At 40.0% G+C, this 72,089-nt stretch overlaps 1 long non-coding RNA gene across 1 annotated transcript; it reads right to left on the bottom strand.

The window, feature by feature from the left end:
* Window positions 1–39,983: 39,983 nt before the first annotated feature.
* On the bottom strand, window positions 39,984–70,720 carry LOC131902335 (uncharacterized). Its single transcript, XR_009377068.1, has 4 exons — window positions 70,473–70,720; window positions 63,980–64,068; window positions 60,542–60,632; window positions 39,984–40,095 (listed from the first exon to the last, which is right to left on the bottom strand). It is a non-coding gene; the product is annotated as an uncharacterized LOC131902335 (long non-coding RNA).
* Window positions 70,721–72,089: the final 1,369 nt, after the last annotated feature.

The following is a 72,089-nucleotide window of genomic DNA, read 5'->3' as shown; positions in this document are numbered from 1 at the left end:
TGAGCATGCATGTAATGTGCAGTGAACTGAACACATTCTATTTGATTTAAAGACTGTGTTGAGATAAGTCTTTTTATAGGGAAAATTCAGTGTGGTAGTTGTCTTAGTTAAGATTTCTGTTGCTGTGAAGAGATAGCATGCCCACAGCAATCCTTATAAAGTTGAACATTCAATTGAGCTAGCTTACAGTTAAGAGTTTTAGTCCATAATCCATTGTCATCATGGTGAGAAGTGTGGTGGCACACAGGCAGACATAGTCCTAGTGAGGTGGCTGAGAGTTCTACATTTGGATTGGCCTGCAACAGGAGGACAGAGAGACACTGGGTCTGTCTTGAGCATTTGAAACCCCAAAGCTCACCTCAGTGTCACACTTCCTCCAACAAGGTCACACCTACCTCCCAACAAGGACATACCTCCTAATAGTGCCACTCCTTAATGACCAAACATTCAAATATATGCACTTGTGGGGACCATGTGTCTTCCTAATTCAAAGGTCCAGCCTTGAAGTGGATTCACCTATTTCAATCCAAGCAAAAAACATCTCTCACAGGTGTTTCCTCCATTTCTGGATTGTAGTTCATTCCAGCCGTAGTCCAATTAACAAGCAAGAATAGCTATGATAATTGTGCATCTTTTGCAGTTCCTCATAGTTAGTAACTTAGTCTAACTACATAAACCAAGTCACCTGAGGGCTTTGAGTTGAACTTTGTCCCACTCTAAATTTAAATGCTGAAATACTAACAATAATGTAACCATTTAAGGACAAAGTCATTACAGTCCTAATTATGAAGACGATTACTGATAATGGAGTGTGCTGGGCCCCTAATGTGATATGACCAGTGTTCATTCAAAGGGCAGGAATTTAAATGCAACCTCCACTCAGAGAGACTGCTATGTGAAATAAAGGCAGAGTGATTCCTTTTACAAGTCAAGTAATACCAAAGATTGTCAGCAGATGACCAGCACTCAGAGAAAATCCCTTCCCTTCATGACAGCTTAACTTTGGACTTGTAGACAAGATAAGTTTCTGGTATTTAAACTTACCAGTTTGTAGTACTTGTGACTCAGCACAAAAAAAAGTTAAAATTTAAGAATCATTTATATTCCAATAGGTTGAAATGATTTTTTTTTTTTGGCCCATGCAAAATGACATTTGGGGGAATCATGATATATATTGCCAAAAATAATAGCATTAAGACAACAAATCTGCCAATTATTGTTGGTTATCATAGATGTAAATAGGAGAGAGAGGGGGGCAGAAAAGAAAAGAAATGGGAAAAGAGAAAAGAAAATCCAATGCTTAAGCTTTTCTGGAGGGAATATTTCTAAGGTCCTAATACTGGTTTATTCCCAAAAAAAGTGAAATCCAAGGGTCCCAGATTAGGGGGTTAGGGGAAATACTGTGGTGGACTGTCCTTTTGAGTAAGAGATTTGTTAGTAGTTATAAATGGCACAGACAGCAGCATGGTGTGGGTTCTTAAGAGAGTTCAGAATTAGGAGGTTAAATGGATTTGAATCCTTTTGTAGGCTTCAAAGAGCCACATACTTGAAGAGTAGTCCACATTACATGCTGGCCATCATATCGTCTTTGGTTATCCTGCAAAAAATGAACGGTGCAAAATTCAGTCCTTCAGTTAATATGTGTCTAACACACAGGAGTCCCTCATTGTTTAGGCTGCCTGGTACATTTCCTTGAAGGAAGTGAAGATTCCACACTCACAGGCATAGCATGAAGGCTGTCATTTCTTTTTGCAGTTGTGAGGATGGAGAGAGAACAAGGCTGCCTCAGATGACCATGGCCTGAGAAGACTCTAAACCTAAACCTAATAACAAAAGTATAAAATGAATTTGTTTTACTTGCATAGCCACCCAGCAAGGGCTGCTGGCAGGGCGTGGTCAGTTGTGCTAATAATTACAGCCCACATTGAGCAGACCGCAGCTGGAGCTGGAGGAGACTCAAAATACCCAGGGAATGTGCACAGAAGCCTACGCATATCAAGAGTGTGTGTGGTGAGGAAGAAATCATAAGGAATCCCAACAATTTAAAAGAATAAATGCCAGAAGCAATGTCCAGATGGATAAGTCACAGGTTTTATACAGGAACATTAAAATATTATTGTAAATGTTTCTAACCTTTATTAATCTTCTTCTATTAAAAGATGACACAAGAAAAATCATAATAAAGACAAAATATAGTCCATAATAGTGTAAGGCTTCCAATGAACCTTCTCTTATGGATACATGTATATTACTACAGTTAAGCAGTTATGACAGCCATCCAACATTTTTTTGGTTTAAGCGAAGGCATTGCAACTAATTGAAAATCATTTATAATGAATTGAGAGCTAGCTATATTTTAAAAGTGATGCCAACTTGGGAGGAACAGAGGGAGGCTGTTCACATGGGCAGGACAAACACCCACACCCTTCCACTCTTCCTTGCACGATGACTTTTTCTATGGCCTCTGAAGCTAGGCTGGGATTTGGATGCCTTTAGCTCCCCAAGAGGAAGAGCTCCTCTGGCAGCTGTGTGGTCCTGCGGCATTAGAAGATGCTAATTTTCATGGGCCCATGCTTAGAAAGGCTTGCATGCCTTCTCTAAGAGACCAGTGCTGTGCATATGCCCATCAGTTTTTCCCATCTGCTGTGTGGGATGATCAGGGAAGGGCAACTGGGGAAGGGAACAGTGTCTTCTCCGTCACAGTTCTGTGTAGAAGGGGCCTTTCCCAGTGACCTTTGAAGCAGCTCCCGTTGCTCCCATCGTTCTGATGCAGACCTGTTCCAGGTAGTTTTAGAAACAGTGAACATGACCCACTCCATATTTTGTCACCAGTTTTTGGAAGATCCAGAGTTGGTGATGTGGGCAGCTGGGCACCAGTCCTTCTCCTACACACAATGCTGACACACAGAAAGCATCCACAGAGGGTAACCAGCAGGAAGCAAGCCATCCTTCCCTATACCCCAGTTAATGTACCAGAGTACAGAGAGAGCTTAATTCTCTATTGTTGCCAGGGGGCCTGGGTTCAACTGAATAAGACTCCAGAACAATATATGCTCGAAGGCATTGTTTAAAATAATACATTATTTAGCCAGCAATTACTGGAAGCTAATAGTTGGGTGTGATAAGAATAGATGCAGATCAGCAGATGTTCAATGAGATGAGGGTGAGAGCATCAAAAGAGCACACCAAAATTACTCAGTCTTGGTGAGCAGGAGCATTGTGCCTATCCAAGGCTGGACCCTGTGAAGAACAGAGGCTTCACTGCAGGGAAGCAGAAGTCACTCTCACACATAACAAAAGGACAATAGGGAACAAAACAAAAATGCTCTTTCTTTGGAAGTGGCAACAAATCCAACAAAGCAACTAATAGAAGGTGAACCCACATGATTTACTAGATCAAGAATTAAGAATTACAATGGTGGACATCACAGAGAAGCAATGGATTAGAAAAAAACATGACACTATGCCAGCCAATGAGATAACTTATGTGGAATTTGCCAATTGCTAAAAAGACACAAATTACTAAAACTGCATCAAGAATGAATATAAAATTTAAGTAGACATGCAAAAAAGAAAATAAAGCCATAAATAAAAAGCAAATAAAGTCTTTGGTAGAGGCAGGTATCTGTATTCTTATGTTCACACATGTTGCCCACATGTTGTTTGCACAGTATGTTGGATGGTGGTCTAAGTAAGTCAGGCCAGCACAGAGATTAGAGAAAGATCTGTGGATGTAAGACTCTAAATGGTTCTAAGAGAATACAACAGGTATATGTCAGGAGGTTCAAGTTGAGTTCTGAAACTACTTGTTCAATGAGTCTGGCTCCCATTGTTGGATTTTTGAAGCACAATCAACCAATATTTTTTCTGTGTCTTTGACCAAACCAGGATGATTTACATAAAAGCAACATTCTTCCTCTAAGGAGAGGCAAATTTTCCTTTTTTCTGCTGTTGGGAGATCTAGCCCTCTCCTATTTTGTAGTGTAATTACTGACAATGAATGCAACTGATGCTGGATTTTTGTTATGCATTGAGAGATTTGTTTAAGGCTTTCTTATATGTCTTGAAATAAGGAATGTTATAGTGTGTTACTGACATGGAAGAGCCCTTTTCCTGTGCCCATAACTGCTTTTCCCTCAAAACAAAAAAACAAAAAAACAAAAAAAACCCACAATAGAGGTTAGTTAGCTCTCCAAAAACTGACAGACGGGCTCCATTGCCAAACACAACATCCACACAGCTCATTGAACATAGAGGGATCAAGCTGGTGCAAGCATGGATCTTTTACCCCTATGCTCTAGCCTCTTTGGTGTGGGAATGTATTCTGCAGGGTACTGAAAGAGAAACCTGGACACCAACCTAGACACAAAACCTTCGACCTACAATCTGTCCTGCACAAGATGTGCTGGGGCAATGATGACACAGAATTTGTGGGAATGCCAAATCAATGTCTGGTTTAACTTTAATGCCACGAGAGCCCCTGCCCTACACTGCCTGAGTGGCCAGAAACCAGAGACTGGATAGCCCAGAGACCTAAGATCCATGCCCTGTCCAGTCTTCATCAGAGAGACTTCCTCTGGCAACAGATGGGAGTGGGTGCAGAAACCCACAGCCAGACATTATATAGAGAGAATCTAAATTGGAAGTCTCCATCAGGTCCCTCCCCCATGGAAGAGATGGAGTATGAGAAGAGGAGGAAAGATTGTAGGAGTTAGAGGGGAAGGAAGACATCAAGAGAACACGGCCTGCTGAATCAACTAAGCAGGGCTCACATGAGCTCACAGAGACTGAAGGGGCAAGCATGGGACCTGTGTGGGTCTTTACCAAGTCTTCTGTGTATATGTTATCGCTGTGAGCTGGTTATTTTTGTGGGAATCCCAACAGTGGGATCAGTATGTCTGACTCATTTACCTACTATTAGGTTGCCTTGTCCAGCCTCCATATAAGGGCTTTTTCTTTGCTTATTGTATCTTATTTTGTTGTGTTTAGTTGTTGTCTTTTGGAGGCCTGCTCATTTCTGAAGGGAAATTGAGGAGGAGTCAATATGGGGAGAAGGGAAGAGGGACAATTTGGGAGGAGCAGAGGAAGGGGAAACTGTGGTCGGGATGTAGTGTATGAGAGAAGATTCTGCTTTCAAGAAAGAAACAGAGATAGAAGACAGAGAAGAAGGGGGGTTCTCCTTTTCCATGTATAGCCAGTAATGGAGGGATTAGAAATTTCTAGGTTTTTAGGGAACACAATTTTTTAAATTTATTTTACATACCAACCACAGATCCCCCTCTCATTCCTCCTCTGGCTCCCTGCCCCCACCTTCTTCCCCTCCAGCCCACCCCTCATCCCCTCCTCCAACAGGGTAAGTTTTCCCATGGGGGAACAGCTAAGCCTGGTACATATAGTTGAGGAAGGACCAAGCCCCTCCCTGCTGCATCAAGGGTAAGCAAAGTGTTCAACCATAGGTAATGGGATCTAGAAAGCCACTTCATACACCAGGCATAGATCCTGATCACACTGCCAGGAGCCCCTCAAACAAACCCAGCTGCACATACCTCCCTGCATGTCTAGTACCATGCAGGTTCCACAGCTGTCGGGCTAGTGTTCATGAGTTCCTATGAGCTTGGTTCAGTTGTTTCAGTAGATTTCCTCATCATGATCTTGACCCCCCCCATCTTGCTCATGTACTCCCTCTTTCCTCCTTCAATAGGACTTTCAGAGCTCGTCTTGGTGCTTGGTTGTGGATCTCTGCATCTGTTTCCGTAAGTTACTGGATGAAGGGTCTATGACGATAGTTAGGGTATTCACCAATCTGCTTACCAGGGTAGGCCAGTTCAGGCTCCCTCACCGCTATTGCTAGTAGTCTAATGTGGGGTCCTCCTTGTGTAATCCTGGGAATTTCCCTAGCCCGGTTTCTTATGGAGCACATCTTATTTTGGATACATATCGTGGGGTTTAAGTTCCAGCACAGTTGGTGGGAAGACTGAAGTAGGCCAAGGTTGCACAGATGTCTTGTTCAGGTAGACAAGTGGTGAGGCAGAGGTGTCAGAGACGGAGTAATTAGTGTTGAAGGGCGACAGAAGGTTAGAATTTCAAGCATTTTGGAAAAAGAAATGTCCCTAATGATTGTGCTAATCGTCAGCTTGACACAATCTGAAGTTACCTGTGGAGGTGCAGCAAGGGATTGCCCAGATTTGGTTGCTTGGCCTGTGGGAAAGCATACCTGTGATTTTCTTAATTGGGTTAAGTGAGGTGAGAAGACCCACCCCAAATATGGGTGGACTGAACAAAAAGGAGTGAGCTGAGCAGCAGCATGAATGCATTCATCGCTCTCTGGTCTTGCCTACATATGTAATTGTCGCGTCCGCCTCGACCAGCAAGGACGACGCGACACCACGCTCTTCTCCAAGCAGTTTATTCAGGAACCTTGAACAATCTTCTGACCCCGGGGGAAGTCATTTTCTTCTTCTCTCTCTCTCTTTCTCTCTCTCCCATTCTCTCTCTCATTCTCACTCACAGTCACTCTCACAATCCCTTTTCTGGGAAAGTCAGCCCACGTCCTTTATAGCCACTGGGCAATCAACCCCGTGGTGCCACGTGGACAATGCCGCTAGGGTCAGACATATGCAAGCAAGCCAGATTAGGTCCAGGTGTGCAGAAGCAAGCCAGATCCTAGCCTTAGCCAAATAAGGAGCATCTGCCATCGGGAAGGCAGAAGCCAGACGCTGCGCCATCTTTGAGGCACGGCCGTGCAGGGCTCTCTACATGTAATGGTACCCAGTACTACAGCTTCCTGCTGCCTTGTTTTCTCTATCGCGATAGACTGTAACCTGGAATTGTCAGTCAAATAAACGCTTTGCTCCTTAAATTGCTGTTGCCAGGGTATTTGTGTAGCTGGAGAATTTCTCTCCAGCTCCCGCCACCAAGTCCCGCCAGTCCCAGAGCCCACTTATAAAATAAACACACAAACTCTTACATTATTTAAACTGCTTGGCCATTAGCTCAGGCCTATCATTGTCTAGCTCTTACTCTTATATTTAGCCCATTTCTATTAATCTTTAGTTTGCCACGTGGCTCATGGCTTACCGGTACTTTACATCTTCCTTGTCCTGGAGGTGGCTCCAGGCAGTCTCTCTCTTCCCTTCCTGTTCCCTCAATTCTCTTCTCTGTTAGTCCCGCCTATACTTCCTGTCTGGCTATTGGCCAATCAGAGTTTATTTACATATAGCGATATCCACAGCATATTTGATCACATCAACAGGAAACAAAACTAAGACTCTGTGTCCAGACAATAGGATGAGAAGGTGTTAAAGAAGAAGATGCTCTTTTATCATGGCCGTCTATGTGTCTTCTCCATCTACTGGCAACCACAGGAAAAGATCAGGGAATGAATGAGCATCCTTCACAGTATGAAAACCTAGTGAGATCTAAGCCAGTAGATAGAGTGGTGGCTATAGAGAGTGGGAGACAAACCTGTAGGAGGACCTTCATATTTGGAATAAGAAAAGCTGGTTATCTTATCCAGTAAGAGAGGTGGCCAGAGGCAAGTTTTATAGTAATGGTGGGACTGCACAGAGAAGGATCAAGTTGTCCTACTGGGATGTCCCTAGGGATAGGCTGCCTTGCTAATGGAGATGGGCTTAGACCACAAAAGAAGTGTATGAGATGAGGAGATGGATAATATTCATCCTGTTGGCTATAATTATGTAGTTTCAAAATATTTTGCATATATGTCATATAATTTAGATATATAGTAGCTGTCCAGTCAGAAAAAGTAGGTCCATTTTCCTCTTAGGTCCATAGTGATACTTGTAAATTTATCCTAGCCAACAAATGAACAGGGATGATTGTGTATGCAGATGGGGAAAAGGATAGACCTAGTCATTGGCTAGAACAGTGTTGGAGTCACTTAACAAGTGAAAGGCGAGGTTAAGAGTGTGCTTGAGATACTTGGAAATAAGAACCTCTTTACTGGAGGCAAACAGGTAAAGTGAAGAGAAGGGGTAAAGCAGGAAAAAAGATGAATCTATAAACCAAAGTCAACTAGCATGAAAAGGGCGGAAGTGAGGAACTTGATTTGGGACAGGGTGAGATCTCTGAGACCCACCTGTAGCCTATAGTCTGCTATAAAATTTAGTAGTACAGAAATTTGATCACTTGAGCATCCCCACCCCCAATTCAGAGCAGGACGGGCTGAGAGAAGGCCTCTTCCTGGAGATTCAGAGATACCGAGAGCAGGGACAGCCTCCATGGAAGGAAATTTTCTTGGCCAGTTTTTTAAAATAAAAGTTTAAAATGCTTTAGGAGGTCACAGTAGTAGGTGAATTTAACCAATGGGTGACTTTATGAGAATCACTCCTCCAGATTAAGATCAAAGTGTGGTAACATATTTTAAGTGTGTGGGGATGGGTGGGAGTAGGAATTTCTTTAGGGTCTGCCAGCAACCTTCAACCTGGAAAAATGAACCCAAGAGCTAAGAACTAATGGTTTAATGGCAGAGGAGGTGGTAAGAAGCACCATGTGAAGTCCCGAAAACAGAGGTTGGAGGGGTTTAAGGGGCAGGGTTTTGAAGTAAATCCAGTCTTCTGGGTGGATTTGGGAGACGTGGTAAATCAGGGGAAGGCTGTGCTAGAACCTTATGAGCTATGTGTCTTCTGAAACCCCAGGTATAGGAAAGGGTCAAGATATAGTCACCAACCGCTGTGAAGGATAAGCAAAACTTCTCAACACAAATGGCTTTTCATACCTCAATTCTAAAGGATGTAGGTCACCTGAAGCCTGGGGTAGTGAACAGTTTTGCATGAAATCAATGAGAGAAAATTACTCTGGGTAGTTTGTGTTTGTGTCATTAGTTTCTTCTCCATTTTACCTGGTGATTGGGGCCTTTGGGGGATGTTTAACATTCTGGTAATGTGAAGAGAGTCACAGAAGCTTAGTGGAATTTTAGATGCCAGGCACGACCTTTTCAAATTGTTGTTTAATTTCCATGTGTTTTTATACTTACTACAGGTTTTTTTGCTGTTAATTTAAAATTTTATCTCATTATGATCAGATAAGATACCCAGACTTCTTTCAGTCTTACTGAATTTGCTAACATTGTGTGTGTGTGTGTGTGTGTGTGTGTCCTGAGATGAGATCTGTTTTAGAGCTGCCTCTGTGGGCTGCTGTGTAGAATGTATATTCTTTGTTGGTAGGTGCAAATGTTCTACTGATATCTGTTAAGTCCATTTAATATGATGTCATTTAATTCTGATTTTTCTCTGCTTTTTTTGTTCAAAAGAATTGTTTATTTGAGAAAATGAGGCTGGAAATCACCTATTATTAATGGATTGATGTTAATTTGTGTCTTCTAGTAGTATACTTTTTATGAAATTGTATGCCCAAGAGTTTGGTACATATGTATTAAGGATGGTAAACACTTTTGGTTAATCATTTCCTTGTTTCCAAGAAGTGTTCCACTTTATTCTCTTGATTAGTCCTAGTTTGAAGTCTGTTTTTTCATCTCTTAGGCAAACAATGCCTGCTTGCTTCCTGGCCTCGTTTGACTGAATTGCTTTTGTCTATCTTTTCACTCGAAGGTGATGCCGATCTATAAAGCTAAGATGAATTTCTTGTAGACAACTGATAGATTTTTTTCAGATGGTTTTGTGCATTATCCACTTAGCAGTCTGTGTGTTTTGACTTAAGAATTGAAGACATTGATATTAAAAGTTATATGTTAATTTCAGTCACTGTCATTGTATTCTTGTTGATTTTGTTCTCAGTGGTGCTTTGTATTTTAGAAATTATATCATCCTTTGTTTTGTTTATACCATCTCTTTACTATGTATTCCTCTTTTCAGTCAGAAGTATTGCTTCTTGTATTTTGTTAGGTTTGGTCTGCTGCCTATAATTTGCTTTAGGTTGTTGGAATCATGGAAAGTCTCTTTCATTCAATTGTGGCAGATAGTTTTGATGGGTACATTAGTCTAGGCGGGTACTCACTGTACTTTAGGTCATGGAATGCATTGCTGACTCTCTTGGCTTTCAAAGTTTCCATTGAGAAATCAGCTGTTACTGTGATGTGTTGCTGGAGAATTTCTCTCCAGCTCCCGCCACCAAGTCCCGCCAGTCCCAGAGCCCACTTATAAAATAAACACACGAACTCTTACATTATTTAAACTGCTTGGCCATTAGCTCAGGCCTGTCATTGTCTAGCTCTTACTCTTATATTTAGCCCATTTCTATTAATCTTTACTTTGCCACATGGCTCATGGCTTATTGGTACCTTACATCTTCCTTGTCCTGATGGCGGATCGCAGTGTCTCTCTCTCAGCCTTCCATTCCCCAGAATTCTTTTCCTTGTCCCGCCTATACTTCCTGCCTAGCCAATGGCCAATCAGTGATTTATTTACTGACCAATCAGCAACACACTTGACATACAGACCATCCCACAGCACTTCCCCTTTTTTTTTCTTAAAAAGGAAGGTTTTAACTTTAACATAGTAAAATTATATATAACAAAACAAGTATCAAGCAAGAATTATAGTTATAATATTAAAGAAGAGATCCTATCTATCTTATATTTGTAAGTTTAAGGTTTTATATCTAACTTATCTTTTATTATAACTAAGGAAAATTGTAAGTATCTAGTCTTTAATCACATCAAAGACCTCAGAAGGATATATTATTACCTGAGAAATGGAGAAGGATATAAGCAACTTTTAGGAGTCTTGTAGGGTAGACAGAGACAGCTGGCAGCCTGGACAGTCATTCAAAGTTCTCTTGTAAAGTTGGGGCATCTGTCTTCAGCCCACAGGCCTAGAGTCTCTTATTTACTTTTCTCTGTGTCCTGTAGAATGTCTGGCAGTTTTCTCTGTAAAGCAGGAACTTGAAGGACCATTTTGTCAAGCAAAGTTCAGTGGTTACCTTTGTATGGGTCCTGTATGTCCAGTTGATCAGACAGTCCAGGCAAGAACAGTTTCTTGCCCAAATGGCTATTTTTGTCAAGGTGAAGATAAACTCCGTATGGAGTGTCTTCGATGCCCATCCTCCTCTCTGAAGTAAATCGGTGCTGTCAGGAGCAGACATGTCTCACTGTCCAGAAAGTCTAAATTTTTAAAACATTTTAAATGCCATATTCTGTAGGTCTTTGAAGTGTTTGAAGACTACCTATCTATCTGAAATATAACTATGTATATCTAAAAGACTTAATTAACATGGCTACAAATATGATTATCATAGATGACTAATTATTAATCTATTTTTTAATTATCCATTATAATTTTAAATGAGTTACATAAACATAATATTTCAAACAAGAATAGAAATATATATACAGTATAACAAAATTAAGTTTAAACTTGTATCAATAAACTAAAATCTATAGCGATGTAAAATATTTTAAACAAGTTGTTATTCTTTAAAAGTAGGTTCATTAATCTACCCTTTCATCCTATCATATCTAAACTATCCCCTTTTTTTCTTTAGAAAGAGATTGTATTTATAATCAACCTGTTTTAAATAAAAATATTGGTTTTTGTCTGTCCCACATCAGAGGGCTCTTCTGATTTGGGACATAAGAATCTCTTAACCATTTTTTTTTTGAGCAATATGTCTGGGTTTAGAGGGGGAGTGAGCCAATTCCATCTCTAAAGCCAGCTTGGTATATTTGGGAATTTGGGCGTAGCTTCTCTTACTACTTCCTGCTGGAGGGGGGCGCTGTATCTTATGAGGACATGAAGAAAATTTTAGGATCATGGAGTAGTCCATGAAGCTGTATCGTCTGAGCCAGTTGCCTTGGAACCATTCTGGATGTTGAGTCATCTGGGCCATGGTGTCATTGGAGACCTTTCAGGGGGTCTTGGCTGGTCAAACCTGATGTATCTTAATCTGGAATAAATCCATAGTCTCTGGCTTTCTGTGGAAACAAGAGCAGAGACTCTTTTTCAAAGCAACATATCCTTATATCCAAATTTTGAAGTCAAGGTATCTTTAAAATATATATTTTGGCATAACTCAACAGCTTTTACAATCAAATGTTTTTCTGCAGTTACGAATATCAAAGAGAACGTAATCCAGATTTCTGTGTGGTAGTCATCTTTACGTGGCTTATTTTTTTTATATTAGCTTGAGCCTATTCTTTTTAAACTGCAGCCTTCTAAGCCTGAAACGGCGCAGTGGCTGCTGGCTCCGCCCACTTCAGCTTTCCAACATGGCGGCGGTCCGCTTTCCGCCAGCTCTGGGAGCCATAACTCTCAGAAATAGTGGGTCTACATTTTTATCAAAGTAGCGTGTAGCCCAGAAACCTCTTTTTTTGTTTTGTATTAGCAAAGGCTAAATTCATCACACAGTTTAATGTGCTACTTGCAGAGGCCTCATTCCCACCATACTGCAGGTCGAGAGCGCACGCTAGGAACCCGCCAGTAGCTCAAACCGGCAGCTGCCGCTTATTTGAGAGAGACAATTAGGAAGCTGTTTTAGGTCCGTTTTAGAATCTTTTTTCTAAGTTTTTAGGTGGAAACTCTTGCCCCACATTGGGCGCCATTTGTTGCTGGAGAATTTCTCTCCAGCTCCCGCCACCAAGTCCCGCCAGTCCCAGAGCCCACTTATAAAATAAACACACGAACTCTTACATTATTTAAACTGCTTGGCCATTAGCTCAGGCCTGTCATTGTCTAGCTCTTACTCTTATATTTAGCCCATTTCTATTAATCTTTACTTTGCCACATGGCTCATGGCTTACTGGTACCTTACATCTTCCTTGTCCTGATGGCGGATCGCAGTGTCTCTCTCTCAGCCTTCCATTCCCCAGAATTCTTTTCCTTGTCCCGCCTATACTTCCTGCCTAGCCAATGGCCAATCAGTGATTTATTTACTGACCAATCAGCAACACACTTGACATACAGACCATCCCACAGCAGTGATGGGTTTTCCTTTATATTTCACTTTTGTTTTTTCTCTTGCAGCTTTCCGTACTCTTTCTTCATTCTGCATGACTAGTGTCTTAATTATGATATGTTGTAAGGAGTTTCTTTTCTCAACTTCACTATTGTTGTCTGTGTACTTCTTGTATCTTAATGTGTATCTTTCCTTAGTTTGGGGAGGTTTCCCCTATGATATTGTTGAAGATCTGGTCATTGAAGCTTTTCCCTCATCCATTCCTTTAATTAGATTTATTCTTTTCATGGACTCCAACATTTTCTATATATTCTTTTCCTGTGTTAATTTTTTCAGGTAGGTGTGTGGAAGAACAGAAAGCAATTTGAGTAGATCCTATCAACAGCTGGGACTAAGCTGAGCTGCAGCCCCTGGGGCAATAGGGAGTTCTGTTCACACTCTGTGTTTGAGGACAAGTAGCCGCTCTGCGGGTTATTGCTATTTCTGTGTTAGGTGTACTCTTCATGGGGTCCAGATAAAGAGGTTCCATCCTCTCCTCAGTCTGGTGTACCAATAAGTACTTGTGTGCCTGGTTTTCCTGATAGGATTTTAATAAGCCAACATGCTCCTACAGACCCAGTTACCCTTGATAAATTTGTAGTTTGGCACATTTTTGTTGTTGTTGTTGCAAGGAACAATTCATTTATTAGCATGTACTATGTGGGTGGCTCTGGACAGATGGCGCTGTTTGCATATCTACTTAGGTGAACAGTTGTCCTCCATACTCAAAATGGAGTCAAGAGCTGCTTATGAAGCAGAGACTCTTAAAGAAAGGTCATCTAAAAAACCACTGTGGTACACGATATAGAGAAACTCAGAGTAAAGTATAACCTCAATTCAATACTTAGATATGTCCAAGCATTTTGTTTTGGTTTGGTTGTGTTTGTTTTGTTTTTTCTAAGACAAGGTTTCCCTCTGTATCCCTGGCTGTCCTGGAAATAGCTCTGTAGACCATGCTGGCCTCAAATTCAGAGATCCACCTGCCTCTGCCTACTGAGTGCTGGGATCAAGGGCATGCACCACCATACCCAGCTAAGGCATTTTTATCTTTGAAAAAAATTTAATTGAGCATACTTATTTTATTTCTGTGCAGGCTATGCAAGCACTGACTTCATTCTTATCAAGATTATTTTGGCTATTCTATATCTTATGTGGGAGTCCACTGGGAGTCCACCTCCAGCCTGCTCCCATCATTTGAATGGTTCTTAGGTTGAGGAAAGAGGAATTAAGAAATGATAGATAGAAAGAGAGACCTAGATGACCAGAAGAAAGACAGAAACACAGGATAGCTTCAGGAAGGCCTGGGTTAATACCCACCTGCCTCATTATTTATTGAAAAGCGCTTTTTATAATATGGTGCATGAACAGGCTTTTTGGAGCCCACTACCTATGGGACACCTCAAACAACCTTGAGGCAGGGAGAGGGGCTGACTTGCCTCTACTGAATGTACCAGGCTCTGCTGACTCCCCATGAGAGGCCTTACCTTCTTGTAGGAGGGAATGGAGAGTGAGTTGGGAGAGGGGAAGCTGAAGGGGCAGGAGGAGTGAAGAGGGGGATCTGTGATTGGTATGTACAATGAATAAATTTTTTTCTTTAAAAAAATATAATATACCAACGGGAGAGGCAAAAGACCTCCCTTTTGCAAGATCAAAGCACATGATATAGCCAAGTGCAGACCATCCCAAACACCTGGTAAACAAACCTGTGGCCAAATCATCTTCTTATGCAGTCCTGCTGGGCAAAGCAAGCCCAGAACCTCTGACCCTGAGTGATCTCTTACCAGGAAGCCTCTGTGGGCTCCCACAGTCTTATTCCAAGATATAAAAATAAGCTTATCTAAAGCCGGGCGGTGGTGGCGCACGCCTTTAATCCCAGCACTCAGGAGGCAGAGCCAGGCAGATCTCTGTGAGTTCGAGGCCAGCCTGGGCTACCAAGTGAGTTCCAGAAAAGGCACAAAGCTACACAGAGAAACCTTGTCTCGAAAAACCTTGTCTCGAAAAACCAAAAAAAAAAAGCTTATTTATAACTAAAACAAAATCTAAAACATTGATAACATATTGATAGATATCAGGTGAATCCTACTGATCAATTTATTGAGAACTGACTACTTCTCATTTTTTTTCAGTGCTATGCACAGAACCATGGCCCCTGTATATGGTAGAAAAATGCCAAACCATTGGGCTACATCTCAAGTCCAAGAAGAGAATCTCTTACTATGCCGAGTTTTTCAGTCCATAATCATGGCTCATTTCTATGTTTGCTTAAAGTTTTGGGGTTATTTTTATCATAATGTTTTTATGTGTGCTTTGTCAAATTCATACTTAAGAATATCACTTAATTTGGATGCATTGTAAATGATACTGTGATTCTAACTTTGGTTTCCTTGTATTCATTGTTAGTATGTATTGTAATATGAGTTTTTTTTCTCAGTGCATAACATGTTTGTCCTATTACATTCTTGAGATAGAGACAAATTTTATGGGTGTATTATGTTAGAAACATAGATGAATATAATTTTATCTTCCCACAACGTCATAATTTATTGACTATCATAAGGGATAGGAATTTCCCAGATAACCCTGTATTTCTTGTAACTAGGCCAAGTTAAACATAGCTTCTTTTATTTCAATCTTAATTATCAACATACATTCATGTGTATTATATTACATAACACACAGGGAATGTATCTGTGTATATGTATGTTAAACAATGGCTACAAAAGATTAATGAAGGCTACAGAAGAGTTTTGTGAGGTCTCAGAGGAGCATTAAATACAAGTAGAGTTTATATGGATAAGATAACAAACCAAAACCTGCTGCAGGGAAAGCGCTATCCTCAGGCTACAGTGGCTCACAGGTTTGAAAGTGTATCTTAAGGTTGAGTCCACTGCAGAGGCAAAAGAGCAGAGTGTTTGGTCCATGTGAAGGAAACGGAGGAAATGATGGAGAACAAACAAATGGCAGTTAGGCAGATCTTGTCAATAACAGGAGTGGAGGCAAGCTGAGGCCCAAGGAAAATCTGGAGTTCTCTTCCTTCTGGTTCTTAACGCACATATGACAGTCAACAGGTCAGTGAGGACTGTTGATGCACTGGGTTGGGTGTACACTTCTCTATATACTTTCCTCAGCTTGCTATATCCAGTTTACTCTTGGGACTTGTTTCCCTAAAATGGTTTTAATGTACCTATCTCTCCTGATAGTCTCAGTTTCCTCTGATAAATCTATAGAATAATAACCCTTCCTATTTCTATGAATGAATCAATTATCAGTCTGTGCTGATGGGTGGTGCTGGAGAGATGGTACTGTTTATATGTCCATACAAGGTCTACAGTCATTCTCCATTCTCAAAATGGAGTCAGAAGTACTTGTAAAATGGAGTCTCTCGGGGCAAAGCAGGCAAGCAGAGTGAAAGTTTAGTTTTATGCAATATAGAATAACTTAAAACAGAGCACAATCTGATTTCAACAACTACCTTGATCCAATAGCCATGGCAAGTAATTAGAATGATACCTAATAGACAGAAGAGGGATGGTCACAGGACTCTTACCTAGGAGTCCAGCTATTATTCCTTCTTCTGCTCCTCCATATAAAAGAGATTACAGAGAACATATGTTAGTGGAAATTTAGTAGAAAGTTGGGAGATTAGTAGAAAGCAGGTGGGTCTCCATGAAGAAACCTTTTTTTTTTATTAAGAAAATTTTGCCATTCATTTTACACACCAATCAAAGATCCCCCTTTTCCTTCCTCCCACTCCCCAGCCTCTCCCTCCCAACCCACCCCCTACTCCTCCCCACAAGAAGGCAAGGCCTCCCATGGGGAGGCACATCCAGGAAAGGCAAGTACAAGCCCCTCCCCCTGCCTCAAGGCTGCACAAGTTGTTCCATCATAGGTAGTGGGCTCCAAAAAGCCCACTCATGCACCAAGGATGGATTCTGATCCTACCACTAGGGAGCCCCCCAAACCGATCAAGCTACACAACTGTCTCACCATGAAGAGGGCATAGCCCAGTCCCATGCAGGCTCTACAGCCATTGATCCAACTTTCATGAGTTCCCACTAGTTTGGTTTAGTCATCTCTGCCGGTTTCCCCATATGATCTTGATGCACTTGCTCATAGAATTCCTCTTCTCTCTCTTTGACTGGACTCCTGGAGCTCTGCCTGGTGTTTGGCTGTGGATCTCTGCATCTGCTTCCATCAGTCACTGGAGAAAAGCTCTATGATGACAGTTAGGGTATTCACTGATCTGGTCACTGGGGTAAGCCAGTTCAGTTTAGGCACACTCTCCACTATTTCTAATAGTTCAAGCTGGGGTCATCCTTAGGGATTCCTGGGAACTTCCCTAGCACCCGATTTCTCTCTATTGCTGTGATGTATCCCTCCATCATGGTATCTCTTTCATCGCTTTCCCATTCCATCCCTGTTCCAGCTTGACCATCCTGTTCTCTTATGTTCTCATTCCCTATCCCCTACCCTCCATTGCCTGCCTCTCATCCCCAGTTTGCTCATGGAGATCTCACATGATGAAGTTTCTATGATACCATCTTCCATGGATATGGTGGAACATTGCAGGTATCCAGCTGTTTGGAAATCACCATGTTCCTGTAAGCAACACTTCACACATGCTCTATAATTCCTTACAGCCCAATGAACTCATTTCACTAAGCTGGCTTTTGGTGGATTGGTTACTTTGGGGTATCGTTAGTGCCCTATTTGTTATAAAGAGCTATTTGTTTATGTCTCCAAAGAAAAAAAGTAATGGAATGGCATGTGTGTATATGAGAGAGAATATGTGTATTCTATGTGTTTATATATAAATGTATAGTTTATATATAAATTATATATAAATATATATAAATTATACATTTATATATAAAATATACATAATATACATGTATAAATTATTTATTTTTACATATTTTTATTTTATGCATATTTATTATTTTATATATGATTGACTTGTATGCTGATCTTATATTTTATGTCATACTGAGAACAGCTATTAATTCTAATAGTACTGTTACATAGCTTTCAGCACTATGTTGAGTAGTAGAGTGGCTATCTACTTTTTTTGACCAAGTGTGACAAGAGAATAAAGACCAGAGAAAATTTCATTAAGAGAAACATCTAAAGGAAGCCATTTGGCAGAGAAATACTGGAAACCTTCCCCTAGAGGGGCTTTATATAACAAATAGAGCATGCTCAGGCCAATCTCCAGAAAACAATGGAAGACCTTCCTTACCTGGGCTTCATGTAACAAATAAAGCATGCTTAAGAAAAGTCCTATTGTAGGTGGAGTTTTCCCATCCTGGTAGCTGCTTCCCAAATAACCACAAGGAAGTTTTATCATTAATTATAAATGCTCAGCTAATAGCTCAGGCATGTTACTAGCTAGCACTTACATTTTAAATTAACTCGTGTTTTTTATGTATGCTTTGCCACATGGCTCATGGCTTGTTACCTCATTTTCTACATGTCCTATTTCCTCAGCGTCTGACTGGCATCTCCTCTGACTCTTCCCTTCTTCCTCCCAGAGTTCTCTTACTCTGTCTCACCCTGCCCAGCTATAGTCCAGTCAGCTTCTTTATTAAACCAATCACAGTGACATATATTCACACAGTGTAAAGGAATATTCCACAGTCCATGATATATTAGCATAGGAAGGGCAGCTGCTATTTAAATATCTAGCTTCCTGGCCCTATGCTCACTAGCTCACTCTTACTCTTGGGAGCACTTTCCTTTATTTAATACCTATATCTTTCCATTACACTATAGTTCATTACACTAAACTCTCTTACTCTTGCTCTGAAGTTTACCCTTTCTACCACACAGCTGCTTGCTGACCTTTATTGCTGAACATGTCTGTTTTCTTGGACCACAGATTAGAAGCAACTACTTCACCTCTTTCCTTCATCAGTCTCTGTTCTCACAGCCACTACCAAGGATTACAGTTTGCTTGCCCTACTGTTAATCTCTTAATATCTAATAAAATTATACTTACTTAAGCTTCTTCTTCTGAGTCTGTTTTGAAATTCTTTTATTAGGAAACTAAGAAGCTATCAAAATAAATCCCAAATTGACTGGTAACAAAGGAGAAAATACTTTTTCATCATTAAGTGGAAAGCCCACTGTAGTATTTTTGGTAGGTTTTCTTTACCAAGTTCAGCTGATTTCTGTTGATTGACTTAGCTAGCCTTGAATTAAGTGATGATGCTTATGGTATTAGTCATTCTTTTTCTTTTCCTAGGTGATATTATACAAGTGAGACACAAAGTGTTGAATATACATGTCTTTTTTTGAAATTTTTTAAACATGGATCATATGTTGATAAGATTTTGTTAAATAGGTTAGGTGTGGTAAAATATGCCTGAATCCCCAATACTTGAGAGGAAGAGGCAGGAAGATTTTGTAATCATGACTGTCCTATGCTACATAGTGAGACCATGTTTAGTAAAGTTGGAAGTTTTAATATCGTTGTTAAACAGCTAGCAGTTTTTTAGAAGGAAAATGTACAAAATGCAAAAATATTTTAACAGCTATCAGAGTTAAAAAAACAATATTCATAGTAGCAAGAATAAGATTAACATTTTTTCTCTTACAGATATGAATGAACTTACAAGAAAATGGAGCACAACTGTGAGGTGCTGACCAATGATCCCTTTGAGCTAACACCCCTTATCCCATCAAGTTGCAGCCAAGGGCAAAAACAAATTATGACTTTGTGACCAAGAACTCAGAGTTTTTACCCTAACAGACTCTCTGGTGAAAATGAGCTGAAATACTTACTTCAGCAAAAAAGAGAAAAAGAGAGGAAAATGGAATATTGTAAAAATTCACAATGACACCAGAGAAAGATATTTTTATATAATGAATTGTTTTCAGTTTACTGTACATTGTAGTAAAGATTTCAAGAAAAATCCATTTTAAAAAACAGAGTAGCTAGATAGGATCATGAGGAGACACAGCAGAGGATGAGGAATAGAATTTTGCCCAGATGTGGACATTGGCTCACTGTTTCTTTAGTTCATTTATATCTGTTAAAAAGATAGCACAAAGAAGAGAAAGTGTGCAGTGTTCTGCTAATAGTTTGAAACTAAGAAAGCATTTAGGAAAAATACGACCAGCCACAAGCTAAAGAAATTTTAATTTAATTTCCTTTAATATTTAAGTATTCTCCTTTGTGCCTATTTCTATTCTTTCACATGGTTCCTTTTTATGAATGTGGTACCTGGCAATAATAAGACAATAATAAGACTGCACAAGCAGTCATTCTATTATCTTGAAAGCAAAAGCAGAATCCTTTCTTGAATCTGATTTATGCTTATTAAAGTGCTTCTCACAGGACTTGGAGGGAACTAGACATAGCTCCTCTCACAGGTAAAAGCTCAAGTTCACCAGAGCTCTATTAAAACCCCTGAACTTGCAATTTAAGAAATCCTTCTGTTTTTCCATTTTTCTCTTGGATGGGTGCTGAAGCATTGTATGGAAGAGGCTACAGAGCAAGTGGGATGGGAACTGTTTCTCATTATCCCACACAGCAGTAATTAATGACCTGTACTCTTATCTTACCCAGCTCACATGGAAAGAAAGTTGTATTAATAGCCAATTAGCAATTTCCAGATGAAATGTTGACTTGAATTCTCATTTCTGTAGAAAATCAAGGCAATAGATGATGAGAACACAGGAAATCTTTGAGAAGCTGTAGTTTTCCTTTATAAATGTTGAGAAAAATTAGGCCAAACTTAAATAGCTAACTAAAAGTGTGTGTCAACTTTGTTTTTATACAGTAACCACTTACTGGGATGATTTGGATATATGCTTAATAAAAACAGTCTGTTTAGAAAGTAGCATCTATAATTATTAAACTTTTTTATGAACTTTAATGTATTTATCCTATCAGTGTCCATTTATCTCTTCAGAGGAGGGACAGGGAAGTATGATGTATGAGTATCCTGAATGGATATGGCATTGCATGTTTTGGTATTATATTCTTTCATTCAGTTTTGTTTTCATTTTCCTAACTTTCAATCAAGAAGTGTTTTCTGTGTATAAAGAAGGAAAACAACTTTAAAAAATAGTAGAAGAAAACATGGTAGGTACACTTACCTGAGTCTCTTGTCAAAACCTAAAACAAAAGCAATGATCAGCAAATCAGTAAACACAGACACACAGACACACACACAGACACACACACACACACACACACACACACACACACACACACACTCACTCACTCAGAAAACAGAGAGAGTGAATTAGAAGTAGGATGTCTTAGTGTTTTATTGCTGTGAAGAGATGCCATGACCAAGGCAACTCTTATAAAAGAAAGCATTTAATTGGTGCTTGCTTGTAGTTTCAAAGGTTTCATCCATTATCTTCATGGTGGGGAGCATGGCATCACATAGTCAGACATGGTGCTGTAGAGGTAGCTGAGAGTTCTACATCTGAATCTTCAAGCAGCAGGAATAGAGTGCCTCTGGGCCTGGCTTGGCTTTTGAAACCTCAAAGCCCACCCCCAGTGACATACTTCCTCCAACAAGCCACACTTCCTAACCTTTCTCAAGTAGTGCCACTTCCTGATTAGTAAACAATCAAATATATGAGCCTATGGAGGCCATTCTTATTCACATCACTATAGGGGGTGAGGCAATAAATTCTCAGCACCTGCTCCAGTGATGTATTTCATCCAGCATGTCCTAAACATTCCATAACATCCCCAAACTGTGCCACCAACTTAGGACCAAACATTCAAATACCTTAGCCTATGGAGACATTTTTTATTCAAACCATCACAGTAGACAATGAATCCATCAGTCCTGCATGTAATAACTATCAACGATTGTCGTCAGCATGGTCTTTATTATTGTCCAACACAAACAGCCCTGGTAATTTGAGAAGATATCACGAGCCAGACTTGGCTCCTCACTGGAAGTCTCTTTACAGTAACTGTTCTTCACAGTTTCAGAGTTGCATTGTTGTAATCTGCTGCTGTTACTGTGCTATATGTTCCCAATCAACACACAATACTTTAAAAAAAAAAAACAAAATTTTTTCTTTCATTTTTTTAAGTCAGCTATTGCCACCCATGTTCTATAATTTAGACAATTGATAAGTACTTTTCTTATGGAAATAGCCACTAGGAATTTCTGGCATTCTTATGCTTAATGGCTCCACTTTCTATTATGGGTATGTTTTGTCTGTAGACCTTATGGTTGTAGACATTTTCACTGAACGTTGCCCTAGTCACCCATAGTTTTCTACTACACAGCATAGTCTGTGCCCAAAAGTAGATACACAGCACTATTCCTATTTTGAAAATATTGATGAAGAAAACTGGTACCCGGTCAGGTTCATGTATATATCAGTTATCTAAGCACTCAAAAAACCAAGGCAGGAGTGTCCAGATCTGTTTTCCAGACCAGCCTGAGCCTTCTTAGGAGATCTTATCAAGAATAAGAAAAGGAGGAAGAGGAAAAAGACAAGTAGGAGGATGAAGGGGAGAGGAAAATGAAGAAGAGGAGGAGGAATCAAGGGAGAATATGAAACATTTAGTAGGTATTGGGTATAACCTAGTTTTTCATTTCAAGGCCAGGAAATTCTTCCTCATAGGCTAGTCCATTTTCTGAGACTGATTCCTGTTTAGCTGAAACCACTGGCTCAAGAGCTTTTGGATGAGTTTTCCACAATATGAACATTATGAACCAAGCACAGCAGTGGCTGCTGACCAGCCTCTGATATTCCCTTCATTTGATGCTGGCAGCTCTCTGCTCCTCTAGTCGGAGCAGAACCAGACTGCTCAGACTGACTCTTGGTAAGGCTGCCATTAAAAGTGTACACGTCTGTACTGAAAAGTGCTGTACGCAGAAGTTTCTGGTATGAAAGATGTTGAACTATCCATTTGAAAGGTTGTTTATTGCAGAGGCAAGATTTTCCTTGGTAGTTTGGTCAAATCCAATAGCTACTGCATTAACTGATAGTTCCAGTGACTAAAATTTCAGGCAACTCTACAGATTTTTAAATTGGTGAAAATGTGTTTTCTGTATACACATAAACATACAGATAAAAGATGGAAGAACAACTTCTGTAATTTTCCAGAGATACATTTTCTGAATCCTTTAATATTTTTTAAAGCATAAAATCTTATCAAGGAATTCTGATAGAAAAGTCCCGATTCAAGCAGAATGTAGCTCTAAATCAAATGTGATTTCAGTTGATATTAGAGATCAATAATGCTCAGGAAGAGTTGTGCTGAGGAGGCAGTTCTGTCTCTGTTTTTTGCTCAAGGTAGCTCATTTGATGGTGCTATTTTCAGAAAGACACTCTGCTTACGGCAGACTGACTGAGATGAAGCCAGACACAGGACTGCCTCTGTATGGCACCATATCCTTCCTCCCCGCATCTCCTTCCAGCCATTGACAACCTTATCTTCCCCATGGAAGATAATTACTTGTCAGAGAAAGTCCACTCAGTTATTTGTCACCTGGTATTTTCTAGAAGAGATTGTGAATGTGGCATCTCACGAGACAGGGCTAAGAGCTTTTGGATGTTAAAACTTAATCTTTGGATTCATTTTGTTGCCTGGAAGCTAAATGTAGAGTCATCTGGGGAGCTTTGAGGAAGTACACCAGGTACTGCTCAGGTATTCTGACACAGCAGGGACCAGCCTTCAGCATTTTTGTAGCACTTACCTACCATGCCTAAGGCCCTGGAATCCCAGCACCACCCATGAGCCTAAGTTCCTTAGGAAACCCTGTTGTTGTGACAGTCTTCAGCCTTTGAAAGCTGTGAACAGAGGGCTGGATCAACACTCTGAATGTCTATCTTTCTCTTGAATCTGAGCATTTATTAATGAAATTTAAATAGTTACAGTGGCATTCCTTATATTAGTGTACAAAATCATATCTCATGCCTTGGGTTATATTTAAAGAGTCTTACGAAGTCACTGAAATAACATCCTATAAAAACTGAGATTGCCCTAGTTACCAACACTGAACAGGGGGGTGTCCTTCACCTGGTTTATTGGCGGCAGGTGACTTTGTTTTGAATAAACTTACCTCAGACCAGGGATGATACTTTCACTCTGTGCCTGAGAACACAGCCAGCCTGCGGTTTTCTGAGATTCATGGGGAAACACACCTTCTTCGCTACTAAGAAATAGCTGGAGTTGAGAGAGCCACTTCAGAGAATTTGGCATGTAAACTGGACCCTTTCTGATTACACTGCAAACTTGATTTTATACCTGGAAGGGATGTGGCTGGCTTGCCTATTACTGATTCTGTCCTTAAACACCTCGGCATGAGCAAGATAGACCAAAGGACAGGCAGTCGAGAGAGCGTGGCTCAGCTTCAGAGACTGCACTAGCAGCGGGAAGGCTCTTGTTCAAACCTTCCCATGGATTTTGTGCACCGCCCCCCATTCTGGACAAAGGGGAGCTGTGGGCGGGCTTATGCAGATCCAGGGAAGCCAGGCGTGCACAGTGTCTAGGGAAGATTAAATAGTACGCAAATGCCATATAGAAGGGAGGGTGTTCCGTCACCCTGTGGGATCATCTGGGACAATGACGCAACAATGGCGCAATAATCTTTCCCTAACTGATCAAACCAAATCAAAGTAACCAGCGACAGGGCCAGGCACAAACCATGGTAAGCTGAGAAATGAAATTAAGTATGGTCTTTTGAAGAGCTGAGAGAACTCAAACCTTTGCCTCCTCCGTGTAAGTGAGGATACAGAGAAAGCACTCCATGGGTATAAAGAAATATTTATTTGGGGGAATTCAAAATTGCCATCGCTACGTCTTGGGGCCAGAGAGAAGAGGAAAAATGGTGGAGGAGTCTTGCCAGTTATAAGGGGTTATGTTGTGGCAGGATGTAGGCTAGTTAGCTGGACCAGCCTGGGAAGTAATGTGGGGCTTTGAGCTGTTAGAGGCTTGTTTGAGTTACTAGGGAACTAGATGCCCTTTTTGGAAGTAGAGTTTTAGGGGCAGATTCAAAAGTAGTGGCTTTTCCTGCAAACAGAAACTCACTTTACAAGGTTTCTGGGGAACGCTGGCTTTAAGTAGTGATCCTTCTCCTTACTTGGTCAGAGCCCGGCCTGAGCTGAGCCCAGACTGTCGTTCCCAGAGCTGTCAGAGGCACTGCTGTTTTGGCAAGATTGGGACCTAACAATCCAGATTCCCACATCTCTCTCTTGATCTCGCTGCCTTCCCTATTCATGTACCTGGTGTATGAGTAGACCCTGAGCTACTGTCCCAGAGTCCTCTGTCCACATGTGAGAGGGTGTAGTCCTTCCTAGCACTCTCTGCTGTAATAAACAGAATTCAACTGCTGTGCATGTCTCTGGGATAAAAAAAAAAATCTTGTCTGAAAATAAAGGAACAAGTCACCATGCTTTTGAAACAGAGTTCTGATGCCAGATTGGGGCGGGGGTTGCAGGTTCCCAGTACAGCAAGCAAGAAAGTGATTCTGCAGTTAACACCTGCTGGGAATCCTTCAATTTAATTCAATTCCAACACTCCACCCCTGGAGACAGGGTTAGTTAGCTCCCACAAGTTGAGAGATTGGTTGCCAAGAATAACACCCCGACACTTCAGATGCCAATCATAAACCCTAAGCGTGCCTCAGTTGTAAACAAGGATTCCCATATCCTGTGTCAGATTTGATTAATTTGCAATACCTGTTCACAGAACACAAGAAAGCTGATTTATTGGTGTGTTATCAAGAGTGCTATGAGGGATACAGATGAGGAACTTCGAAGGGCAAGGCGCAGGGGAGATCTGTTGAGCTTTGGACCTTTCTCTTGTCTTGCTACTCTCTGCAAGCTCGGTTTCCATAAGCTCCCCATCTCTGGCCATTGGGGGTTTCATGGAGCCTTCCTTACACAGGTGAGATTGATTAAGTCATGGACTTGGAGTGGGGTGTTGACAGTCTCAGCCTGTTCTGCTGCCTTGGTCTTTCTAGCCCACATTCTCAGGCTTCCAGGAACTGTCAGCTGTCAGTTTATTAACATACAAAAAATATAGCACAAAAATGATTATGAGAATTTTCAGATTTGCATGCCAGCAAATGAATGGAAGACCAAGTTATTTCACAAGATCATAAGCCCTAAGGAGTCCTCAGGAGTTATTAAGCTCCAATCTCTAATTTGAAAAAGGAATGCCACTGTCCTGTGCTGTGAATATTCATTGAGAACTTACTATATGTAAGAAACTATTCTTTTAAAATTTGCCATATAGAAAATCCAAGAATGCAGTGATATTACAAGCCCTCACCTCACACTGCTCCATCTTTCTTCTCAGTGTCTTCCATCACTTTCCAGCACAAACAGAGTATTGATTGCATGTTATTCTAAACCTTCCTTTGTTGTTTACAGTATTTGCTCTCAAATCTCTTTCCTAATTTGGTTTATATTTATTCATTTCAAAATAATATTTGAAGTATGTATTTTATTATTTATGTGTGCATGTGTATCCATATCCGTGCCTCTCATACAAACCAGGCCAGAAGACAGTGTTGGATCCCCAAGAGCCAGAGTTAGAGGTTGTTGTAAGTCACTGGATGAGGGTACTAGGAACTGAAAATTGGTTTTCTGGAGGAGCAGCACGTGCTCTAACTACAGACTCATCTCTCGGTCCCAGGATATTATGAATTCTTTATGTTTTTGTTTTTTTTTTTGAGATAGGGTTTCTCTATGTCCTGGCAGTCCTGATGCTCATTCTGTAGACCAGGCTGGCCTTGAACTCACAGAAATCTGTCTGCCTCTGCCTTCTGTGTGCTAGGATTAAAGGTGGTAGTGCACAACTTTAATCCTAGCACTCTAGTCCTGGGAGGCAGTGGCAGGTGGATCTCTGTGAGTATTTCTGAATTGCCTTATAAAGTTCACATCCAAAATTTTTATGTGTCTGTCTGTGTAAATGTATGGCATGTGTCCATGCCTGCAGAAGCCAAAAGAGGGCATCAGATGCCCTGGAGCTGGACTTTCAGGTGGTTGATAGCAACTGGATATGGGTACTGAGGGCTGAACTTGGGGTTTTTTTTTTTTTTTTTTTTTTTTTTTTTGGAAGAGCAGAAAATAGTCTTAATTACTAAACCATCTCTCCAGACCCCTGAATTGGTTTTTCATGGAAGTATGAAAGACCACTTAGTCCTAGATATATGTCTCTCACTTGGAGAGCATAGCATTGCTAATATCAGTTGACCCTCCATAACCAAGTTGAGATAGAATACCATGGATGGACTGTTCTCACAACTTATGAAACAATATGTGTAACAGCTGCATAGAGTCAGCATTGTGTTGTATACTGTAAGAAAATTACAGTATAAAGGTAGCTACACAGAGTTTATGCCAATACAATGTCACTTTATGCATGTGACTTGAAAAACTGCATAACTTGGTACTCTTGGGAGTATAAAGACATCAGAGGCCTTCCCTAGCATAATTAGATTCTTACAAGAGATTCTATCACATACATCAGGTAAATAAAACATAAAACTGGTTCTTTGAGTCACGTGGTGACTATAAATAGTCCATACTAGGGTTGGAAGGACAGCCAGGCTCATTTGGCTCAGTGATTACCTGATGTCTTAACTTCCCTGTAGAGCCCTTAGGGGTAAACACCCAACTTGGTGCATTTGTTCAGTTCTCTACTCTATTTATAGGTTCAAGTTATTTCAGCCAACCTTAACAAAAGCCTCCAGTAAAAGAGCTCAGAAAAAAGCTCCGGCTGTGGGAAGTGGGTTTTCCTTCCTGTTTTCGTGGTCCCTTGCCTTTCTGGCATTTAGGATGCTGTAATGCTTTCAATCTGTCCTCTCACAGGAAACAGTTGGCACATTAAGGAAGGTTTTAATGGAACAATTATCTGTGATAACTTGGATAAGGTAGTGGAAAACAGCAAAGAACTGTGAGGCGTTCCAAGGCCATCCAGTAGAGGAGGCTGAATCCAACAGAGACCTGAAAGGGTAGATGCAGAGAGAGGCAGGGATTCTCCACAGGGATGCAGGATCAGTGTTTGGTGAAAAGGCGAGTATCTACTGCCATCATGAGAGGCTGATATGGATATAGTGTGAAAGCTGCACCTTATATTGCTGTAAACCCATCAGACTCTAGAAAACTCCATACAGAAGCCTGTTCAGCAACACAAAGTGGAGAGTGGCTTAGGAGGGCAACAGTAAACAAATGTGACCAATCACATTCTCGGCATCCAGTAGTTCTGTGTCTGTGTGCAAATCAAGTGCCCTGACACAGAGAAATCCCAAGTCCTATCCCCTTTATGTTCCTCATAGGAAGAAACGAATTCACACTCATTGAAACCTAAAGTTTCTTAGTCCCTTAACTTCATGCACTTCTAGTACCATTAATGGCTTCATAGAGACAGTCTCAACTTGATGCCACACAGATGTGTTCTGTGGTAGAAACACTCCTCCTGCAGTTAGTAGAAACTCTAAACCTATTCAGACCAAGAAAGTAGAGAGGAAATCAGTAATTCCTAACATGAATTGACTATTTGAGGTGAAAGGACACTATGATGGCTAGTCTTGAAGGTCAACTTGACTACATCTAGAATTAACTAAAATCCAAAAATGAAAGGCACACTTGTGAGTGATATTTGCTTAATTTGAAGTGTAGGAAGATCCACTTCTAATCCAGATATTTGAGGTAGAAATACATGCCTTTAATCCAGATCTTTTGAGCTAGGAGAAGATATTCCTTTAATCTGAATCTTGAGGCAGGAAGACACCCCTTTTAATCTGGGCCACCCTTTCTGCAGCAAGCATCTGTAAGGATATGGAGAAAGGAAGCTTTTGTTCTTTGCCTGCTTGCACTTGCCTTGATACCAAGTCCATTCCTTCACTAGTATTAGAACCTACTTCTTCAGGACATCCAGCCTCATGGATTGAGCAACTATTAGATTCTTGTACCTTTTGTTCGTAGGCAGCCATTGTTGAATTAGCTGTACTGCTGCTTGTAATTCATTCTAATAAATCTCCTTCATATATATATGTATATACATATATATACATATATACTTCATATATATATATATATATATATAGAGAGAGAGAGAGAGAGAGAGAGAGAGAGAGAGAGAAAGAGAGAGAGAGAGAGAGTTACTCTGTAAGTTCTGTTCCCTCTAGAGGACCCTAACAAATACAAACACCTTTCTCTGAACTGCCTCATGGGATAGATTTAACAGAGAAATGAAAATTCACAATGAACCTTGGATAGATCCAAATAATGTGTTCTCATATTACTCCTTAACAAAAGAATTCAGCCTTGACCTCTACTAACTGAATATATCTGCCTTTCTAGATACAGCAATGTGCTAGGAAGGCACTGGATGTGTCAGTTTGACACAAGTTAAGTCATCTGAGAGAAGGGAATTTCAATTAAGAAAATGCATCCTAGGCTTCCAGTGGTAGAACTGGGAAACTCACGACTACAGGCAGCAGTGACTTTTTCCTTTTCCCTGTCTCATCCATAGGAAATGTGTCTTCCACACCCTCTCATTCTCCCTTGGAATGCCTCTTAGAAAAGCTCCAGCTCTACACCTGACACCCGACCACAATGGCCCTAAATTTATTCACCTTGCAATCAAATTGGGCCACAAAACTCCTTAGATACCAATCCAAATGGCTGCTTAACGGTCCTCTAGGTCCCAATATTTTGGGGTCTTTTATGACTACTGTGAGCAATTAGGAAAATGGAAAGAGATTCTCCTTTCCCCAAGTTATGCCTCTTCTTTCCTCTCTAGCTTCTCTTCCCTCTCATCTGCCTGCCTCTCCCAAGTACCAATTCTGCCTCTTCCAAGTACCAACTCTGACATGGTCTTTCACGCCTTCACTCTTTCAGTCTCTTACTCTTTCACTCCTCTCCTCCCTCAAACCTCTTGCACTAACTCTGTTGCATATGGCGTGTTTGTTTAGTGGCATACCTTGACAGGGCCCCTCAAGGTCAGAACCTTGCCCACCTGCCCCACCCCACAGCAGATCTGCTCTGTTCCACCTGTAACAAATCTGCTTTCTCACTCAGCTTTGCTTCAGTATTCTTCAGACCAAACAGTCAGGGAACCAAGAAAGAATTATCCACTTTCTTTTCTTTGCTCCAAAGACCTGCTTATGTCTGTCTACTCTCTCTCTTTAAATGCCCTGTCTGTTTGCTACAACGTGCAAGTCAGAGGTGGAGAAGCCAGTTTCATCTCACTCAGCACACACTGGTTCTCACTTTCTTCTTATTTACTCAACTCCCCTTTAATATATCTGTGTGTGTATATGCATGTGACTTGTGTTTAACCTTATATGTGTGAATGTAAGCTAGCTTTAATGTTGTGTACATGTGTATGTAACTTGGATTCAACTCTGTGTACATGTGTATGTAACAGTTGTAAAAAAAAATTTTTTTAAACAGCAACCACATGGTTCTCTTCCATCTTGGCTGGTGACCTCATCATGATGTAGACAGTCAACTCACTGGCAGCCATCTTTTACTAAGGTTTGCTAAGGTTAAAGAATACATTTAGTCCTAATGACCTCTCCGTTCACTTTACCTCCCTCTAGAGTAAGAAAGTAACAAGCCTCAAACATTTTGGATTAGCATGGACTTTTTGTATGATGATAGAAACGTAAAGCTATAGTTGATTCAACTCTGCTTTATAATATACTCCATTTGATAATAGAAATTTAAAGTTATAAAGGTCTATTCATATTAACAAAAGCTGACTTAGACATTTACACCTAAATACTTATATCTCTGCCAAGTGTTCAACACCAAGCTTCCACAGAATTTAAATAAATGGTGACATAGTTTTGATAAATAAGGTAATTGATAAACAAGATATATATTCTATAATGAAGTTTCTAATTCCCCTAAAAGGGTCCTTTTCTCAGAGTTGAGTCACACCCCAACTGACAAGCCCATTTTCTTAGACTTATGAAAGCTAACCTATTGAAGACTGTTAGGGAACCCAAGTTGATAGTCATTCATACCTAATAGACAGACAGTCCTCCCTACTTAATAGACAGACAGTCCTCAAATGCTCAGAGATCTGCAGAATATGACATTTAAAATGTTTAATTAAAAAGCTTTTTATGATAGAGAGATATGCCAGCTCCTGGCAGCACCCTTGTTTCCTCCAAAGAAGATGGATGGGTACAGAAGAACCTCCACTCAGAACTTCCTCCACCGTGGCAATGCCAGCCACTGAGAAAAACTGCCTTTCACCTCAACTGCTGCCAAGGCCTTCTTCAGATCATGGACAACAGGACTTTGGGAAATCTATTGCCTCACTTTTGTCTAGACAAGGTAGGCTGGTCCTTCCCACAAGTTCCTACCCAACAACTGTCAGATCTTCTGAGGCCTGGCAGGCCTAGGCCTGGCAGCCGAAGACTGATATTGTTGCCCTGAGACCTCTGCCCTCAATGACCATGGAGGACCCTGGAGTGGCTGTCTAGGTAGCCAGCAAGTAAGTCTCTGTCCCATTCAACTCAGATAAAATTTGTCCTTCTCAGAACTATGCCATTTGATGACCAGGCTTTGTCAGTTCAGCAGCAGCAACCAAGGCTTCAGCAGCCTTCTCAGTTCCCTGTACAAAATTTATAGGCTCTTAAGGCTAATACTAATACATCTCTTAAGACTAATACTATGTCTAGACACAACTCACTTTGCAGTTGACTGCCCTCAACAGTCAACTACCTATATCTCCTGGTGAATTAGATTTTTTTAAAAAAGCACTTTAAGGTTTTTTATATAAAGATAGGGAAGATATCTCTGTTGTGCTCATTTATTTATCCTTCCCAGATCTGATGACTTTGATGACTAAGGTCCTAATAGATTTGCCAGTTAACAGCTCTCCCCAGTCCTCCACATTAGAGAGGGTATGGAAGCCTCCCAGCCTTTTGCTATGACACCAAGATGTTGCAATTGTTTTACAGATACTTGCAGGTTCCTGCACAGGTCCACCCTTCCTGCCAGACTTATGCCAAGGCAAACCCACAGGGGGTCCTCCAGGTATGCCAGCCTATGTACCAGCTCTGAGGATGCCAACTGGCAAAATACTGACAGGTTAACTTCACCCATGTACCCACTCATAACAACTCTGTTATCTCCTAACTTGTTGACACTTTTAAAGGATGGATAGAGGTGTTTCCCACCTCCAGAGAAACCACAGATGTGATGGCTCAGGCACTCCTCAATTTGGCACGCCATCTCCCCAAGCTCCTGGGACTTCACTGCTGGCACCGCCTCTCTAGGCTCAAGTGGGTGCTTACCTAGCAACTGGAACCTGCCTTTCCAAGATGTCCCAATGAAGAGCATATCTGCTTCATGTCTCGCTCATTCATCCTTGCCTCTTCTGTACAACCAGGGCACTTCTCTGTTCCATTCTTTCTGGAAGTTATCACTCTTCCTGTGACTAGCCCCGCTCATGGGGCCAATGATAACAATCTACTTTTTCTCCTAGCAACCTGCCTTCTCAGCTCCCTCAAGGAACAGATGCCTGAGGTCTCCATGATGACAGCTAACTGAATGTTCCTTCACTCACACCTCCTTCTGCTGTGTGTGACCCCGACTCCCAACTCCCCACTTTGTCCCAAGTCAGCAGGAAGCAGTCTCGAGAATTTGGCACCCCTCATTCCCACCCCACTTGCCATCCATAACTCATCTTTTTTTTTTAATAATGATCAAAAAGGAAGGATGTTAACATTCAGTCCCATCCCTTGGGGACCTGGCCAAATGTGCAGGCAATACCTTGGCCTTCTCAGGGTCCTGACAACATTATATGCTCAATGCTGTATGGTGTCTCTGTGTATGTGCTGTGTCTTCTCATAAAAGGGCAGAGCCCTGCTCTCTCTGCCTCTCTGTCTCTGTCTCTGTCTCTCTCTCTCTTTATCTCTCTTTCTCTCTCTCTCTCTAATTCTAGGAAGTCACATCAGTACCTCTTCTCTTCCCCCTTTCACATCTCTTTTTCTCTTCTTTTTCTTCTCTCCTCAGCTCCCTTCTCTCCCTCCCCCTCCAATAAAACCTTCCATGTGAGTATGGTCTGCATGGTGTATCTCTCTCCATGGCTCCCACTAGCCATGACCACAATGCACCATTTTTAAAATACAAGAAGGGAGAGGAAGGATTACAGGAGCCAGAGCAGTCAAGGACACCAGGAGAACACAGCCCACAAGATCACTAAGCAGGGCCTATAGGGGCTCACAGAGACTGAAGCAAAAATCACAGAGCCTGCATGAGTCTGTATTGGGTCTCCTACATATATACTGTGGTTCTTTAGCTTGAGGATTTTGTGGAACTCCTACCAGTGGGCATGGGGGTGTCTCTGACTCTTTTGCCTGCTCTTGGGACCCATTTCCTCTTCCTGGGTTGCCTCATCAAGCTTTTGATTTTTGAGGGTTTGTGCCTAGTTTTATTGCATCTTGTTATGTTGTATTTGGTTGATATTCTTGGGAGGCCTGCTCTTTTCTGAAGGGAAGCAAAATGGAAAAGAAGTGGATCTGGAGGAGAAGGGAGGTGTATGTGGGGGAACTGAGAAGAGTGGACCTGGGGGAAAGGGAAGGTGTGTTGGGGGGAACTGAGAGAAATGCTAAGAGGGGAAACAGGGTGTATCGTATAAGAGAAGAATAAATAATCAGAAAAAACAAAAAAGAAAGACAGACAGACAGAAAGAAAATGCCTTCCTAAGACCAGGCTGTGATTAGTGATTGATGGAGGAGAGACAATCCCATAATTTATGGTGGTGTCATGCCTGGGCTGGTGGTCTTGAGTTCTATAAGAAAGCAGGATGAGAAGGCCACTATGAGATAGCTAGTAAGCAGCACTCCTCCATGGCCTCTGCCTCAGCTCCTGACTTCAGGTTCCAACCCTGCTTGAATTCTTGTCTTGACTTCTGATGATAAACAGTGATATGGAAGTGTAAGCCAAATAAACTCTTTTCTTTCCAACTTGTTTTTGGTCATAGTGTTTCATTACAGCAATAGAACCCCTGAGACAGTACTTCTACACCATAAACAGATTATGTGTGAACCAGTTCACCTTGGTAGTCTTGTAGGTTTTCCCATTAGAATACTTGCTAAATTTTTACTATGGAATCTTTTACTTCTTCAAGAAAAATTTTTTAGGAACTTTCATAAGTGATTTTGTATTTTATTCTTCTTTTCACATGTCCTCAGACTCCTCACATATATATGACAGTGCCATAGATTTTTTTATGTTCCAGACTGGATATGTTATATTCACAAAAAAATTGCTTGTTCTATACTATTGAGAGTCATTGATGTGACACTGTGATCATCAAGAACTGCTGTGATGTCTATGGACACAATCAGCATCCTTCTACACAATGCATCAAAAAAGACCAGCTGCCCTGTTCTGTCTGGCCTGCATTTTGGCTGTTAATTTGATGATTTCTATACTGATTTGTTTCCTACTTTGTCACTATGTGTTTGTGTTTCATCTAGGTGATAGGGAAGGGACTATCCAGGTTTTTAAGATTTTATTTTTAATTCATAAATGAGAGATTAATATATTTTATAACAAATAAGAGGGGCATATAATAATAAGGGGTTTTCTCTTTCTTAAAAGAGAGAACAAGCTGGGCGGTGGTGGCGCATGCCTTTAATCCCAGCACTTGGGAGGCAGAGGCAGGCAGATCTGTGTGAGTTTGAGGCCAGCCTGGGCTACCAAGTGAGTTCCAGGAAAGGCGCAAAGCTACACAGAGAAACCCTGTCTCAAAAAATTTAAAAAAAAAAAGAGAAAGCAAGAGCGTGATAATGAAGAGAAAGAAAGAACTAGTTATAAAGTGGGCAAACAAACAAACAAAGGCAAACACCAGCTTTCATCTTAAAGGGAATAAGAGGTCATTTATTCCGGAGGCATTTTTAGTGATCTTGGCCTGGAAACACAGATTACCTTACCCCAATTTTGTGTTCCAATGTGGAAGCAGTTTCATGAAGTTTTTATAATTTGACATAACAAAGAAAGTTATAAATCAAGGCAAATTTAAAATATATTGGTGGGTACACCAGAGAGGCAGATACAGAGAGATTGGAGAGGATTTTCTATATGCTCAAGATGCTTTCTGATGACATTCTTAACTTTTGGATTGTTGGAAGCTAGTGGTCTGCTAAGTTAATAGATTTCAAAAAATTTCTTAAACACTGAATGATGCATTCATCAGCTTATGGCTATTTAGGCCATCTCTCTTTCCTAGCTGTGGTGAATACATCAGTAGTGCAAATGAATAAGGAGATATCTCTATAGCAGTATACAGAGTTCTCTTGGTATATACCCAAGAATAGCATGGCTAGACTCTATTGCTAAAGACAACACATACTTGAATATTAGAAATATGAAGAACTCAATCTGGCACTCCCTTGGAAGCTTCATCCTTAATGGCTACCTTTCATGGTACTGGAAGGTGGCATGCATACTACTGGAGAAGAAAAGCAATTTTCTTTCTTACCAATCTGGGAATCCTGTGAGATACAATAATTACTATCCTAGTAAGACATGCTGTGGTGGCACAAATGCATGCAAATAGCCACCCACTTTATGACTAGACAAAGGCCTAGGTGTCCATAAACTGATGAATGCATTATTCAGCTGTTAAGAAAAATTAAATTCACCAATAAATGGATGGAGTTGGAAACAATAACTCTAAGTGAGGTAGCCCAGATACAGACAGACAAATGACATGCATTCTCTCATTTGTGGATGTTAACTTTGAATCTTCTGGTATGTGTATTCCATTTAGAATGTACATGGAAATCATGAAATTAGTAAGGATCCAATTAAGGGAGGAGAGATAGAAGGCAATGGTATAAACGGTTAAATGTAAATAATGGAAGAGCAAAGGTTAAGTGGGTTGGGGAATGGAAGAGAAAGATAGAAGAGGAAAAACAATGACTGATAACTAAAACTAAAGACATTTCAATAAATTCCTATTAAAGCCTACACTATAGAACCTTCCTAAAATATCTATATGCATGTAGGAGGGCACGAAGTCCACATGATTACAGATAGCACCAGGGAAACCAGAATCGTTAAACATGCAGGCTTTTTTCTTCAACTGAAGAAATTGACACCTGTTCACCTGGAAGGCTAGAAGGTATGTTGTTTAATAACCTGGTGATCTTTTGTGATTCTGCGGAGCCAGCCTTCACCTTTTATCCTGATCATTGTTTCTCAGTCAGTAGCACCCATTCTTAGTGAAGATAGCACAAATATTTTGCAAAAGACATGTACTTTGCAAGGGAGTTTTGATGTAATCATGCCTTAAGCTTTGTTGTGATAATTGTCATGAAGAAACTTTTTTTCAAAGTTTTGCTATGTTTAAATATGTAAAAACAAACAAACAAATGAACAAAACTAAAAAACACTGCTTAGAATCAGACTCAGAAGTTTGAACAATCCTGGCTAACTAAGTCATGCTGAACCCAAGTTTCATTTTTACCTCTCTGTGGATCATTTTACTGCCATCTGTGATGCTTGCATGGAGCCCCAAACATGCACACATATAAAAAGAGTATAAATGGAGGTACCTCTAATTTGGCAACCATACTCCTACTAGATCCCACAAGCTAACGAACATGAACACAAAGTTCAGTGCCAAACATGGGCTACTTCTTTTTCAGTTGTTGTTCAGTGAGGTCCTTTAGACTACAAACAATACAGTCCATTGCAAATGCTCTTACTTACCACCCAGAATTTGATGGGTTTGAAACTATTTTTTTTAACAGGAATGTGGGTAGGTCTATGTAGATAAATGTCCTCTGTGTACAGGTGCCTGTGGAGTCCAGCAGAGGGCATCATATCCCTTGAAGTTGGAGTTACAGGTAGTTTTAAGCTACCCAACATAGGTGCTGAATTTGGGACAGGGACCTTCAGAAGAGCATTAATGTTCTTATCTGTTAAGCCATTTCTCCTGATCCAAATTTCTTCAACAATTATGGATGCTCTGACTCTGCCTTCCTTGCCTACAACTGCACATTCCTTTCCTAGACAAATTGTATATTTGTTATGTTGTCCACTCTCTCTTTCAGTGCAGATCTGGAAAAGAACAGTGCAGTGTGTGTTGACCAAGCCATGGCCAGAGTATTATGCTATCCTGGAATTTCTTGACCAAGGAGAAAACCCAATTACTTTTCAGTAATGAAGCCAAATTATTTACCAGAATATTATTTGAATGGTCTCTATGCCAACTGATAAGAGTCCTTGCTTCTCTCTGAAGTTTTGGGCCAGGCTCCCACTATTTTTCTTTCTGTCTTCCATATGCACACTGAAATGGTCCATATTCAGTGGCAGTTTTGATGGCCAAATATGGGACCCTAAGGATCTACTTTCAATAAAAGAGTCACCTGGATGGGCACTGGATGTGAGCACAGGCTTCTTGTGCCCAACCATCTTGTGTTGCCTCTTGGGTGAACATCAGTGAGTTCTTTCTGGGGCCTAGACATCCTTTGATGTGGTCCCTGATTCATTGCTTTATTTTCAGCTGGTTGATTGGATCCTCCATTTTGTGCTATCTACCCTTGTTTTCTGAGCATGTGGTTTATTTTTGTTTGTCTTAATAAAGTTCCTTTTCTTTTTATCATTCAGTCCTCTCCTACTACTAATCCTCTGAGGTAATTCTGTGCCTTTCTGTGATATCTTCTGTTTATTTCATCCTTCCTGACTTTAGTTTGGGAATTTTTATCAACATCTGATCATAATGTTAATAAGAAGAAGACATCTTTATCCCAGTAAGAAAAAGATGTCATAAAGAACACCTCATGATGTGTAAACATCACAGAATGAAGCTCACCAGAATACAACATGTTCCTAGAGTCTAAGTAACTTTCTTGTATCATCTGGGAAGGCACATAAAAAGTTGATCATACTGTGGCTTGAGCTCCCTCACAGTCCATAAGCATGCAAGGCATAGCCTGATACACAGTGGGAGGAACAGACCTATAGTGAGAGTCTAGGGAACTATTTCCAAATCAGCATATATATATATAAATCTGACAGAGAGCAGGTATGTATCTCCAGATGACACAGAAGACTGGAAATTTTAGTAGAATATGAGAAATGGAGATTTAAGGAGTGATAAAAAATACTTGGAAAGATGCTCCAGCTAGATTTATGTTTCATAATTGGGTTAACTCAATTTGTAAGTATTTTGGGAAATGGACATACCTAACCAAAGATAACTCAGTTTAATGCTTTCTTCAGTGGAGATTATTTGATATCTCTAAATTTTTTATGATAAACTAAAATTCTAGGGAATAGAATTAAAGATCATGAATGAGAAGCCTACTTTGCTTAGAATTTGAAACATATAATAAAATGATGAAATTATTAGTAAAGAATTATGAACTTTAAAGACTATTAAAATAAAAGAGATATTAATGAACAGAAAATTCAGAATAATCTCAATGTTTCATCTGAAGTAAAGATAAATTCCGAGAAATATAAATTTTCTTAGTCCCCACAATTATCCATTCTTCACTGACATCACCTCTTCCTCATTTATCTCCAAGAAGGGCAAAATTCTGTAAAAACCAAACATATTATTATGAATTATGTTACAATGGAAACTTAGAGGATGAACTGACACCATGCCAGACTGAAAATACCCATTGATAAGGGTATATTCCTCTGTGATGATTAGCTCTTGAGCAGGGTTAGATAGTGTATTAAGTTATTTACCATAACAGGACTGATAGAGTGATTGTATATGCTACAAAGGGGTTTGATTAGATTAGCTTTTTACCATAACAGGACTGATAGAGTGATTGTATATGCTACAAAGGGGTTTGATTAGATTAGCTTATGCAGTCAGAGCTAGGTAGTCTGAACAAAGCTGTCTGCACACTGGAGAGGCTTGGAACACAGTAGCTATTTAGTCCATGAAGCTGACTGGCTCAGCAGTCACAGTTGAGTCTGTCGAGTCACAGCATTGCTAACAAACTAGAGGATTGCTGAAAGACTGCTGGTCATCAGTCCACATTGAGAAACTGAGGCTGAGTTCCAAGTTGCAAAAGGTGGAATCATCCACAATGAGAAGGATGCAATGACAACAAAGAAGCAAAACAAGGCAAGCAAGCAGTGCTGCTTTTTCCTGGACCTCTTTTTATGTGTTGGCACAGGTAGGTGACACTCATGCTGGTTTAGGGTCTTCGTATCCCAGTGAATTCCCCCTGGAAATGCCCTAACAGCTCCCTGGAGAGATACATCTCTCTGCAGACTCTAGAACCAATGAAATGATCAAGATTAAACATAACAGATACTAATCTGAGTATAGACAAGCTCCAACTTTCAGTGTTTTTGCTTCTACTGGGACTTTCTTACATCTCAGATACAGAGATGTAAACCCCCTACTGTATTCTTATTGAGTGGGTCCTTAGTTTAATTGTGTTTATAATAATTGCTTTCATAGAATTGTTTTTTCCATCACTTTGAGTCTAAGACAGTGCATGGTAAAACTCAATCTGCCCCCAAATTTCTTGAAAATAATTGAGGAGTGAAATCTGTGACAATTTAACTTAACAATTTTTAATTTATTGTGTGATAAAATAAGTATTTGAGGCATGTCTGATTGAAGATATGCGTTTGTGAACAGAAATATTTTAGGACGTGTTTTGAACTTAGAGCTATTCCATTAATACATAATATATGCTTGTCTGGCATGTCCCAAAAATAAAGGCAGCAAAAACAAGATGGAGACAGAAATATTAGCCCTCAGTCCTGCCTTCTGTTTGTCTTTTGGAAGAAGTCAATACTTTTAACATCAGCAATTTCTACATGATTGTTATAGTAAGGTTTAAATCATTAACAAATAATTATGTCAAATTTTGTCTCATAACAACATGGAAATATCTCCACTGTGTTTTGCCTGAATTTATAACTGTCAGATATTAAAATATGGGGTTCATGTTTTCATTTGAAGTAGTCTTTATAATTAAGAATGAACTATTTTTCAAATTTTGTTTAAAAAAACAGCAAAAATAATCCACCAAATAAGAAACATCTAAAAGCTGTAGATATTAAATAGATATTTTTCATTAAGAAAAGGCTAATGGAGCCAGGTGGTGGTGGCTCATGTCTTTAATCCCAGCACTCCGGAGGAGGGGCAGGTAGATCTCTGAGTTCAAGGCCAGTCAGGTCTTCAGAGTTAGTTTCCTAATAGAAATAATGTTGATCTTGCTTTCAGCAAATCTACAAATAAAGATGATGATATTAGACCTTCTCACTTATCACGCTTTTGTTGTGAGTGTTTGCTTACCCAAATATCCTACTAACATGAACCAAGTCTTCATGTTTTCAAAGATTCAAGTCTAACTGTACATTCAAAAATGAATTATAAAATGTAACTAGGATTTTAAAATTCTAAGTTTTAGATTGGCACAGACTTAAATCTTCCAAAGGAGCTCTATTTATAAGATACCTCTATTCTAAATCAAACTCTTACAGATGAGAATAAATACATTTCCTCCTACTAAGAGAAAAGGGACCAACCAAAATAATTGCTTTGTTAAGATGAAAAAAATCAAGGCTTTGAAAAGTGCCCCCTCTCTCATTCTCTGCCTGTCTGTCTCTGTCTCTTTCTCTCTCTCACACACACACATAAACACATACCCCACATATTATATATATATATATATATATATATATATATATATATATATATATATATATAATTTGTTTACCCATGTTTCACAAAAGATGCAAATTTCCATTGGTAGCATATCTTGGATTTTATACCTTAAGAATCCTTTTTGTATTATTAAATGAGCATTTAGGGTATAGTATGCTTATCGAGGATTAAAAGACAACCAAATAATATTCATATTTTTTCAATAAAAATAAATATTGTAGTTCTATTTCCTTTACTGACTAAGAAATAAAATTTGATGAATTTGATTATGTTTATAAAAATTGTTAAATTCCAGGGGGACAATAGAGGGGAGGAGATGGGGAATGACAACATGAGGGAATGGTATGGTTGAGCTGAGGAAGGGAGGGAGTGGGAGAGCAATGAAAGAGATATATTGATAGAGGGAGACATCATAGGGTTAGGGAGAAACCTGGAGCTAGGGAAATTGTCAGGAATCCACAAGGATGACCCTACCTTAGATTACTGGCAATAGTGGAGAGGGTGTCTGAACTGGCCTACCCTGGTAATTGGATTGGTGAATACCCTAACTGTCATCATAGAGACTTCATCCAGTAACTGAAGAAAGCTGATGCAGAGATCAACAGCCAAGCACCAGGCTGAGCTCTGGGAGTCAGCCAAAGAGACGGAGGAAGGATTGTTTGAGCAAGGGGGGGTCAAGATCATGATGGGGAAATCTACAGAGACAACTGAACCAACTTTGTGAGTGAAAGGACCAAGCAGATACCATAACAGGTTGCTCAGTCTTCTCCCAGAGATCCGGCCTCAAATTCAGTTTCCTGAGACTTGAGCAAGTGGTTTCTGGGAGGGCCATGAACAAAAGACATAGTCATTTCAGTAGCTCCCTTTCTGCACGTACTCTGACTGCTCAAGGTTCAGCCAATTGTTTACCGTCTGGGACCCCTCACCAACTTAGAGCTACGTGCATGAGTCAAGGACAGAGCCTGGGCCACTGAGTCAGACCCCACAGTCAGTACATGCTAGGCCAGCCAGCCTCCATGGCAGCTCAAGGACAAAGCCTGGGACTTGTCCAGGCTTACCCAAAAATGGTAACTGTAACCCTCAACTAACCCTAGCCAATTAAAAGCTACTAACATGATTGCCACTCTCATAAACCAATCCTATGAAGTCTGTAGATCCCAAGCCCTCTTGCTTTAAAAACCCTGCCCCATTGCTACTCGGGGTCTCTCTCGCTCTACTGCTGCGTCAGAAAGACGGAGAGTCCCAAGTTAACTCGTAACAGTACTAAGGCTGCTTTTGCATCGGATTCGGTCTCTTGGTGGTCTTTGGGGGACTCTGGGTACAGCAGTGAGTATTCACTAATTACAGACCGACAGCTGTGGAGCCTGCATGGGACTGCACTAGACCCTCTGCATATGGGAGACAGTTTTGTAGCTTGGTCTGCTTAAGAGGCTCACTGGCAGTGGGAGCAGGATCTATCCCTGGTGCATGAGCTGGCTTTCTGGAGCCCATTACCTATGATGGAACACCTTGCTCAGCCGTGATACAGGGGGAAAAGGCTTGGTCCAGCCTCAACTGAATGTACCAGGCTTTGCTGATTTCCCATGGGAGAACTTACCCTTTTGGAGGAGGCTATGGGGCGGGGGTAGAAAGGCTGTGGGGAGAGGGAAGAGGGAAGAGAGGGGGATCTGTGGTTTGTACATAAAATGAATAAAAAATTTTTTTCTTTTAACATTTTTTATTGATATTTTGGGAATTTCTCATCATGCACCCCAATTCCACTCATTTTCTGGTCCTTCCATGTCCACCCTCTGCCCTTATAGCCTCCCTCAAAAAGAACAACAACAAAACAAATACAATACAAAACAAAAACAACAATAACAATGAAAAGTTTGCTCCTCCATCTTTCCCACCTCTCTATCATATATTCTTCTGTCATAGTGGCCTTGGAAGCTGTGGTGTGTCACACAGTATACCCTTTTGCCAAACAGCTTTACCTGCAAATGTTCATAGCAATGAGTTGGCTGGTCGGGTTCCAGGCCTCTTGCTTCTGGTACCCCATCATTACTGTACCCTCACTAAAACTCCTCTAGTATATCCTACTGTTGCCCTGAGTCATGGGAGATCCTGCAGCTCTGGTCCCACAGGATCAGTCCCTTCACACACCAGCAGATCATAGATGGGGTAGTTATTGGAGTGAGCCAACTCAAAGCCCTAGATGTAGGCCTGGGTGGTAGCTGAGCTGATCAGTCTGGGTTCCACTGGAACTGCCCCACTCAGGTGAGGGTCAGGGCCATCTCTCCTGCACCCACACCATCCGGCCAATTCTATCACATGCATGATAAGGGGTGGAGCCAGCTCTCCCACTGCAGTGGCCAATGATGGGGGCGGGCAGTTCTCTCAGAGTTGGGCCCAGCTCTCCCATGCCCAGTGGTGGGAGGGTGGTGGGCAGCAGCTCTTTTGTTGAGGCATCTGGCATGTGGCAGGGCCAGTTCTCTGGTGCCCAGGACACCAGGGTCAGCTATCTCATGGCCCACTGTGGTAACATGAGCCACAGACATCAACACAGACTCCAGCTTTGGTAGGGCCACAGACCCAGACATGGCCTTCAGTGTCAACACAGGCCCAGACATCACATGGCCCCAGGTTGGGACAGCATAGGCCACCCATGTAAGCTGGTTCCTCACCACTGTCTTGTCTTCAGTTCCACTTTTCTCCACACTACATGAACCACTCTGATTCTCCTTTTCTCTCATTTCTCTACCATACAGTGGCTCCCTCCTGCCCAAGCCTGGAACACTGAGTGGGCCTGTACTGGATGCAACTCTTGGTGATCTTTGGGTCATAGTTTAAACCCAGTAGCAATATGATTAACAGACTTTACATGAGCCCAACCTGACAGGACCTTATTTTTTTTTCATTTTCATCTTTTTTTTAATCATTTTACATACCAACCAAAGATCCCCCTTCCATTCCTCCTCCTGCTTCCTCCCACCTTTCCCCCATCATCTCCTCCAAAAGGGTAAGTTCTCCCATGAGGAGGGACACTTGAGCTTGGTATATTCAGTTGAGGCAGGACCAAGGCCCTCCCCACTTTACCAGGGGTGAGCAAGGTGTCCAACCATAAGCAATTGGACCCAGAAAGCTGCCTCATGCACCAGGGATCAATCTTGCTCATACTGCCAGGGAGGGACCTCTCAAACAGACCCAGCTATACAACTGTCTCCCATGTGCAGAAGGTCAAGTCCAGTCCCACGCAGGTTCCACAGCTGTTGGTCTGTGAACTGTTCGTGAGTTCCTTTGAGCTTGGTTCAGCTGTCTCTGTAGATTTTCCCATCATGATCTTGACCACCCCCTCTCTGTTAATATAATCCTCTCCCCTCTCTTCAACTGGGCTCTTGGAGCTCGGCCTGGTGCATGGTTATGTATCTCTGCATCTGCTTCCATCAGTTACTGGATGAAGGCTCTATGGTGACAGGATATTCATCAATCTGATTACCATGGTAGGCCAGTTCAGGCTCCCTCACCATTGTTGCTAGTAGTTTATTCAGGGGTTGTCTTTGTGGATTCCTGAGAATTTTCCCAGCACCAGGTTTCTCCCTAACTCTATAATGTCTCCTTCTATCAAGATATCTCTTTCATTGTTCTCCCACTCCCTCTGCTTTCAAATTCCTCATTTTAATGTTTCCAGTAGGAACTGTGCACTAGGAGACTGAAGCCCTTAGGTGATGAACAAAACCTTAATTTATGTAAGACAGCAGCAAATAATAATGAAACAAATTTTTAAACTGTCTTCATGACATGATTCATCCTAAAGATTATTAAGTAGTGTTAAAACCATTGTTGGGGATAACTTGGTGCTTTCATGGCTCTAAAATAACCCTTCAAAGACTAGTTTCAAAGGTTGTAGGGAGGTTGCAGTCTGTGAATGGCACTTGAGGGCTCAGTTGTCCACACTCTAATTCCATTGTTGGTTTCCATCACTAACTAACCACGGTCGGCAAGATGTCATGCCTTCTGAGGTGAGGAAGGGACAAAGGCCACCAGTCACCTCTGCATGGATCTGTTGATCTTCAGAACTAGCTGCCAACTTGCAGAAACTACCAGAGCCAGAGGTTGAAGTCATGATGACTATTTGCTTAGTTGATTCAGAGGGCCTTGCTCTCATGCTGTCCTCCGTTCCGTCTCTTACAATCTTCCTGCCTCCTCTTCTGAGGGATTCCCTGAGCTCTGATAGGAGGGATTTGATGGAGACCTCTCATTTAGACTCTCCATATAATGTCTGGACATGAGTCTCTGTATCTGTTTTCGTCTTCTGCTGGAGGAAGCCTCTCTGATGACTGGATAAGGCACTGCTCTATGAGTATAGCAGAATAGCATTCAGAGTCATTTTATTGATCCTTTTTTATTAAACCAGTGGTGCTTGATTTTACCCTAGGTCTCTGAGCTATCTAGTCACTGGTTCTTGATTACAAGCAGAATCAGGTATTAGTCCCTTCTTGTAGAGTGAGCCTTAAGTCAACTTAGACATTGGTTGGCTACTCCTACAAGTTCTATACCACCATTGCCCTAGCAAATTTTGTAGTCAGAACAGATTGTAGATCAAAGGTTTTGTGGCTGGATTGATTTCCATGTTACTGTTTTGGTATCCTACATAATACCATCCCTCACCAGGCTGGAACACAGGGACACCAGCTTGACTTCTCCATGTTCGATGAGTTGTATGGGTGCTGTCCTAGGCAATGGGATACCACTGTCACTTTGTGGAAAGCAACTCTGTAGCAACAGCTTGGGTTATTTGGGGATTTCCATGGATCCCCCTTGGCCAACAACTCAATTGAATGTAACCCAATTCCACCACTGGAAGCCTTGTTGGCTACAAGAGATGGCATGTTGAGACTGTGTATCCCCCATTATAAGAAGCCCTTATTAGGATCACTTTCATAGATTTCAGGAAATTCCCACTGCACTAGGTTTCCAAACCTTCCTGCAAAGGCCCTGCCAGCTCCAACTGTTTGTCCTTGCACTTAATCCCTCTACCCCATCTCTTTTCCTCAACAGTCATGTCACCACCTGCTCCCTGTCTATCTTTAAAATTTATTCCATCTGCCCTTCTCAAGGAGATCCAAGTGTTCTCCCTAGTCCCTCCTCTTTACCTAACCTCTCAGGATCTATGGATTGTAGTTTGGCTATCATTTACTTAAAAGCTAATTATGCACTTAAAAGTAAATATGTACCATATTTACCTTTCTGGATTTGGGTTACCTCACTCAGGATGATTTTTTTCTAGTTCTATCCATTTGCCTTCAAATTTCATGATGTCATTGTTTTTTTTTAACAGCTGAGTAATACTCCATTGTGTAAATGTACCACAGTTTTCTCATCCATTCTTCTGTTGAGGGAAATCTAGGTTGTTTTTAGTTTCTGGCTATTATGAAGAAAACCACAATGAACGTGGCTGAGCAAGTGTCCTATGGTAGAATGGAAAGTCCTTTGGGTATGTGCCTAAGAGTATTATAGCTGGGTCTAGAGGTAGATCTATTCTCAACTTTCTGAGGAAATACCATATTGATTTCTATAGTGGCTGTACAAATTTGCACTCCCACCAGCATTGAAGGAGTGTTCCCCTTGCTCCACATTCTTCCCAGCATGAGCTGTCATTTGTGTTATTGCTCTCAGCCATTCTGACAGGTGTAAGATAGAATCTCAAAGTAGTTTTGATTTACATTTCTCTAATTGCTACATATATTGAACATTTCTTTAAGTGTTTCTCAGCCTTTTGAGTTTCCTCAATTGAGACTTCTCTGTTAATATCTGTACTCTGACATGGAATGTTGTTCCAGATGCTGTGATGTGTGTTGCTCTGATTGGTTGATAAATAAAATGCTGATTGGCCAGTAGCCAGGCAGGAAGTATATACAGGATAAGCAGACAAGGAGATTCTGGGAAGAGAAAGGGCTGGATCAGGAGTCACCAGTCAGACACAGAGGAAGCAAGATGACAAGGCAGACCTGAGAAAAGGTACCAAGCCACGTGGCTAAACATAAATAAGAATTATGGGTTAATTCAAGTGTAAGAGCTAGTCAGTAATAAGCCTGAGCTAATGGCCAAGCAGTTATAATTAATATAATCCTCTGTGTGCTTACTTGGGGGATGCGAGTGGGAGAGATTTGTCCTGACTACCTGTCAGCCAGCTGGGACACAGGAAAACTTCAAGCTATAATTGGCACATCACCGTTGGGCATTGATCCACATAAACCTAAGAAAGCTCAATGATTCTGAGCACACAGAAACAGAGCCACGCTAGGCTTCCTAGTCTCACAGTCTCATGCCAGCAGCAGTGTAGACTTGTCTCCTGACAGCTGCCTACAAGATGAGCTAAGCAGCATGGCTGTGGATTCCAGCCCTAGTATACAGAGGTGTCTCTAAACCATGCAGTGTGATGCATGGTGGATCTAGCCTTTGCTAGTACAGACAAAAAAAAAAGAGGTTTTGGGGCTATACACTACTAGACAAGCATAGACGCACTGCTTCCCAGAGTCGGCAGTGAACATAGTTCCCACAGCTAGAAGTAAATGTAGTTCTGCCATGTTAGGAAGCTGAGGTGGGCAGAGCCAGCCGCCAAGGCTGCCATTTCAGTCCTAGCCACTGCAGTTTAAAACAATAGTTACACAATAAGGCAGATTTAGATGGAATAAGACTTTAAATGGTTTATAGTGTGTGTAAAAATGTACGTAGCCTTGGAGGAGAGAAGAAAACATAGACAGTTATATAAAAAATTGTTTCAAAAAATAAAGTCTTTAAAGCGACAGTAAAGGTAATATAAAAAAAATAAGCCATGTAAAGATGGAAATCACACAGAGAGTCTGGATTATATTGTCTTCAGGATTTTTAATTGCAGAGAGACATTTGATTGTAAAGGCTACTCAGTTAAACCAATATGTATATTTTAAAGGTATCTTGACTTCAAAATTTGGATCTAAGGATATGTTGCTTTGAAAAGGAGGCTCTGTTTTTGTTTCCACAGGAAGCAAGAGGCTATGGATTTGTTCCAGGTTAAGACAGATCAGATTTGATCAAGCCAGAGCTCCTGAACCTTAACAGATGGTACCTATCAACACAGGTTATAAACAGTCTTCCTAGGACTTGACCATTATCTCGAATTTTCTCAGGATACCCATAAGACTAGCAGTGCCCCCTATCAGCAGGAAGTAGCCTAGAATACTATGCCCACATTCTCAAAAAAATAGATTATGGATATTTGTCTTTGTTTAGATTGTTGGTTGCAAATTGTTGTTGGTCATAGTCAGTCTCTTTCTAAAAGAAGAAAGGGGGATATGATATAGAAATGTAGGATATAGAAATGATCAGATGAAAAGGTAGATTGAATCTATTTTTAAAGAGCAACACTTGTTTAAAATGTTTTACATTGCTATGAATTTTAGTTTATTGATACAAATTCAAAGTTAATTTTGTTATACTGTATGTATATTTCTACTCTTGTTTAAGGTATGTTTGTGCAGCTCATTTGAAATTGTAATGGATAATTAAGAAATACAGATTAATAATTAGTCATCTATGATGGTCAAGCTTATAGTCATGTTAGTTAAGTTTTCTAGGTATGCATAGATATACTTCAATTAGTTAGGTAATCTTCAAACACTTCAAAGACTTACAGAATATGGCATTTAAAATGTTTTAAAAACAGACTTTCTAGACAGTGGGACACATCTGCTTCTGGCAGCACTGATTTACTTCAAAAAGGAAGATGGGCATCCAAGACACTCCATGTGGAGTTTATCTTCTTCTTGGGAAAGTTATCCATTTGGACAAGAAACTGTTCTTGCCTGGACTGCTTGATAAAATGTTATATCAACTGAACATGAAGGACCCATGGAAATATGACCACTGAATTTGCAAAAATAAGGCAAAATGGCTCTTCAGGTTCCTGCTTTACAGAGGAGACTGCCAGACATTCTACAGGACACAGGGAGAAACAACTAAAAAACTCTAGTCCTATTGGCTGAAGATGGATGCCCCAATGCTACAGAGGAACTTTGAGTGATTATCCAGGTAGCCAGCTGTCTCTGTCATTCTAGATTTTTGAAAGTTGCTTCTGAGGTCTTTGATGTAGTTGAAGACTAGATAGTTATAATTTTCCTTGGTTACGGTAAAAGATAAATTACATATAAAACTTTAGACTCACAAATATAGGATAATGGAATATTTTCTTTAATTTTGCCAAATACAAATAAACTAGATATTTTAATTGCAATTCTTGCTTAATAACTTCTATTATATGTAATTTTACTATGTTAAAGTTAAAACCTTCTTTTTTGATTAGACAGAATAGGGGAAGTGCTGTGGAATGTCATTCTGTATGCTGTGATGTGTGTTGCTCTGATTGGTTGATAAATAAAATGCTGATTGGCCAGTAACCAGGCAGGAAGTAAATACAGGATAAGCAGACAAGGAGAATTCTGGAAAGAGGGAGGGCTGGATCAGGAGTCAACAGCCAGATACAAAGGAAGCAAGATGACAAGGCAGAACTGAAAAAAGGTACCAAGCCACGTGGCTAAACATAAATAAGAATTATGGGTTTATTCAAGTGTAAGAGCTAGTCAGTGATAAGCCTGAGCTAATGGCCAAGCAGTTATAATTAATATAATCCTCTGTGTGTTTACTTGGGGGACATGAGTGGGAGAGATTTGTCCCAAATGCTGGCCAGCTGAGACACAGGAAAACTTCAATTGACTTGTTTGTTTTTTTGATATCTAGCTTCTTGAATTATTTATATATTTTGGATACTAGTCATCTATTGGATGTGGCGTCGGTAAAAATCTTTCCCCATTCTATAGGCTGCTGCTTTGTCCAATTGACTATGTCCTTTGCATTAGAAAGTTTGTCAGTTTCATGAAGTCCCATTTATTAATTCTTTGTTTGTTTGTTTGTTTTTTCCAAGACAGGGTTTCTCTGTGTAGTTTTGGTTCCTGTCCTGGAACTCTCTCTGTAGATCAGGCTGGCCTCAAACTCACAGAGATCTGCCTGCCTCTGCTGGGATTAAAGGCGAGCACCACCACCGCCCAGCCCACTTATTAATTCTTAATGCCTGTGCTATCAGTGTTCTACTCAAAAAGTCATCTCTTGTGCCAATGCATTCAAAGCTATCCCTTAATTTCTCTTCTATCGGGGTCAATGCATCTGATTCTATGTTGAGGTCTTTGATCCACTTGGACTTGAGTTTTGTGCATGGTAATAAGTAGAAATCTATTTTCATTCTTGTACATACAGACATCCAGTTAGATCAGCACTATTGTTAAAAACACTTTCTTTTTCCAGTGTGTATTTCTGGCTTCTTTATCAAAAATCAGATGTCTATAGATGTGTGGATTTATTTCTTGGTCTTCAGTTCAATTCCTTTAATCAACATGCTGTTTTTATGCCAATACCATGTGGTTTTTATTATTAAAGCCCTATAATACAACTTAAAATTGGGAATGGTGAGACCTCCAGCAGTTCTTTTTCAGGATTATTTTAGCTATCCTAGGTTTTGGTTTTTCCATATGAAGTTGTTAATTGTGCTTTCAAAGTCTGCAAACAAATTTTTTGGGCATTTTTGTTGGGATTTCATTGACTCTATAGATTCTTTTTTGGTAGAATGCCATTTTTGCTGTGTTAATTCTAGTGATCCATGAGCATGGGAAACCTTTTGATCCTCTAATATCTTTTTCAATGACTTGAATTTTTATTTACTCATGTCTTTAATTTTCATGGTTACAGTTACCCCAAGATATTTTATTTTATTTTATTATGTGAGGCTATTATGAAAGATATTGTTTCCCTGATTTCTTTCTCAGTCTATTTTCCCTTTATATATAGGAGGGCTATTTTTAGTTAATATTTCCTCCAGCTACTTTGCTGCAAGCTTTTAGCAGCTGTAGGTGTTTCCTGGTGGAATTTTTGTGGTCATTCATGTATACTATCATATCATCTCCAGATAGCAGTACTTTGACTTCTTCCTTTCCAATTTGTATACCCTTGATCTCTTTCAGTTTTCTTATTTTTTTAACTAAAACTTTAAGTTCTATGTTGAATAGATATGGAGAGAGTAGACAACCTTGTCTTGTTCTTGATTTTAGTGGGATTGCTTTGATTTTTCCCTCCATTTAATTTGATTTTGGCTATAGGCTTGCGGTAAATTGCCTTTATTATGTTGAGGCATTCCTTTGTTCCCCTAATCTCTCCAGGACTTTTTTACCATGAAGTGTTCTTAGATTATTTTTCTAAAGCTTTTTCACTATCTAATGAGAGAATCATGTGGATTATTTTTTCTTTCAGTTTATTTATATGATGGATTATATTTACTGATTTCCATATAGTGAATCATCCTTGCATCTCTGGAATGAAGCGTACTTGGAGTCATGGGATGATCTTTTTGATGTGTTCTTGGATTCAGTTTGCAAGTAGTTTATTCAGTGTTTTTAAATATATGTCCATAAAAGAAATTGGTCTGTAATTCTGTTTCTTTCTGAGTCTTTATGTGGTTTGGTATCATAGTAACTATGGCCTCATAAAATGAATTGAGAAATGTTCCTTTTGTTTCCATTTTGTAAAATAATTTGAGGAATATTGGTATGATCTCTTCTTTGAGAGTCTGGTAGAATTCTACACTAAAAACCATTTGGCCCTGTCCTTTTTTGGGTTGGTAGAGTTTTAATGATTGCTTCTATTTGACTAGGGGTTATATTTACATTTAAATTGTTTATCTGATCTTGATTTATAAGTGGTACCTGTCAAGAATATTATCCATTTCTTGTAGATTTTCAAATTTAGTTGAGTACAGGTTTTAAAACTGTGTCCTTATGATTCTCTGGATTTCCTCTGTGTCATTTGATATGTCCTTTTTCTCATTTCTAATTTTGTTAATTTGGATATTCTCTCTCCACTGCTATGTTAGTTTGGATAAAGGTTTGTCTATCTTGTTTATTTTCTCAAGGAACCAATTCTTTATTTCATTGATTCTTTGTATTATTCCCTTTGTTTCTATTTTATTGATTTTAGTCCTCAGTCTGATTATTTCCTGCCATCTACACTTGTATGTGTTTGCTTCTTTTTGTTGAAGAGCTTTTGGGTGTGCTGTTAAGCTGCTACTGTGAGCTCTGTCCAATTTTTTTTTATGTAGGCACTTAGGACTATGAACTTTCCCCTTAACACTGCTTCTATTGTGCCTCATATGTTTTGGTATGTGATGTATTCATTTTCATTAAATTTGAGAGAATCTTTAATTTCTTTATTTCTGTCTTGACCAATTTTTCATGCAATCTCTAAACTACAACCCCCTGTAAAATTAAAATTGAAAAGCCCATCACATATCTCCAGTATATAATGGCACAGGATATGCATTACCATTACAAACCATAAGGTAGGGAACATAGAAAGGAAATACTGGATGGAACAAAGCAAGACTGAAAACCAGCTGGGCCAACTCCAAACTCTGCATCTCCATGTCTGATATCAAAGCACTCTTCAAATCTCCAACTACTGCCATCTTTGTTGACTGCACTACACTTATTTCTTTTGGGCTGGTTCCACTCACTATTAGCAGCTTCCCTCAACAGGTATCCAATGACTCTGGCATCTCCAACATCTTGGGGTCTTCAAGACAATCCAGGCTGTAACTTCACAGCCTTACTCAGTGGCCTCTTTAAGCCTCCATTAGGAACATCCCTGACATATTACTGACCTCAACAGCTTTCCTTCATCACAGAGGAAGGTTCTATAATGCCTTTCTTCCATCCTTGACTATAAAGCCAGAACCATGTGGCCGAAACTGCTTGCTGGAGCTGGAACATGGCTCCTTGGTGCAATTATAACTTTATCAGCTTTCTATTTTTCATGTCTGCTTCACTGCTTAAGCTTGTTGTCTTGAATCTTGCTCTGTAGATCAAGCTGGTCTCAATACTCAGATATCTGCCAGCCTCTGCCTTCCAAGTGCTGGAATTAAAGACATGCACCACCATATCTGGCTCCAAGTTTTTCTTTAATTCCTTTACACAAGTTGGAAACTTAGCTGGGTGGAATCTTGCCCTGAGGTCACTATTCATTTTATTCCATTTCTTAATCTCTTTATCTTCTTGAATACGTGATTTAGCTCTATTCCACTTCCTGGTGCCCTTTTTCTCAATCTGTACATTTTATATTTTTATTTGCTCAGCTTGCTCCTTTCATTATTAATCTTCTTCAGAGTTACCACTAATAACCACACAATAGCATCTATACTAGGCTGTTTTGAGATTTCCTTTGCTAATGGAATTAATTCAAAAATCTTCACATTATCTTCAGGCAGACTTTTGGACAAAGGCAAAGAGCCATGTTCTTCACCAAAATATCACAGGACTGATCTCTATGCCATATATTAACATCCTTCTCCTCTGAAACTTCTTGAGCTAAGCACACACAGTTCAAGTCACCCTCAGCACCACTGTCTTCCATGTTACTACTAGGGTGGCCCATTAAGCAGCACTTAAAGTGTTCAACTACTATTCTAATTTACAGTCACAAGGTCCATATTTCTTTAAATAAAAGCATAGTCAGGCCTATCACAGCAATACCCCAGTCCCTGGTACCAACTTCTGTCTTAGAGTTTCTATTGCTGTGAAGAGACACCATGACTACAGCAACTCTTATAAAGGAAAAACATTTAATTGAGGTGGCTCACTTACAGTTCAGAGGTTCAATCCACTATCATCATGGTCTGACATGATGGCGTGCAGGCAGACACGGTGCTGGAGAAGCAGCTGAGAGCCCTACATCTTGTCTTGCAGTCAACAGAAAGTGGTCTGTCTTATTGGAAGTGGCTTGAGCATAAATGAGACCTCAAAGCCCACCTCCACAGTGACACACTTCTTCCAACAAAGACATACCACTCCAACAGGGCCATACCTCCCATTTGTCCCCCTTCCTTTGGGGGCTATTTTCTTTCAAACCACCACAACTCAGCTAGAAGAAGTCCTAATACTCAAGAATGAAAGAAGTAGACCAATTAATGGCTTGGGAGTCTCCCAGTGTCAGCGCGCTGGAAACTGATATCCTCTACACTATGTCAGCATGGGGCTCCCACAGGGATCGACTCTTTGCACCATGTTTGTTCTGCTTCCATTCTTACTCAGTGACACATGACTTTGAGAGAAAGTAATCACTATCATCTCTGTGTTACAGCTGAAAAAACAAGAGTCGTAATGTCAAATGGCACTCCAGATTGCAAAAATAAAGCATGGCTCTGAGTTCAGAGCTGGATGCAATCGACTTATCAGGTTAGAGGGAGTGACTAAGCAACCCAGAATCCCATAGAAAGAGAAACTGGTGTTCAGACAAACAGCAACTTTACCTTCTGATTGTCTTATTTTCTTAAAAGTGCTATAATGTGGAATCCCAGTCAGAATCTGAGAGTATTTCTTTTTTGCTTCTGGGCTCTCACTACTTACAGTAAATGTAATGGTCACTATTTTATAGGAAATTCTATACATTTTATTTTCTGACTGCTATTATTTGCCTTCTTATTATTACGTTTAAATATGGTCTGAAACACAGACTTTGAATTAAGGTTGACTATACTTGACTTCCCACTATGAATAGCTGTGTGACCTTGGGCAATGTACTTGTACACTTCCAAAAACTTGACATAAACTAGAGTCAGTTGGCATGGCAGAACCCCAACTGAAAAATTGCTCGTATCGATTTGGTCTTTGGGCATCTCTTTGTAGGCATTAAAAAAAAATTAAATTTATATAGGAGGGCTCAATCCACTGTGGGTGGTGCAGTCATTAACTGGCAGGCCAGGATTATATTAGAAACAGTAGTTGAGACCCATGCAAGTGCCAGCTAAGGTCCCACTGCCCCAGACAGCCAGAAGCCACCCAAGCAGTACTGGCCTGAGCACACCACTACAAAGAACAAATATGTGATGGGGAGGTGGGAAAGATAGAAAAATAGAGTAGTATGTGCTCTAGGGAGAGAGGCAGAACTGGAAATGCAACGGTGGTGACAGGTGAGAGAGAGGCCTGAGGTCTACATGCTGTCCTTGCCCACTAGGGTTGGTGGGATGGGGTACAACAGCCTGGATTTTATGCAGAAACAGACTCAGCCCCTGAACCTGTCACCCGGCTGAGGGATCTCCCTGGATTTGGGCAATGACGGAGGCCCAAGACAAAGAAAGCTTCACTTTTTGGATTATAACTCCTCAAAGGACTACCATGGTCTGAGATACCAGAGGAGGCCATGTTGGTATTGTATATTCTAGAACTGTGGACAGCCAATGGACAGCAGCAGTTCTGGAGTGGAGTCCCCAGAGAAGTGCAACTGCCTAAGCCTGTTGAAGCCCAGTAGATTATGAGTGATATCAAAATGCTGAACACTAAGCTGTTTACACTGATGCATGTTGAATTTTTTTCATCTAATTGTAGCTATACCCTGGTTCTCCCCTTTTTAAATATGAATATGCTTAAAAAATTTTTTAACTTTACAAAATCCCAAAGTTAACAGGCATTGGATATTTTAAAGAGACACTGAAGTTTTAAAATACTGAAAGTTTTTAAAGACCGTATGACTTTCAAAAGATGGGCTGGTTTTTACATTGTTATATTAACATTACAGTGAAATCTTGGAGACAAACAAAATAGTAAAGGTCACTGTTTAATAGTGATTTGTCTGTGGGAAAAGGAGTCAATTAGGCTGGTTAGTGTTTATCAAATTGACAGAAAATAGAGTCTCCTGGGGATGGGAAACTTCAAATTAAGATTGTCTCCATTAGATTGTCTTGTCAGGCATTTCCTTGATTGTTAGTTGATATAGTACAGCCTAGACTGTACCATCCTTAGGCAGGTGGGCCGAGGGTATGTCAGAAAGATAACTAAGCAAGCTAGGAGCAGCAATCCAGGGAACAGAATCCCCCTATTGTCTCTGCTTCAGTTTCTGTCTCCAAATTTTTGCTCTGAGTTACTTCCTTCCCTTTCCCTGATGATAGACTGTAACCTATAAGCCAGGTAAGTCATTGCCTCCCCTAGCTTGCTTTTGTTCAGTGTTTTATCACAGGAACAGAGAACAAAGTAGGATGAGCAAGGAAGTTAACCCCTCTGTGTTTTGCTATTTTTCCCTTTGGATCGTAATGCTAGCTTCTTCATAAGATTTGGGGAGTTTCATATTTATAAATTTCTTAGTCTGTGAACAAAGCATATAGCATGCAAGATGGGACAGTCTATTGTCTTGAAGAAAAACATTCCATGGGTAAAGTTTCACAAACTGAAAGTAAAAGAAAGGAAGACAATGTGCCGAGAAAGGGGAAAGTGAAAACAAGTTTGTGCAGCTTCAAGACAAAATTAGAAAAAAAGTCCAACACAAATCCGTGTGTGTGTGTGTGTGTGTGTGTGTGTGTGTGTGTGTGTAATGCAATAAATATTGGTACTTCCAATTTTCTAAAACAAGCACTAATAGACATAGAGCACAGACATGTGCTCATCCAATAATAGCAGAAGTCTTTTGTAACCCCTTCTCAATAGATAGAGAATTCAGATGAAGATGTATGGAGTTAAAATGAATAACAGATAAAATAGACTCATCAGACATCTACAGAATATCTCACTGAACAACTGAAGAATGCACATCCCTCCCAAAAGTCCTTGGAAATTTCTCTAAAATAGATTACATTTTATATCATCAGTAAATCTTAACAAATGTAAAGGTAACTTCTTATTCTCAGATCATGGACTAAAACTAGAAACCAATAGAAAGAGAAACTACTGAAAGTATGCAAATACATAAAGATGGAAAAATATATTTATGAATAACCATTTCAGGACTGAAGAAATCATGGATGAACCTGAAAATTCAAGAATCCAAGGAAAATGTATGCACAAAATTATCATTACCTTTGGGATATAGCAAGGAAAATAATTTCAAGAAGGAGGTTTATATATAGTACTACTTACATTAAACAAAGAAATTATAAATAAATAATTTGGTGATGTATTTAAGGTCTCATAAATGAAGAAAACAAACTACAAAACAGCATATGGAAAGCAATAACAAAATTCATGACAACAATGAATGAAATAGAGACTAATGGAATACTACAAAGAATCAACAAAACAGAACTCTTTCACTGAAAATACATTTAAAAAAAAAAGTAGCATGCCCTTAGTCAAACAAACGAAGAAAAGAAGCAAACCCAATTCATAAAATTTTGAGTTTGAAATGGAGACATTACAATTATATAAGCAAAATCCAGTGGATTTTCTCAGGATTTGAAAAATGTAGATTTCAAAATTCTGGAAAACCTAGAAGAAATTTATCTTATCAAAATTAATCCAAAATCACATAACAACTTGAACAGATCTATAACAAGTAGCAAGTAATAAAGCATTAATAGTTTCTTGAATAAATAAGAACAAAAACCTCTCAGTATTATATGGATTCACTCTTGAATTTATCAGGTATTTAAAGAAGAATTAACATCCGTGCTCTTCAAACTCTTCCATAATAGCAGAAAAAAAAAGAACACTATCAAACTCATCCTATGAAGTCAGCACTGTCCTCATATAAAAGTTAGATATGCACACAAAAACATCAGAAAACTACAGAAAAATTATTCTGATGAGCATAAATGCAAAAATTCTCAGTAAAATTTTTGCAAATAAAATTTAAGAACACAAAAAGTTTATACACCATGGCCAACTTTGTTTCATCCCAGAGATGCAAGAATGGTTCAGCATATAAATCAGTAGATGTAATGAAGCAATAGTGTGAGGAACAGAATATGATCATCTTAATAGATTTAGGGAAGGCCTTTAAACATCATTTCATTATAAAATTCTGGAAAAAAATGGTGTATAAAGAATATATGTCAATAAAATAAAGTTTACAAATGACAACACTGGAAAGCATTTCTTCAAAATTTGGAATAAGATGACATTGTCCAGTTTATCCACTCTCATAGAGTATGGTGTTTAAAATCTTACCTTGAGCAATAAGGGAAGAGAAAGAAATAAGAGAGATACAAAAAAGAAAGGCAGAAATAAAATTGTCCCTATTAGCAGATAATATGATCTCAGAAGAGCATATGAGAAAACTCTTACATCTGATTTAAAAAAAAAAAAAAAAAAAACTTTCGGCAAATCAACACACAAAAGCTTAATATGTTTTAAATATAATTAGTAAGAACATTTCAAAGTAGGAAATTAAGAAAACAATCATATTGCCAATAGTTTAAATAATACCCAATGAATCTAAACCTCTACTAACACAATTTTAAAACATTTAAGAAAAAAACTAAAGATGTCACCAGGAGATGGAAGGACTTCTCATGCTCTTTTGTGGGCAGAATTGATATTATAAAAATGGCCCCATTATAGGAAACAACTTAAAGATTCAATTGAATCCTAAAAATTCCAATAACATTCTTCACAGAAACAACAATATTAAAATTCACGTGAAGGCATTAAAAAAAAATAAACCCTGAGTAGTTCTAGCAATCCTTGCCAGAAACAATACCTGTTTTCAGTTTATTTCACAGAGCCACAGTAACAGAAGCAGCAGGGAAGTGGTACAAAGCCAGACATAAACCTATGGAATAGAATAGAATAGAATAGAGGACCCAGAAATAGACCCACAAAGGTACAACACCAGATTGTCAAGAAATTTGCCAGAAACACATCTTTGAGGGAAAAAAAAGTATTTTCAACAAATGATAATTTAAAAACTGGATCAGCCATAGTGAACAATCTGAACATCTGAAACTGTTAAAAGGAACTTAGAGAAATACTTGAAAATACAGGCATAGGAAAAAACTTTCTGAAAGGAGACCAAGAAGCACTCAAAATGGGTGGTGAGTAAAACTGGAGGTTGGGAGCAGGACAAATGGGACACATACATACACACACATACACCCACACTCACACACATACACACACACACACACACACACACACACAAAACGAAATGGTAGGAGGGAACAAGAGGGATGGGGACAGGGAGATGAGGAGGGAGAAGAATCTATTAAAATACTCTTTCATCAAAAATATAATTTCAGAATGGGAAAGGGAAAATATAATGACATCTAATATATTGAGCATATCTGTGAGGGTTTTTTTTTTCTTAATTAAATCATTTGAAGTGGGCAGATCCACTTCTCATCTGGATCTTTGAGGTGGGAAGATAAACGTTTAATCCAGATCTTTTGAGGTAAAAATATCCACCTTTAATCTGGACAATATATATAAAGGAAGAAGGAAGCACTCTCTCTTTTTCTGTTCACTCTTACCCTCACTAGCAAGTCCATTCCTTTACTGACATTAGAGCCTACTTCAGGATTCCAGTGTATATGGAAGGCCAGCTGAGATATCCAGCCTCGTGCACTGAATAACTGTATTCTTGGACCTTCCATTCATAGGCAGCCATTGTTGGATTAGCTTGACCACAGACTGTAAGCCATTCTAATAAATTCCTTTTTAATACAGATAGATTCATTCTATAAATTCTGTTACTCTAGCAAACACTAACTAGTACAATGTCATTTGATTCTGTTATTTCTGAGTTTATTTTTTGTCTAGATGACAGAAAGTAGAGTACTGGAAAAAAATTCTAAATTACATATTTAAAAAGAAAATAGTACAAAGTGCTACATTTTGTAGTTACATTTAAGTCTTTCTAAGATATGGTAAGATTCTAAGCCAAGTAGGAGGTGAAAGGGTGTATGTGAAGCCTTCAATAATTATCAGGTAGAACTGAGAATCTTTCAAATTTATTTTTAAGTGGTACATGCAAACATAAAAGTTGTATTCTTTAAAGAGCTGCCGTGTTGAGAGACTAGGAGTTAGATAGACTCCTTGTTCAGCAGTCAGATAGAGAGTGGGACAACAGCTAGGTGAGGAACATGGTGATGTATTTTAACCTTGAGCATTTCAGTTACAGTAACAGGTGAACAACAACAAAATAAAACTTAATGAAATCACTTTCTGAGGTCTTTTAAATGTTTAGTTCTGTTAAATTGTCTGTTTTTACTATTTTAAATTGGGACTTAAACCCAATTTATATATGATAAATTGTAAAAAGGCTTTCCTCATTTAAATAGTACTCTTTAAATAAATAAAATCACTGAGTATTTATCATGCTTGATTATATATTTCCCAGATAATAACCAAGCATGATAAGTATTTATGGTGAGATATATATATATATATCCTAAAATTTAAAAAATAGATATGAGATCATGGGAACCCTAAGGCAACTGATTCTTTCTTTGTTTGTTTGTTTAGGCTACTATTTGATATGCATTGGGTGACTACATCCCTCTGCAGAAGCTATAAGTTAATTAAATTTACAGCACACCTACAAACATATATATACACATAGACACACAGACACACACACAGACACAGACACACACACACACACACACACACAATCCATCACTGGCCCAAAATACAGGCCATTATTTAGATCCCAGAAAGGAAAAATATGGCCTTATTTCTCAGGGTCCTTGTCACCCTAAATTTGATCTGTTAAGAGTTAGGTTAGGAGTGCTCTCCACCTCAGTCTGTCCTACAGGGAGGTTTGGAGAGAGCTAGTGTCTGTCTCTCAGTAATGATACCTGGAGCAGAAGTGAAAACTTTCAGGGACTGGAACTGTAGGCAAGGGTAAGCATGATTCAGCCCTACACTGGAAACCTGTACAGTGGTGTTTGGGTGACACTAACCACCTCTTCAATTGGCAAATTGTTTGAGGAGTAGCCCTCTACAGATGCTGACTTGGGACACAAGGAGGATTAGTTGAATTCCTATCTGTTTCTCCCAATCTTGTTTTCACTTTACAGATGAGGAAAAAAATCCTCCAAGATTCCTTCATGGTCCCCACTGGCTTGACTCCTGACAATTGAAATATGTTAGAGCTTCAGGAGTTGAGAAAAATTAGTCTTTTACTTGACCAGTCCATGGCCTAAATGCCATCTACTAAGAAACTACTAGTTATAATACCAACCTTAGAGCTGTTCTGTAAGTAAAAGAAGTCCCCTAAAATTCTGTGTCTAGCTTCTCTTTGATCTGAAGGACCATCCAGATCTTGCTAAAAGCTACAGGATGGAAACACAGAGTTAAGTATGTCTACATTAGATTTATTTTTAAGTGTACAATTTCTGCTCAAACTTCACCTAAACTTTACACATGAATTAAAAGTAATAAACTTGTACAACTCACCCACTGGGTGTTCAATAACCATATTTGTAGGCCTGCATTGCCATGGTCAGAGGAATTAAAAGGGAGAAAGAATGTTTTCACCCTCATCCTCCAAGGTCAACTAAGTCTCAGGGAACTAGGGGGCATCCCTTAAAATGTCCTGTAACTGTGGGAAGTCACCTGTTCTATTGTTCAGGGAGATCATGGGGATGACACTGAGTAGACTTTTAACCAGTGTCCAGTCTTCAAAGAGGAGGGCCAACAAAGGGGAAAAATTTCTCTACACTTCCAAATGAAATAATGGTCAAGCAAAGCCTTTGAACTGTGGGAGAAAGGAAGAATAGAAGACCCAGATCTTCCTCATAAGCCCAAATCATCTCTGAGGATTAGATCTTCAACTTGCCTTGACAGCTAAAAAAAAAATAGTGATTAATCTAGGGCAACTACATGTTCTTAAACACCCAGAAAAAAAGTATATCCAGGACTGAAATGATTGATAGACAGCTAAAAAAAAATAGTGATTAATCTAGGGCAACTACATGTTCTTAAACACCCAGAAAAAAAAGTATATCCAGGACTGAAATGATTGATATGTACTTTTTTAACAGTCCTAAGATTTTGTATTATACTTAACCATATGAGATAATAGATTAGACAACTATTTTTCACTAATAATTTACTTCCTGATAATGCTATCTGTTCCTAGAAGAATACTTCTCATATGTAATATGATGTCCTGTGTCCTAATCAGTCATGGTCCCTAATTAAAAAAGTCTGCCAAATACCTGTTGTCAAACTTACAGATGCTGATGTTGTGAGTTCAACAAATGGAACTTGGATTTCATTCAGGTTTGGCTCATAGTGTCCCCTCCACTGAATGTTATAGCTGGTAGATGGGTGGAGGCATCTCTTGCTGGTAAGACATTGTCAACAAGTCTTTATAGGATTGTGGTAAAAGTTTCTGCCACACAGTTCAACCAGCTACAAAATTATGTGACACTTTATTAAACAAAGCTTATGTTAGCCATAATGTTGAGGAATTTTCCTCATTAACCTTGTCTTTTAATGTTAGAAGAAACTTAGTGGCTGATATCTAAACTTACATTGGCTGATGAAAGGCTCCTTGAACTGTTAAGTCAGACAAATGGCCTCCTCTACAGTGTACATCTTAAACAATGGTGGCAGAAAAATCATCAGTCTCATTGATATCGACAACAGAGCCTTCTGAGGAGTCTTTGGATGGCTTGATTGACAGTTCTCTTCCTCTAATAAAGACAAAACTGCCTCAACTAGTTTTCTAACTGTACTCTCAGGAAGAATTACAGTACTACCTACGGTCTTACTTTTCATGTTTTAGATGCTACCTTACTTGTATGGTAAGTTCCAAAGATACATACCATCATCAAAGATCTGTCGTATGTTCTGGATCATTCCCATTTGTTAAGTTTCATTGTGACCTTTTAGATAGACACTCCTCCGAGAAATTTTGACTGCTGCCCCTCAATCATGGACCCTTTTTCAGTTCCAACCAGTTAAGAGTGGTTAGCACCTCCTAATCACTGAAAGCAGTTAGGGTTACCTCTGAAAGCAGAAAGTTAGAGACTAGAAGTTATACAAACTCCCTTTTAGGGAGACAGGTAGAGACAAGGAGGCCAAGACTAAACTAATAAAAATGATGAGTTTTCAAGATGGCTGGCTTCTTCCTCACTTGAGACAAGAGCCTGGCAGCTTAAAACAAAAGCTTTGTAGGTAGGCTTTTGCTTCCCCTTCCCAGGACCCCTGCTGATGGACTGGCTGAACAAGTTCAAGGCCTGGTCAGAACACATCACACAACAGTTCTGGGCTAGTCAACCATTCCAGCCTTCTTAAAACTGACCAGCCCTAAATCAGGAGAGGAAGATTCTTCCAGGACTTCAAAACCCCAGCTCTTAAGAAGAGACTGAATTTTTCAGCTTCCTGAGTCCTCTTTTTTTTTTCTGTATGTCTTCTGTTTACATGTTCTTCCACACCCCCAATAAAAAAAAGCTTTTCCTCAACTGTTGATTCTGGTTGTGGTGCTGATGTGGTATGATTTCTCTGTTGCTACCTTTTGGGCCCTGGATTTTTCTTTTTATTCTTTTAATTGGCAGAGAAAATGAACCCAATAAAGACCCCTAGGCTGTAATTTCAGGAACCCTAGAGTATGTCAATGCAATGTTCACATTGTGTGCTGTTTCATTCAGATTCCACATATCTCACACTTCAAGCACCAAGGAGACATCATTTAAGGCACCATGGGTTAAACAGGAAACTCTTAGGGTTAGTGGAAAGATAGAGCCCCACGAGTGGAAAGATAGAGCCCCATGATCTCGCTGATACGTGACCTCTAGAGCCAGTTTTCTCCGGAGTGTAGAGTAGAATGGGCTACTACAGACTGGGAGAGAAGGAGAGTTGGGCTGGGAAGGAGTTGCCAATACAATGTGACCTTTTGATATTAGGTTACATTGTTCTGCTACATAAAAGAAAGAAATGGAAACCGACAGAACTGCCATATTTGGTGTAGGCTCTCTCTTCATCTGCTGAGACAAAAATGGCAGTTGGGGGTGGGGGAAATAGCAGATGGCTTTTCTTATCAAATGTAACTCATTCCAATAAGTTCTTATTTAAAATGAGTCTACAGTCAGGGGCTAAATTGGGTTTTCAGAGGGTTGGCTTTGCTGTCCATGGTTTGTTGGACCCTGGGAAGAAACCCAAAGACTCAACTTTATTTGATTCCAAGAATGTGTATGGATGACCTGGATCAGTCCATATTGCTCCTGGACTCTAGTGCATTTATGGGCAGCTGCCCTACTAGATGGAGGTTTGTGCTTTCATTCTGGGAACTCTAATTTTAAAAAATAAAATAAGAACACGCAAATCTCTATCTTCCATGAACTCTGGTTGAACCTGACAGATGTTCAAACTTTTCATTTTCTCCTCCAGCGAGGCTTAATGGAGATTTCGTTACCAGGGTAATCATCTCTCTGTTTGCTCTATTAATCTAGGCTCTCTGAATGTTGACTCTAGATATAGAAAGGCAGCCGAAATATCCATTTTTCTCCCCTTGGATTTATCAGCTTGGAATTTTCATTTTGTAAATTTGCTCTGTAATATCAGCTCCTTCATTTAAGAGAAAACGAAGAAAAGACAAATGTTTAACTGCCTTTGATCTAATCTCATCCGTGGAAAATGAATTTTAGTTTTTCTATGGACTGTTTGATATTACCTATTGCTTCAGCCGGAAACTGCTCAGCATAGTGTCTTTGGAGTCCCATGGATCATGGTCAGTCTGAGTTGCTGATCCATTTGCACTTTCTAAAAAGGAAAATAATGTCCCTTCAGAGGCCTGGGTGGGAACCAGTCATAGAATGCTTGCCTAGGATGATTGAGGCCCTGGTTCAACTCAACCCTGAAAGAGGAAAGCAAACAAAATACCCACTTTTGTGGGTCTCTGTTTCCCTTCTACTGTGGGGAGAAAGACTGCCATAAGAGGTAATCAGTAAGATAATATGTGTTTGTGAAAATATTAATTGTACTTCCTTACACATATGTCTTGTCCCCAGAAAGTGAGTTCCTCAGTTTCTCATGTGATACCAACTCTCTATGGGAAGACAGAGAGTGGCATATGGGCAAAAACTAAATGACTTCCTCTGAGCTCTATGGGAGGACATGCAGAGTACACCTCCTAGAGTGAGAACAGTAATAGTTGCTTGAGAGATGTCACATTCACTTTGCTTCACATACTGATGATCAGAGTCATTGTGGACCACACAGCACCCACTGACCACTCCTAGTGAGTGGAGAGTGTCTGAGGACAGAAAAGAATGTCACACTTGGTCCTGCCGCTGACAAAAGGAATTCTGTTTCCTATTTTCCACTTAAAACTATGTGAACTTATTAGATATTTTACCTTTGAGGCTTTCAGTTTTCTCACCTGAAAAATTAGAGGAGTAAATTAAGTTACCTTTATGAGTGCCTCTAGGGTATATATAGGAAATTTGATTCTGCCTTTGAATCTGTTGACAATATAAATAACACAGGCAACATGCAGGTGACTAGAACTGATAGTCACTTGCCAGGGAAGACTATCTGGGCATCCTGATGTGACTCTATTCTGAGACCTCACTTTCAGGAAACCACGGACACTTCATTGATTCCCAACACCCTTATATAGACACTTGCCTCTCCATGTTTAAAGCAAAATGGTAATTTACTTCTCAGCCCAAGTATACTTAGAAATACCCTTGAGATGCCCTAACCCAGAATAGTACAATTTCTTATTCTTTACAGCTAAAATGACAACATGTTGTCTAATTCTGCATAGACTTCTGCTTTTCACCATCCATGTATCTATGATTAAGCTAAAAGGAGCAGCAGGATTTGTTATGCATCAACAAGGAATCGTGACATAATAGGAACAAACTGTTACTCATATTTATATTAGAATTGCTAACACAAAACAAATTAAACAAATAAGGAGTCAAATTATATATTTTCTACACATTAACTGAGTCACATTGTATAAGATATTCAAATTCCTAAAGCTTAGCTTTCTCACCAGGAAAATAAACATGATTCTACTTTCCTTAATAACGTTTGTATGGGTTAGAAGTAGTATCTGTAGACCATAATACACCTATCACTGGCCATTAATCCCATTGTTGAGTACTATCTGGGACATGTGGAATGATGCATATTTCCATCTTTGTTTTAAGGCAAAAGCCTTAATCTCCCAAAGTCCATTGTTTATTAAAATGGTTTACCATAATGTATACTTCCCAGGGTAATGTAAAATGTACTTGGCAATAGTTCTCAACAAATAATTAGAGAGCTGGCCAGGCCTTAGAAAGCTTGGGGACTATTGAGGATGGACCCTCTTCCTCAATAATCAGCTTTGCTCCTCCTGAAGACTTAGAACACTATATGAAAGGGAGGTCTGTGATGTGAAATCTACTTTTTTCTGACTGAAAGAACAGGATACCTCTGATGTGACATTATAAGATGTCATCCCAAATTTATGCTATTGCCACCTGACTTAGAACTAGTCCAACTAGGCATGTCAATCCCTTGGCAAAAACACCAGATCTCAGCAAAAGGAGGTGTTGGTGGGAGTTCTGTGCCCTAGACTCCCTATTTCCCCCAGTAACTTTTTCTTTCTCCTCTTCTCTATCTCCCTCCATTTTCTGACACCTAGTCAATCAGGAGTGTGATCCACAGCAGTTGACCTAACCTCTGGGTCTTTGCGGTCTTTGTCAACACAAGCATGCAAACCCTGTTCTGGGGTTTTGTTTGTGTGCCACGGGAATTCAGTTTTGGTCCTTCTGCTAATTTGCCTTCCTCTCTGTTTCTCATTATCTACTGACCACCAGAACAGAGACCCTTTACCATTTGTGTCTCTGACCAAACCACACTCATGACAAATTTGTCAGGATGGTAAGTCTTGGTCAACACGTGGAGGCACCGCAGTCCTAGGTCTTCTCTCACTTCTGGAGTTCCTCGGCTTTTGACACCTGGTTTCCAAATGTCAAAAGAGGCTCTCCTCGGCAAATGAGGCTCATTCTTTCTACTGCTGCCTAAGCCCAGGTGATGACTCGGAGAAGACTGTAGCCTCTCTCTTCTTTGCCTTCTGAGATGGGTTCCAAATTGTGTCCAAGGACATCCCTTTGGCATGCTCAAAATCAAACCTCAAAACTTTAGATGTAGCTGAACCTCAGACCAGTGACTATTATGTGTCTCTCCTCTCAGATCTGACTCCAATATCTAGACAGCAGCCATACCTGGCCTCGACTTACTGACTTTATTAACTTTATCAGATAAAATAGCAAATGGTCTGAGGTCCTCTATGACCAAGCTTTCTTTGCCTTTAAGGATACGGCCCTTTCTCTATCAAACCTGTATAGCATAAGCAATTTTACTGCTCCAAAAGCTCTTTTCCGAACAATCCTCCGACTCTGCACCCCTAACCTGCTGCCCATCTCTCATACCTTCTCTGATTTGGATCCTGCCAACAAACCACCCACTTACCCTACTAATCTTCCTATTGCTCCTAAATTCCCCAACCCTGGCCCTCTCAATCCTGATCCCCCTACTCCTCCCCCACTCCTCAATTCCACCTTATCCTCTCCCAACCCAGACTCCTCTCTTCCTACCTCCCCACCATCAACCTCCAACCCCTCTTCATTTACTTCTCCAAGGACCATGTCTCTCACTCCCTATTCCTCTCTTGCCACCACTTCCTCACCTTCTCCCCTCATTCCCCTTGTACTTGCTCCCAACTCACAAGCATCTTGGACATACGTCAATTCATGTTTTCCCTAAGAGAGATTGTGGGACCAGACGGACCCACCCTAGGTGACATACTTTTTTCCCAATCAGATATGAATCAAATAGAAGAAAACTATGTGCCCTTTAAGAAAAACTTCTCCCTTTAGAAAACAATTCCATCATCTGACCCAAATCTACCACTGTGAGCTGCTTCCTGTCCTCACTCTGATGCCCCACTATCACTCTTAGACATTGAGGATCTGGTGTATGTCTCCAACCCTAACCCTCAGGCTCTTTGCCCAAATGGACTGGCTCCCATAAAATAGCTCTCCTCACCCTAACTGCTGCTAAACTGGATGGTCTCTCCTCATGGATTCATCTATCTCACCTCACAAAGGCCTCAAACCCCTTTGAACAACATTCACTGGACCCACCTCCCTTTAAATAGCCAGGCTTTCCCCTATGTCTGAACATGAGTGTTCCAACAGAAGCTAATGGCTCTCACCCTACAACAGCTCCATTCATTCCTGATAGATCTACAAGAAGACTTGTGGCTGATTCTACTGCTCCTCACCACCTTCGAGAAACTTCTGGATGCTGTGGAAGAGCTCTGACTTCAAGGATCCTTCATCCCTTTCACCTAGGACCAGATCTAATTCTTCACATTGATTCTCTATGTTCTCCTGTTTCTTTTCTGTCATGCTCTGCAACCCACTGTTGATTCTGCTAGCTTGCTTTGGTGCAGCACCCACGGCAGTAGAAATGGTTACTGTCACCCTGATGACTAGACATGGAAGGAAAAGTGTGGTGGTATTGTGTTCCCCAAATATTGTGCACCCTAATAAACTTATCTGGGGTCAGAGACAGAACAGCCACAATATTAAACATGAGGATAGGCAGTGGTAGCACACACCTTTAATCCTAGCATTCCAGAGGCAGAAATCCATGTGTTCAAGGATACAGCCAAGCATGGTGACTCATGCCTTTAATCCCAGAAAGCGAGCCTTTAATCCCAGGGAATGGTGGTAGAAAGCAGAAAGGTATATAAGGCATGAGGACCAGAAACTAGAAGCATTTGGCTGGTTAAGCTTTCAGGCTGTGAGTAGTAGTTCAGTTGAGATTCATTCTGGATGAGGACTCAGAGGTTTCCAGTCTGAGGAAACAGGATCAGCTGAGGAACTGGCAAGGTGAGGTAGCTGTGGCTTTTTCTGTCTCTCTGATCTTCCAGTGTTCACCCCAATACCTGGCTCAGGTTTGATTTTATTAATAAGAACTTTTTAAGATTCCCACTACAGAAAAGCTTGTCCTAACAGTTTTTTACCTCACTTGTATCAAACCTTCATAAATTCTCATTCCTACTTTACTCCCACTAGGGTGCCCTCTATCTCTGAGTATCTAATCCAAAATACCATTACTATTGAATGAGTCACTGTGCCATCCTTCCTGTTATACCCCCTCTCCTGTGCTTAATACTACTTCTCCTGCTTCCTATGCAGTCCCCCTCCTGCTCCAGGTTACCTCTGTATGCGACAAAAAGATCCTAAATTACAACATAATCACTGGTACTCAGGAAGAAGCCTTTGTGTACTTCATAATCTATTAGGCCCTAGAAGCCCATTCAGGCTCTTGTTGTGGCAACATAACTTGGCAGAAGGAATATATAACAGGGTCCTAGACCTTAGTAAGCCCCAAGATCTTGACTCTGTACAAGCCTACAAGTGCCTACAAGCCCATTGACTCTGTAGCAGAAGTACCATTTAGGCTATAAAACTTAGCACATAGGCAGCACCACCTGCCGAAGCGAAAACAAAGGCTTAATCCATTAAATTCCATAGTTCTGGGAAAGTGTCTAAACGTACTATCATTGCCTTTTGGCTTCTGTAGTTCCACTTCTGACTAGCTGTTCTTGTTAACTGAAGTATGTCAAGAGAAGACATAGTTTTTGTGCTTAAAACTCACCCTGAGAAACGCTTGGGACTACAGGACTACACTGAGATCCCAAACACCACTATCAGTTTAAACTCATGTCTGAGCAGCCTTCTCTGGTGGATACCCCACAGCAGAATGTTCCACTGAAAATAAATACCTCTGTTGGACCTACCAGCCAACCAGCAATTGTTCAATGGGGGAAATACCACATTTCCTTTGTCCCTAGTATAGTTGCTGGATGTCGTATTTGGGATACCTCTCTCATCCCTTGCCAACTCCCCTCATCTGTCTGCATTCACAATACATGCAATCCCCCTCAACTCTAGCTTTACAGTCTACAGAGAAACCCAGCCTGGTTATAAAGGAGAGAGTCTGGAGTAAAGATAGATGGAAGGGAGATGGACCTGGGAGGCATCGTGATTTTCTAAAGATTTTTGTCCCCCAACAGTCCTTTTCTAGGTTCCAGCTTTCTCCTACTCTACCTCCAGCCTTACCTCAAATTCTCGCTGACCCCTTTATCGAAAAATGTCGAAACATATAATTCTAACTCTTGCAAAAATATACACCAACTATTAACAGACCACAACCTCTTCTCCTTAACCCATGACTCCTGGATTTCTACAGCAAAGTCTAATGATACTAGGCTTACTCCTTCTTTCCATCAGGGATTAATAATCGCCACTAACTATTTTCTTCTAGTTCCTGCTATTGTCACTACTATAGAATCCACTACATGTCTCTTCAACCACACCACTCAGTCTTTTCTTCCCCTTCCTTGAACTTGCAACACCTCCCTTATCTTAAACTTTGCAGCAAAATCACTTTGTATGTCCTGGAAGTATGTTCTCCAAGATCCTACCCCTTCAAAACCCCTGTGCTGCTACCACACTTGTGCTCAATATTAACATATACTCAGGTTCAGAACTACAATTTTTAATCAGAGCCATGGTACAACTAAACCATCCCTAAAATGTGTTTCCCATCCATACTAAATAACTTCTCATATTGACCCTCACCCTTCTCATCACCCTGAGGACAGACAGCACTACCCTAAGTGCTAGGGCCTTGGGTCTAAGTCAAACATCAATAAAAATCTTTGCTGTTCAGATAGATCAATACTTCCCAGACATACAAAAGGCTGGTATCTTCCTCCTTCTCAGTTAAATTCCCTCATGCTTATAGTCCCACAAAATCAGTGAGACCTGGAATTGCTGACAGTCCAATATGGAGGAACCTGTGTTTTCTCAAGGATGAATTCTGCTATTATGCTTAACAGTCCTGGATCACCATAGATACTCTGTAATAGCTCAAAATAGAATCATCCCCTGTTCTCAACATGGTTAGTTCCTGGGACTTGGACATGGTTATCTCCATTATTAGGCACCTCCTCCTTAACTTTGAGTTCTTCTGTTTGTCTCTTGTCTGTTAACATCATTCAATAATAATTTTTAAGCATCTTTTTGCACTATAGTCCAGTTGGCACTCAAGAAGATGTTAAAACTATGTTCCTACTACACTAGACTCACCTGGACTACACAACGCTGAACTCCAGCTCTGAAAATCCAACTCTGCCCCAACTCATCAGGAAGCAGCCAGATGAATATGGTACCTGTCTTCCTTTTTGTGCTTTTAGGATCTGCAGTAAAGGACAGTGTATTCTAAACTAAAGAATCTTCCCTCTGCCTCAAAAAAGAAAAAAAAATCTGTCCTTCATGAAAAGAAAGTCCAAAGAATGGTGTAGCCTCCTAAACTAAGAAGTCTCCCCTATCCCAAGAAAAACATCTCCCCTTCTGAAAAAGAACTCCCAGCTAAGCAAAACATTCTATTCCAGAACAATCATAGATATCTATCCAGCCCACCTGTTTATAGAACAAACACCAATGCCCTGAACCCTAGTCTCATCTCCTATAAGACTGCCTCTCCCAGCAGAACACACAACCTTCAATCCCATGAGGTTACTCACCCTTTTAGCAGGAGGGTACTATCTGTTTCTGTTGAGGTCAATTTCGGTCTCCTTCATTTTCATGTCTCCTGGATCAATCTTTAGCTAACACTGATAGAAACAACTTAAGAGAGAAAGGTTTTATTTTGGCTTACAATTATAGTCCATCAGGGCAAATCCTAGCAGCAGGAGCTTGAGGCAGCTGCTCACATTGCATCCTCAAACATGAAGCAGAAAACATTGGATGTCTGGTTTATAACTCTCTTTCTCCTTTATATGCAATACAGAACCCAAGCCTAAGAAATGGCGACATCCATTTTTAGGGTGGTTCTTTTTACATTAATTAACCTAATCAAGGTAATCCCTCACAGGCATGGCGAGAGGATAACCTAATCTAAATAATCCCTTTCAGCCTTAGTCTTGGCCAAAGGCTAGTCTTCAAGGTGATTTGAGATCCTGACAAGTTAACAGTGAATAATAACCACCACAACTTCACCCCTTGTCAATTTAGCATTCAAACACAATACTTTTACTTTTCAAAATATTTTCCTCTATTTTTCTTTTGTTTAAAATGTTTTTTTCATACAATATATTCTGATTACAGTTTCCCTTCCCCAACTCCACTATTTTCCCCATTTTCCTTCCCATCCAAATCCACACCTTTTCTGACTTTCTGTAGAAAACAAACAAGAATGTAAATAACAATAATAAAATAAAATAATAAAACAAAAATGAACAAGAAGGTAACAAAAAAAAGAGCCAGAAGAAAAAGAAGAAAAGACAAAGTACAAGAAACACATTCAGTGCAGAGATACATTCGTACACACAGGAATCCTATAAAGACACAAAACTGGAAGCCATAGTATATATGCAAAGAGCCTGTAAGGTTTTTAAAAAATGCCCTGACAAAACATTATGAGACAAAGAATCCCCAAAGATGCCATTGAGTTCACTTTGTGTTGGACATCTACTATTGGGTGTAACAGTGGGTACAGGAACACTTCTAAGCCATAATCTATGCTTTGCCCCTATAGGTTCAGTTTTCTCATAATGCAAGATAAGTTTAGTCCAACTTCAAAAGTACCCACAATTTGCAAAATTCACAACACTGTTTAAGAATACAAAGTCCAAGTCTCATCTCAGAATCAAAGCAATCTCTTAATTATGAGTTCCTCTAAAATTTAAAAAAAAAATGTTACAG

This window comes from Peromyscus eremicus, chromosome 1 (genome assembly GCF_949786415.1).
Source record: "Peromyscus eremicus chromosome 1, PerEre_H2_v1, whole genome shotgun sequence".
Taxonomy (NCBI): Eukaryota; Metazoa; Chordata; class Mammalia; order Rodentia; family Cricetidae; genus Peromyscus; species Peromyscus eremicus.
The sequence above is the reverse complement of the archived record's forward strand: the minus strand, read 5'-3'. Positions and strand labels throughout refer to the sequence as shown.